This window comes from Liolophura sinensis, chromosome 1 (genome assembly GCF_032854445.1).
Source record: "Liolophura sinensis isolate JHLJ2023 chromosome 1, CUHK_Ljap_v2, whole genome shotgun sequence".
NCBI classification, from domain to species: domain Eukaryota; kingdom Metazoa; phylum Mollusca; class Polyplacophora; order Chitonida; family Chitonidae; genus Liolophura; species Liolophura sinensis.
Genome location: NC_088295.1, coordinates 79,368,341 through 79,429,288, shown reverse-complemented (window position 1 = coordinate 79,429,288; position 60,948 = coordinate 79,368,341). Strand labels below are relative to the sequence as shown.

The window sequence follows — 60,948 nt, the reverse complement described above, 5'->3', positions numbered from 1 at the left end:
GACTGATGCAGGTAACTTTATTGGTCTTGGATTGTCTTGGTAGTGGACTGGTGCAGGTAAACATATTGGCCTTGGGTCGTCTTGGTAGTTGACTGATGCAGGTAACTTTATTGGTCTTGGATTGTCTTGGTAGTGGACTGGAGCAGGTAAATATATTGGCCTTGGGTCGTCTTGGTAGTTGACTGATGCAGGTAACTTTATTGGTCTTGGATTGTCTTGGTAGTGGACTGGTGCAGGTAAATATATTGGCCTTGGGTCGTCTTGGTAGTGGACTGATGCAGGTAACTTTATTGGTCTTGGATTGTCTTGGTAGTGGACTGGTGCAGGTAAATATATTGGCCTTGGGTCGTCTTGGTAGTTGACTGATGCAGGCAACTTTATTGAGTTTGGATCGTCTTGGTAGTGAACTGATGCAGGTAACTATATTGGCCTTGGGTCGTCTTGGTAGTTGACTGATGCAGGCAACTTTAGTGGTCTTGGATTGTCTTGGTAGTGAACTGGAATAGGTAACTTTATTGGGTTTGGATCGTCTTGGTAGTGAACTGGAACAGGTAACTTTATTGAGTTTGGATCGTCTTGGCAGTGGACTGATGCAGGTAACTTTATTTGGTTTGGATTGTCCTGGTGGTGAACTGGTACAGGTAACTTTATTGGGTTTGGATTGTCTTAGTAGTGGACTGATGAAGGTACCTTTATTGGGTTTGTATCGTCTTGGTAGTGAACCTGTGCAGGTAACTTAATTGGGTTTGGATCACACCTAAGACTTTGAAAGAGGAAATCGTGGCTTCCTCGCTTGGTTTTCAGCATTAAGGGGATGTCCAACGGTTGGTTGACCCGTATCAGTATAATGGTTCGGGTATGGCAACTTACTTGCCTTGGGTAAAAGAGCGGTGGAAATGCGTCCTGCAATAAGGAGGCACATTACATGCACTCTAAGGACTCATTCGTCGTCATATGACTGAAAAATTGTTAAGTAGGACGTTAAACTCCAAACACTCACTCACCCAAACTCAGTGCATTCATTCTTGCAACCACAAGAGGCAAGTACTATCCAACTGTGAACTAAGAGAAGTATTCAAGTATTGTCAAAGTATTGTGTAACAATAGTGAGTTCGCAAAGGAGTGGACTCAAATTACTAACATGCACAAAATAAAGGTGAGTAACAATCTCAACATTTTTGTAATATTTTAATGCCCGGATAATCCTGGATTAAATACGCAGCGAGAAATCCTGTGAGAAAACCAATGGAAAAGCAAAAATACACAAAAAGATTAAAAAAATTGAAAAAATGCCAAACAGCTGTAAGGGATGAACCACTGGATCGATTACAGGCCTGAATGGCAGGGAAAAAACCGCATTTATGACTACATGGAGTGATTTGTATTTGTTTATCATTGGTAAGAGCCAGCACATTCACTCCGTTATGAACACACTAGAATGATTTAATATAATGCACGTAACAAAACCTCGTCAGGTATGGATTTTTTCAGTTAATGTTAACTGTTCTATAAGACGTCTTCAGGAATTTGTGTGTAGACTTGAATATTGTAAGATATCAATAAATCAATAATATCAAATGGCCAATCCGCTTATATTTACAAATTGGTCAAACATCTTGAAATCATGTGTATACTCCCATGCATGCATGGGACTCTGATTTTACCGTTACCCAACGCATTGAATATACACACAGACATGCGGTATTGGGTACCAAAAGCAGAACTTGAAAGGCTTAATTATTTCAGATCATTTGCATAATTTATCTCTAGAATTACACATACATTACACACTAAATAATGGGTTTTACTCAGTGACGCCTGGAAACGTCTTTACTGCAAATATCTGGATTATCACATTCGTCACCATGATGAAACATGTAGTGCTACCGATGAAAGGTTATGCATGTACAAGCCTTCAGGGGAATCTTTGCAACCTTTGAGATCTATTAATAATAGCATCAGCGACAATTCAGAAGCCAACCCAGGGCAATACTTAAGAACACCACATGTGAGGTAACGGTAAGTCTTGGGGATGACCCCGTACGTTTGTTAGCTCTCATACAGGTATTTTTGGGGATAGAGTCGGGCGGAGGCGGGCACTTAGTCGACCAACCTAAGTTCTCATTCACATTCTGCTCCTTCAACCAGTCTATGAGAGGCTGAAAGTATTCCATCAACGCTCCGGCGTCCATCTCTCGTTGGCCGGTTATTCGATACATGGCATCGGGCCAAGGCTTGGACGCTCCCATCTTCAGCATGTCACTAGGAAACACACATTTATTAGTTTTAAGTACATATATGTTCCACGGGCCAGTTCTGAATGTGAAAAAGTTATGTGAAAATTATACAGTGGCATCCAGAAAAAAACATTAACATAACTCTTGTCCAAAGACAAGGGGCATATATCTCACTTTATCTGTATCAAAGATGCATTGTCCAACTTGAGCTCTCCCCCTCACTTATAATAAATTTGTTGACTGTCACCTTGTTTACTTGTATAGTTCGTTTGTTGTCAATATTTGATCTTTACAGGCGTCTTTACCCAACCATTTAATTCATTATGCAATGATTTAGTTTATTACACATCTATAGGCGTTGATACACTTCTGTTCAAAACGCGAAGTTAACTTGTAAAACCCTCTACTGACCTTAAGAGTGTTCCTGCTTCCTTTGACCTGTAAATGTCACATTCGTGTAATGGGCCCTTATGACCAGCAGCATCACATAGGGCCTTGTGGAACTGGAACTGGACGATGAAGCTGACGAAATATCTGAATCAGAAGGCAAAAGCAGAATGAAGGGACACTGTTTAACAGATCCTTTTGTACGCGTCAAACGGACATTCGTATACCAGCCGAAAACAAATGTTCAACATAAACCACCCAAAAAAAATAAATATGTGTATAAAGTAAGAAATTTGGGTAGATTCATTTGATTACTGTTTCAGTCTTAGCAAGCAGTGCTATGAGTTAAACGGAAACCAGGGTTTAGTATAGATTTATACGCTTTGAGTTCGTCCACCTCTGGCTGTACATGGGAAGGTCTGCCGGCAACCTGCGGATGGTCGTAGGTATCCGCCTGGCTCTATCCGATTTCCTCTCACCATAATGCTGGCAGCCTTCGTATGAATGAAATGTTCTACGTCTACGGCGTAAATCACCAATCAAAAAAGAAATGATACAGGCTTAACCTAAATATACAGTCCCCTAAATTTTGAAAAGGGAAGAAGTATAAATTTCAGCTCCACATCAGATTGTTAAAACTGAGATCTGTGTGGGTAGCTTGACTGTGGCTTTAAGCCAGGATACTCGCAAGGTGAAGATGTTTCCATAGGTTACTTCATCAATATATTTGACCGCCCTCGTATATATAACAGAAGTTGTCTGTTTTCAATCTGTTACTGAAAATGAAAATTTTTCAATCAAAATACAGGCGTATATTATTGAAGTTTACCTTATATAAGGAGTATTGGACGCCACGTGGTATTTTGCCCCTGGATCAAAGTCCGTTTCATGTCGAGTGACAGGTGGAGACACTCCCTGATATTTACATCTGTAGACCATGGAGACATGATTAGAATATGTACACAATGTCCGATTAGTCGCCAATAGAATGTAGGCAAATGGTCAAGGTTACTTTATTACAGTTAAGCATGGCATCAAAAAGCCTTGGACAATTTTTATTCTACAAACTGTCTGATATTATACAACCATATTGATTCCAGCTCTCAAAAAGGAGACGTACGTGTAAGTAGCAGCAACTTTGGGGTATATTCTAGAATTGCGCAAAATTTCAGTGTTCAGACAAAACACTGTAGTAACTGAAATATCAGTATTAACTATCCAGTCAATAACCAGTCAGTCTGTCGGACTAAGACAATCATGAGATTGTTTTATACCGTACCTCAGATCCCACCATTTCTCGTTGTAGTCACGTGGCTGTGTTTCTCCGCTGAACACGCTCCACCGCCATTGGTCAATCAAGTAGCCAAATGGCAGGAAGGCGATCTTCTCCAGTGCGATCTTAAGCAGGAAGTTAATTGTACTTTCTGATTGAATAGAAAAGCAATGGTACTGTAACAAAGACCACATTATATACTGTTGGAGACTAGTAATCGTTGGACCGTACATGGGTTCAGTAATGAGGAAGAAGTAAGGCATCTCACTTGTGCAGCAACCTGCGGATGGTCGTGGGTGTCTCCCGTGTTCTGTCAGGTTTCCTCCAACCATAATTCTGGCCGCCGTCGTGTAAGTGAAATGTTCTTGAGTAATGTGTAAAACTCTAAATAAATAAATAAATATTTTTGTTTCTTTTTTTTATTTGTAAAATGTTGCACTATTACAATCTGTAAAGCCTAATTTGAAAATGGCCTCACATTGCTCTAGCTAAACACTTTTCGGGCAAGGGACAGAGATATAACTGTCCATTAATGAATCAAAGCAGAGTTTTAGTTTTTACAAACCATGAGTTCGTTTACCGTAAGATGTATTAGACGAAGTGAGAAGTCCAATTTTTCGGAGGTGCCCTGGAGTAGATACTGAGAGCGCCAGCGTGTCACCTACAGCTTCGTGAAATCCTGTAAAAATAAAACAGAAATGCGACTGACTGTAACCACGAGCAATATGCCAATTTATTTCAGAACTGTTCTATTTACAGGGCCCTCTCTAGCTGATTTAGTACACACGTTTCGATACACAAAGTTACAACACAGCGAAGTCATTTACGCAAATTGTAACTTTAATATATAGATTATAGAAAACTAAAAAGACAAGTTCTGATTAATTTTATGAATAATTTTCATTGATATGTTTGGATGTCAAATATTGCAAAAAATATTGATAACCTGTCGGTAGTTTTGAATCTACATGAATACTGTCATTTAGAAAGAAAGGCAAGTACATGTACATGTAACCATGCTTTACCTTAAAGCAGCTACGCCATACTGCCATGGCAAGTCACTTTGAAAACTACTATTAAAGAGTCGCTAACCAATAAGGTAAATAAATAAATAAATGTTGAGCTAAAATGCCTGACCTGGATTTGCACCTGTCCTATAGGTGATAGGGAGATCCTTATATTGGAGATAGTACTGAATGTGTCCCATCTCATGATGAATCACGATTAGGTCCTCCATTGTTATGTCCGTACACATCTTTATTCTACGGACCAGAAAGAACAGAAATAAATGTTAAATTGGTACAGTACAAAATATGTGTTTTGTACACTAGTTTTGAACAGCTAAAAACAAACGTTTGTCGTGAAACTGTTTCACAGATAGATACCACAGAAATAGATATGCTTGCACAGACCGTTCTTCATACTCTAGCACTGTCTTATCCCTCTGTTAGGAGCGCAGTGTCTACCTGTCAACTGTCTGTTTTCAGGTAAATGTCTTCTACAGGCTCACCAAAATCGTGTATATTACTGAAGTCCCACACTGAGGCGTGGCATACAACATTCCTGCCATCTGTCGGTATACCACAGGGGAATGTCTGCAACAGACTTACCTGTAATCGTGTCTATAACTGAAGCCCCAGGCCGAGGCATAACATACAACCTTGCTGCCATCTGTCGGTATACCACAGGGTAATGTCTACAACAGACTCACTTGTAATCGTGTCTGTTACTAAAGTCCTAGGCTGAGGCATGACATACAACCTTGCTGCCATCTGTCGTTATACACCAGGGGAATGTCTACAACAGACTTACCTGTAATTGTGTCTAATACTGAAGTACCAGATTGAGGCATGACAAACAACCTTTCTGCCATCTGTCGATATACCACAGGGTAATGTCTTCAACAGACTTACCTGTAGTCGTGTCTATTACTAAAGTCCCAGGCTGAGGCATGACATACAACCGTGCTGCCATCTGTCGGTATACCACAGGGGAATGTCTACAACAGACTTACCTGTAGTTGTGTCTATTACTGAAGTCCCAGGCTGAGGCATGACATACAACCTTGCTGCCATCTGTCGTTACACACCAGGGGAATGTCTACAACAGACTTACCTGTAATCGTGTCTATTACTGAAGTCCCAGGCTGAGGCATGACATACAACCTTCCTACCGTCTGTCGGTTTGGTGATCATTGAATCATTCCAGAAAGTTTCTGGCATTGGAAGTAACCCAATAGATTTGTAGAATTCCTCAGATGTCTTGAACATACGAAGCGCTGTGAATTTCTGTGGAGAGACATTTAAATCAAACATATATGACATGCACTATTACGGGACGACGAAAGAGTCCTTAGCGTGAATGTAATGTGCCTTCTTGTTGCAGGACGGATTTCTACCACTCTTTTATAGAGTGCTGCTTTGCTGGGACAACTTACCTAAAGCCGTTAAACCGCCCCACCGGAGCCATTATACTGATACGGGTCAACCGGTCAATACACCATCCCTTTAATGCTGAACGCCTAGCCAGGAAGCTACAACTTCCCCTTTTAAGGTCTGAGGTGTAATCCGATACAGGATTGACAATGTATCTAACGCTCCCGAAGCCGACTTGATTCTAAGAAGCGTAAATTCACAATAGCTGCAATATCTCGCTGTAGTATTTCGTGTAGTCTTTCACTTAGGGCCCTTCGTTAAGTCGAAGGAACGTTATGAATATCACTATAAAATTTGAGGCCTATGTTAAAATATAAGAAGTCAAAATTTGGCTGACCAAGAGACAGTCGGACAGAACCACCGACTTACAGGTTAGAACTAGGAGTATATCGCCGAAAATATTGCCTATATCAATGCCAGAGGTTGGTGTTCGCAGTTATCACTTCTTACTTGCTTCTTCAGTTCAGGTGTCACATCAATGGCTGGCTGATCTTTGTAAGGCTTGACAATATCGTATATGTTATTCCATTGCTGGGCCCACATGTTACCTGTAGAAATAACAACATATAAGGGACAATTTGTTAAAAGCTGTCCTGACAGTAATTACATGGAAATAACAACATATAAAGAACAATTTGTTAAAAGCTGTCCTGACAGTAATTACATGGAAGTAAGAGCTAATTGAAACGTATGAGCTAATGCCCAGCAGAAACAGAAGTTACAAGAGTCAATGTGAACAAATGAATAGTTACTCTCAATAAAATCTAATCTCAGTAAATGGGGAGTTGCTGTGAATAAAGCCATATGTACATGTACTCCCAATAAATGCAGAGCTACACTGAATAAATGGAGAGCAAACCTCAAGAACTGGAGAGCTAACGTCAATAAATAGAGAGCTACCCTGAATAACTGGAGAGCGATATGCACATGTACTCTAAATAAATGGGGAGCTAACCTCAATAAATGGAGAGCAAACCTCAATAAATTAATCTGAATGGGTGTATTGATTACAAGACGGGAATTACAACATTGAGGAAATACCGGATGAATTATGAAAAGGAAAAAATTACAACTTAAGTTTTCATCATGAGATGAAATATTAAAATATTGGGTTTTTATTATAAATACTGAACAAATGTTTAATTGGCTGGTAGGTTTTAAAATATTGTTTTCTTTCTCATGTCTCTCATATCAAATTTGTGCGTGTAATTTATTCATATTAAATTTAATCATAATAAAACTAAATAAATAATATAAAATATAAATGTTACGTTGAAAGACTGCTCGCCATTTTGTACTGCCATTTCTTTAATACACTTAAGAAAAAAGGGCGATTTTAACAAGTTAATTTTTTAGATAATGATTACCCTTTCTAGAATTATGGGTTTCAATTTTCCATTCATACTGTAAATTTAGAAAACTTATGACGGAGCAAAGCTTACCAAGAAGGTGCGCAGGGATATGACCGCTGGTTGGGAACAATGCTTTACCATACACCTGACGGAGTTTACCACGGACGTAGGCCTGTAATTGTTCATAGAAAGGTCGGACCTTCTTAAACTGCTCCTCCAGGTCATCGGCCAAGGTGTCGTTTTTACCGTACGCTGAGCGCCAGGCAACCCCAGTGTCGTTGTAAATTCCTATCGTAATAATAAATCGGTAGTGAGTGAATGAGTGAGTGCTTGGGGTTTAACGTCGTACTTAACAATTTTTCAGTCATATGACGACGAAGGAATCCTTAGAGTGCATGTAACGTGTCTCCTTGTTGCAGGACTGATTTCCACTGCTCTTTTATTTAGTGCTGCTTCATTTAGGCCCCTTACTAAAGGCAAGTAAGTTGCCCCGCCCGAGCCACTATACTGATACGGGTCAACCAGTCGTTACACTATCCCCTTAATGCTGAAAGCCAACCGAGGAAGTTACAACTTCCTCTTTTAAGTCTTAGGTGTGACTCGACCCAGGATTGACCCTGGATCTACCGCTCCCAAAGCGGACACTCTACCAACTGTGCTATCAGGGCCGGTCAATATTGGTAGATAAACCTTTTTCGTGAGGCAAGAACTGTCCAACAGGGAGCGTTTAGGGCAACAATCACAGTGACAAGGAGAATGTTCTGTAGCTACAACATGTACAACAATATTTAAATGAATTTATTATTTGATTGTTATGTAAAGCCAAACCTAAAATATTTCATTTACACGATGGCGACTGGTTTTATCGGTTGAGGAAATTGTCCACAGTATTTTATTTATTTTTTTGACCGGTGTTTTACGCCGTACTCAAGAATGTTTCACCTATACGATAGCGGCCAGCATTATGGTGTGAGGAAACCGGGCAAAGCCAGGAGAAAACACACGACCATCTGCCGGTTGCTGACAGACCTTAATTGTCCACAGTAAGCCAAGTTGCTGGCGAACTTTCTCACGTGTTACTTACTTTATATTGGCGGAAGACAAGAGTTCACCTGTTAACTTCATGTAAGTTCAAGCAAGAGCGAATTCGACGGTTTTTGTCCCAGTAAGAGTGATAAAAGTTAAACAGAGCTCTTTAATCTCAACAGCTTTAATTTAGCAATAAAGCATAAAGTTAAAGCTAAATACTTGGCATATGAAAAACATAAATTTAATATTTTAACATCAGTTTTAGGAAAATCGATCTTGAAGTAACCATATACAATCTCCGTAAGAGACAGGTTTAGTCTTCTATCTGCAATTCCTGAAAACCAGTTTGAAAATAACACTAGTCCATGTAGAAAAACGTTGCAGTAATAAGTTGTATGTAAGATTTTATTCTGAATGACCTTAGTCTTGTGATTCAACACACCAATAAAAGGGTAACAGCAATCCATTTCTGGTATTTATGTCATGAACATCAATAGACTTGGTGGTAGATTTTTTTAGAAATAAAGCCGTGATAAAAACATACAACGGACTTTTAGGCCAGTAACCTCTATACGTCCAAAAGGCGGAGTGTGAGGGAAGAATCACAGTTAGTTGTTGTTCCTTGCACTGGATGTTTAATTACTTATTGCTCTTGTACATGGTTTAACTAGTACAAGCAATCGTGTGTAACTATCAGAACTTTTTGTAACAACAGTCTACCAACAACAGGGGTAATCCCTTCTGGATTGTCCCTTCAGGGTATCCATCTTATGATGCTATACAAACAAAAGAACTAGGGGAAGCTCTCTGCGTGGAGAGGGCATGAGAGAGAATGCAACAAAATCCATTCTACCCCCACTCTCCCCCCGCCCCGCCCAACATGGAGAAACATAAGCAGATAACTTGTGTTGTGTAATAAAGCATTTTGAACACAAAATGTCTCCATGATAATTATGGTCACGTGATCACAAAACATCGATTTGGGAACAACGTTGGCGTATCTGAATGGTTAATCCCACACAAGAAGGAGGTTTTGAATGCCAAAATGTAACACGAGATCACTGTTTGCGAACGAAATTTGGATTCCCCATTTCGATACTGAAATAAAACTCACCCTGTCTTCGTTTTGCACTTACACATTTGGCTCAGTCGGTTAGCGCGCTAGCGCAGCGTAATGACCCAGGAGGCTCTCACCAATGCGGTCGCTGTGAGTTCAAGTCCAGCTCATGCTGGCTTCCTCTCCGGCCGTAAGTGGGAAGGTCTGTCAGCAGCCTGCGGATGGTCGTGGGTTTCCCCCGGGCTGTGCCCGGTTTCCACCCACCATAATGCTGGCCGCCGTCGTATAAGTGAAATATTCTTGAGTACGGCGTAAAACACCAATCAAAAAAAAAAAAAAAAAAAAAAAAAAATTTGTATCATCTGACACCAGAACACTTGCGTGGATTCGAATACAGCCTACACGACCTAGGGAAGATTTCATTCGATGACCTAATAAGGGCTAACCTGTAACTGCAGTATTACATGTATTCGATGGATAGACTGCAGCAAGGCGAAAAAGGAACACTGACATGGTGAAGGTGTGCCACATAGGCATAAGGGCTATGGAAGCAGAGCTTGAAAGTTCCTGTCCCAGAATGGTGACACCGATTAAACCGGAAGCATTCACGGCCCGACAAAGATCCGCTTCTTGTGCGTTAAACTAAAAGCATGTCAACTACGCTCTGATGCAAAAGGTTTCTTACCCGATGCTCGTGCTGCCTCGTTGCTTAGATCGACAAACTCCTCGTACAATGGCTTCATGAGTTTTCCTGTGACGTTCCGCCATCCTTCCCAGGCTTTTGCCAGCTCATGATAATCTCTGCTAGAAGCCATTAAGCGGGTCAAATCTGCGAAACACCATGGTGCATGTATCAATAGATCTTTGACTACGTATAGCTTGCGATTGAATATAAGGGGAATATAAGTTTCAATGGCTTTTTGATTTTGAATGAACATTACAGTCATCAAAGAATATTGCAGATAAAAGCAGAACTAGGCCTCCTTGTTGCAGGACGGATTTCCACCGCTCTTTTATTTAGTGCTGCTTCACTGTGACGACTTACCGAAGACAAGTAAGCCTAAGAAGGCAAGCATACTTAGGTGTGACTCGATCAAGGATTGATCCTGGATTTACCGGTCACGAAGCTGACGCTCTGCCAACTGTGCTATCCGGGGAGGTAAATAGGTTGATCATTAATCTGTATTTATACTGTATCTTATTACAGCGTATATGCTCATACGATAATCTTACAGAGGAAAAGGCTCCTGATATTTATGGAAACCTTATAGCTCGCATAATAAATCAGGCGGTACTTGCTTGTCTTACCTGGCTCTATCTCCAAACAGCGATCCTTCTCCAAACACACTTCACCCTTACTGTACATACCCTCCATCTGTGACGTCAGCTCCGACAGCTACAACGAAAGTTTGAATTATACATTATACATCGACAAAAAACCCCCATTAATTCTTACGTTCGTTAGAGACAATAGACAATTTCAGAACTGATGGGAATAATGGCAGATTCTGTGTCAAATGTGTATGTTGATATTGTCTATGCAATGTCTGTAGCATATCAGTTCAATTTCGCCGTTTGTGGGTTATTCTTATGGGGAGGACGAGGAGGGTACGTAAGGGTCGGGTGGGGGGGGGGGGGGTGCGGAGGGTTCGTAAATGGGGCGTAGTGATTGGTGGAGAGGACGCGATATGATGTAAGGGTGTTTTGGAAGCGTCTGTGTTGTAGTAGCAGCAGTATTGCAGCACGCACGGGCACGGGGCGGCCTACCTGGGGTGCAAGTCATGGGTGCGGGTGCACCATGGAGTGCGGGTGCACTTCACGACCTGTCGGCTTCCCCCACCCTTACGCACCCTCCGCACCCTCTGCGCCCTACCCATAAGAATAACCCAGGATTTACTCACCCTCCTCACCCTCTATAAGATTAACCCACAAGCCGCGAAAATCCGATAAACTCTTATGCATATGAATCATTATATATTTTCTGTTTCGATTCTGTGAATAGAAATAAAATATGGAGATATTTCTATTTATTTATTTATTTGGTTGTTTGACACAAGTCTAATAAATTGTTAACTTACGGGATGGCAGCAAGTTTCAAAGGTAGAAGAAACCGGAGTGCCTGGAGTAAACTATCGACATTTGGCAAGTTATCAACGAACTTTCCCAGATGTGATGTACGCCATGCACACCATATTGGTAGAAGACAAGTAGTCATCAACGAATGTTAGGCTACTCTAAAGTTTAACCTTGAAACTGCTTATTATCATCAAGGCTCCAAAAGCAGTAATGTACAAATTCAATCTTTTCTGTAATGAAGTCGTGATGTTGTGAACTATTTTGTAAGATTATGGCAGATGTACCGGTATTATAAAGAGGCTTCTCAGTTGTAAATGCATACTGTAATTCGTCTAATTTTTAGAACACCTGGTCTGCTGTTTTCAGCCAACATACATGGGACTGTCACAGTTTTTCTTTTCTCACATATTACATTTATTTATTTATTTGATTGGTGTTTTACGCCGTACTCAAGAATATTTCATTTATACGACGGTGGCCAGCATTATGGTGGGATGAAACCGGGCAGTGCCAGGGGGAAAACCATGACCATCTGCAGGCTGCTGGAGACCTTCCCACTTACGGCCGGACATATGTTAGAGCATCTAATGAACGACAGTAATAGTAATCACAGTTACCAGGTCTGTTAACCAGGTGTGTAGCCCTTACCCTTTTCAATTTAGTAGTATTATCCAAAGCGTATATGCCCAGATCCGTCACACTCTCCATCTGTCTCCGGGTGTCCGGGTTCCGGAAGTTTTTCCATTCAAAACTGGATGCATTTTTGGCGGCCTCCTTGGCAAACGCCGTGTACGCCAAGTTCATTTGCAGCTTTTTGTGATCAATAAAAAAAAATTAAAAGATGGATTAACATCCTAAACACCCTCAAAAGCTAAACGCCCCGGTGCTAATCGCGCATTGTCAAGCACCTTTGTTGTTTGAAATTCGCCAAATTCTTGGTAATATTTGTATGTTTAATTACACAGAGCTTCCTGTTTGTTTGTTTCTGGATTAAGCGTTATTGCCCAAGCTGGAAAAGTTCTATAGCAGTTATACAGTATTTACATCCTAGTGCTGCCTTCGGAAGTGCTATTCTGTAGACACTAGCCATAGCTAGATATGACACACAACCACTTCACTATAGTCTACTGGGGTGACCTGCATGTACTTGAGCCATCCTAATTCTAGCCACCCATGTGTACTAGGAACATAGTTACCGTAATAGCTTGGTTATGCTTGGTCAGATTTGTGTCGTAGTTCCAGTCAGCTACAGCTTCATTGTAAGAGTTAAGCTCTGCTAATGGTTCGTAGGTATTATGCAGCCATTCTTGCGCTCGTTCTAGAGAAAAAAAAGCTGGTACCAACTTTGAAACATATGCTATGAACACGCTGGGCTATCAAAACATTGGTTGTAACATCCGTGCTTATTTCAACGTTAACAATCTTTGTAAAAAGTCTTTTCGCACCAGAACTCACACAATACAACGAAAAGGCAAGTGATGTTTTAATGCAAAGATTGCCAAACATTTTCTGAAACCGAAGGTTCCTTTCAAACTGACCTTCCTCGTCTAGAGTGGGACAGTTGTCGGTCCACCCCACAGTATCGTTTGAATCATTGTTTTCTTTCTTCAGGTACTCTGTGAGTGGTTGGAAATACTCCATCAGTGCCGTGGCGTCTATTTTTCTTTGTTTCGTGATAACATTCATGGCTTCCGGCCAGGGTTTGGAGGATCCCATCTTAAGCATTTTACTGGCAACGAATACACATTGGTAACATATTCATTTAAGATAAATACATGTAAGCCAACTTTAAACAGGTGATGGTAGGGATTTTTCTCAAAATTTAATAACCTGTTCTTTAAGTTAAGTTTCTCCCTGTTTCAATATTTTGTCTCGGGGATTAGAAATAATAAACGGAAATCCATATAGTGTTGAAACCGTTATATCGACGCTCAAACATTCTTTTCAGGCTTTAACATCCTCTGTTTACATACTGTCTAGATCTGCGAGCCTAGCGCACACGGTCAACATTTGTTGTCGAAAAAAGACTTTTCACACCTCGGTGTCAAAAGATCCGTAATATCGGTCACTCGCACACGAACAACATTTGCTGTCCACCTTTTAAGATTTCAGCGGCGAAAAACGGTCAAATGATATGTTCAAGATCATGTGAATCTCAAAAAGTTGTGTCACTTCAGAAGTAGTTTTCATGTTGCTGTACTCACATAACATTTTCATAGATGATGATTGGTTGATGTAGGCGACGATAATTTCACAAAGGTCCAGATTGCCCTCACTGGGGAACAATCTTGTGCCCGGTTCATTTGTTTCACGAGTAAATTTAGAGGATTTTTTGTTGTCAGAATCATGAAATATCGTTTTGCACAACTTTGGCTTAAGAGTACAATATTACGGTCATGTACCTTAGCAGTGTCCCTGCCTTAGTGGAGTTGTAAATATCACACTGATGGAGAGGTAGACCTGCTTGACCTGCTTCATCACACAGTGCCTTGTGAAACTGGAATTGTACGATGAAACTGACGAAATATCTGAAATACAATCAGATATGTACAAATGATACATGTGCATACAATGTTCACAAACCGTAACCTATCTTCACCAAGTTCTTTTAAGCCATAATTACCTTCTTTAGCTTGTACATATACATAACTCGGTCAAGTCTTTCTGGTCAAGAGATTTTTGACAAAAGGTATTGAAACAAATATAAGAGTGTGCTTAGCCCAGTAAAAATAAAAACAAAAGGTAAATGTGTCTTGTGATTCCCAACATTGCCTGTTATTCAGGCATCGCGTTTGAAGAAGTTAACTGAAAATTTCATGCCGCTGTCCATAAAGTTGTAGGTTTCTAGGAGAGACCAACCTTATGTAGGGAACATTAGCAGCGACATGGAACTTGGCACCTGGATCAAAGTCGTCATCAGACCGCCATACGGGAGGGGACAAGCCTTGGTATTTACATCTGCAACCAGGTGAAATACGTCGTTCTTACATTTGTCCTTGAATTTTATAAGCAAAATTTTCAATAGTTTGGAGAAAATATAAAAGCTCTTCCAAGTCTTCCTCTTGACAGCAATATCGAAAGACCAGGTCTTTCTCTGCAAATACTTGAAGTTTCTACCTTATTTAGGTAAAATGAAATAAATAAATAAACAACGTCTCATCAATTTTTCGGCTGTCGCCTGTTGCGGTATCTCAGACGTAAGGTGACAACAACATGTTGTATTATCTGTATTGTATGTCTATATATATGGTCCCTTCATTGTCTAGAGGATGTTTATACTACATGGACAATGACATCAGGTTCCATCAATGTCTATATTGCAGAGGCTCTCACCCAGAGTCCATCAGTATTTATATTACAGGGAGAATGACATCGGGTTCCATCAATGTCTGTATTGCAGAGGCTCTCAACCAGAGTCCATCAGTGTTTATATTACAGGGGCAATGATATCGGGTTTCTCACTTCTCACCTCAAGACAATGCACCAATGTTTGTTATAGTAGAACTCTCACCTCAGGTCCACCAATGTTTGTTATACCAGAACTCTCATTTCAGGTCCATCAATGTTTGTTATACCAGAACTCTCACCTTAGATCCACCAATGTTCGTTATACCAGAACCCTCATCTCAGGTCCACCAATGTTTGTTATACCAAAACTTTCATCTCATGTCCACCAATGTTTGTTATACCAGAACTCTCACCTCAGGTCCACCAATGTTTGTTATACCAGAACTCTCACCTCAGGTCCACCAATGTTTTTTATACCAGAACTCTCACCTCAGGTCCACCAATGTTTGTTATACCAGAACCCTCACCTCAGGTCCACCAATGTTTTTTATACCAGAACTCTCACCTCAGGTCCACCAATGTTTGTTATACTAGAACGCTCACCTCAGGCCCACCAATGTTTGTTATACCAGAACTCTCACCTCAGGCCCACCAATGTTTGTTATACCAGAACTCTCATCTCATGTCCAAGAATGTTTGTTATACTAGAACTCTCACCTCAGGCCCACCAATGTTTGTTATACCAGAACCCTCACCTCAGGTCCACAAATGTTTGTTATACCAGAACTCTCACCCCAGGTCCACCAATGTTTGTTATACTAGAACTCTCACCTCAGGCCCACCAATGTTTGTTATACCAGAACCCTCACCTCAGGTCCACAAATGTTTGTTATACCAGAACTCTCACGTTAGGTCCATCAATGTTTGTTATACCAGAACCCTCATCTCAGGTCCACAAATGTTTGATATACCAGAACTCTCACGTTAGGCCCACCAATGTTTGATATACCGGAACTCTAACCTCAGGTCCACCAATGTTTGATATACCAGAACTCTCACCTCAAGTACCCCAATGTTTGTTATATTGCAACTCTCATCTCATGTCCACCAATGTTTGTTATACTAGAACTCTCACGTTAGGCCCACCAATGTTTGATATACCGGAACTCTCATCTCAGGTCCACCAATGTTTGTTATACCAGAACTCTCATCTCAGGTCCACCAATGTTTGTTATACTAGAACTCTCACCTCAGGTCCATCAATGTTTATTATACTAGAACTTGCACCTCAGGTCGCTTCAGTGTTTGTTATATTGAGTGTCTCATCTCAAGTCCCACCAGTGTTTGTTTTAATGGGTCTCTCATCTCCGATCCCGAAATTATTTGTTATATTGTGACCTCACATCAAGCCCCACCAATGTTTGTTATATTGTGACCTCACCTGAGGCCCCACCAATGCTTGTTATATTGTGACCTCACCTGAGATCCCACCAGTGTTTGTGATATTGTGACCTCACCTTAGCCCTCACCAATGTTTGTTACATTGTGACCTCACCTGAGACCCCACCAATGTTTGTTATATTGTGGCCTCACTTGAGGCCCCACCAATGCTTGTTATATTTTGACCTCACCTGAGATCCCACCAGTGTTTTGTGATATTGTGACCTCACCTTAGCCCTCACCAATGTTTGTTACATTGTGACCTCACCTGAGACCCCACCAATGTTTGCTATATTGTGACCTCACCTGAGACCCCACCAATGTTTGTTATATTGTGACCTCACCTGGGACCCCACCAATGTTTGTTATATTGTGACCTCACCTGAGGCCCCACCAATGTTTGTTATATTGTGACCTCACCTGAGGCCCCACCAATGTTTGTTATATTGTGACCTCACCTGAGGTCCCACCAATGTTTGTTATATTGTGACCTCACGTGAGGCCCCACCAATGTTTGTTATATTGTGACCTCACGTGAGGCCCCACCAATGTTTGTTATATTGTGACCTCACGTGAGGCCCCACCAATGTTTGTTATATTGTGACCTCACGTGAGGCCCCACCAATGTTTGTTATATTGTGACCTCACCTGAGGCCCCACCAATGTTTGTTATATTGTGACCTCACCTGAGGCCCCACCAATGTTTGTTATATTGTGACCTCACCTGAGGCCCCACCAATGTTTGTTATATTGTGACCTCACCTGAGGCCCCACCAATGTTTGTTATATTGTGACCTCACCTGAGGCCCCACCAATGTTTGTTATATTGGGATTCGGCAGTAACGCCACTAAACACATCCCATCTGTAAAGATCTATCAGATAGCCAAATGGCAGGAAGGCGATCTTTTCCAGGGCAATCTTCATGAGATGGTTGATGGGAAATTCTGCAAAAGAGATGCAAAAACTTTTTTTCACAGTAATGAACATTTTTATCAGCAAGAAATGAAATACAATCGGTACAAATCTTTGTGTTTGCATTCAAGCACGTACAGATGAGACAGACAAGCAAATCGGGATGGTTAGTTAAGATTTTGAATAAACGTAGACGATAGAAGCAAACTGTAGTTTGACTCTTTCTTGTCGGTCACATTGGGGTATTCTTTTCTCTGTGTTTTATGATAAAAGTAATGTTTACCCTTGTCTGCAAAACTTGGCAGTTTATTAAGAAGATGTAGGGTGTTTAAATGTGTCGTTGTGCCAACGGACAACGCCAAGGTGTCTCCAACGGCTTCATGGAAACCTGAGGAAATAAATTCAGAGCTGTAAATGTGATTTGTGCAAAGAAAACTGAACAACGAACCATCACAAGCACTGTAGAGTGGACGCACTGTGATATAAAAGCCTACGTTATGATGTGGACTATATCGGTTAACATTTCCCGTATATAAAAGTTTTAAATGAACAATCATTGTCACCATCAATGGAGACATTTATTTAAGTAGAAATAGTATTTTTTAAATTAACGTTCTCTAATTCTAAGCTAGTTCCAGCAAATATGTTTTTATATTGATGAATGCTTTAACTGTACCCGGATTAGCCCCGTCTCTGTATATTAACGGCTGATCACTGTATTGCATGAAGTACTGGATATGTCCCATCTCGTGATGAATCGTTATTAAGTCCTCCATGTTCACACGTGTGCACATTTTTATCCTGAAATTACCACAAAATAGTCACGAGGGTACATCTTTACCTTGAAACAAAATAGTCATCTTTATCCTGAGATTATCACAAACTAATAAACAGTGTTATTCTGACATAGTCACCATCTTTATCTTGAATTATTTAAAAAGTAGTCACAAGCGCACATCCTTATCCTGAAATGACAAGTTTGTCAGGAGTGAACATTTATCTCCTGGAATTACCCCAAGTTAGTCAGGAATGAACATTTCTCTCCTGGAATTACGCCAAGTTAATCAGGAATGAACAATTCTCTCCTGGAATTACCACAAGCTAATCAGGAGTGAACATTTCTCTCCTGGAATTACCCCAAGTTAGTCAGGAATGAACGTTTCTGTCCTGGAATTACCACAAGTTAATCAGGAATGAACATTTCTCTCCTGGAATTACCCCAAGTTAGTCAGGAGTGAACACTTCTGTCCTCGAATTACTCAAAGTTAGTCAGGAAAGAACATTTCTCTCCTGGAATTACCACAATCTAATCAGGAATGAACATTTCTCTCCTGAAATTACTACAAGTTAATCAGGAATGAACATTTCTCTCCTGGGATTACCCCAAGTTAGTCAGGAATGAACATTTTCTTTCCTGGTATTACCACAAGCTAATCAGGAATGAACATTTCTAGCCTGGAATTACGCCAAGTTAGTCAGGAATGAACATTTCTCTCCTGGAATTACTACAAGCTAATCAGGAATGAACATTTCTCTCCTGGAATTACCACAAGCTAATCAGGAATGAACATTTCTAGTCTGGAATTACCCCCAAGTTAGTCAGGAATGAACATTTCTCTCCTGGAATTACCACAATTTAGTCAGAAATGAACATTTCTCTCCTGGTATTACCCCAAGTTAATCAGGAATGAACATTTTTCTCTCCTGGAATTACCACAAGCCAATCTGGAATGAACATTTCTCTCCTGGAATTACCCCAAGTTAGTCAGGAGTGAACACTTCTTTCCTGGAACTACTACAAGTTAATCAGGAATGAACATTTCTCTCCTGGAATTACTACAAGTTAATCAGGAGTGAACATTTATCTCCTGGAATTACCCCAAGTTAGTCAGGAGTGAACACTTCTTTCCTGGAACTACTACAAGTTAATCAGGAATAAACATTTCTCTCCTGGAATTACCCCAAGTTAGTCAGGAGTGAACACTTCTTTCCTGGAACTACTACAAGTTAATCAGGAATAAACATTTCTCTCCTGGAATTACTACAAGTTAATCAGGATGTGAACATTTATCTCCTGGAATTACCACAATCTAATCAGGAATGAACATTTCTCTCCTGGAATTACCACAAGCTAATCAGGAATGAACATTTATCTCCTGGAATTACGCCAAGTTAATCAGGAATGAACAATTCTCTCCTGGAATTACTACAAGCTAATCAGGAATGAACATTTCTCTCCTGGAATTACCACAAGCTAATCAGGAGTAAACATTTCTCTCCTGGAATTACTACAAGTTAATCAGGAATGAACATTTATCTCCTGGAATTACCCCAAGTTAGTTAGGGGTGAACATTCATCTCCTGGAATTACCCCAAGTTAGTCAGGAGTGAAAATTTATCTCCTGTAATTACTACACGTTAGTCGGGAGTGAACATTTATGTCCTGGAATTGCTAAACTTAGTCAGGAGTTAACATTTCCCTCCTGGAATGACGACAATATACTGCGTACATTTATATCTTAAACTGAGTCACTAGTCAACATCCGCTTGCTGAAACTAATGCAAAAATTGTCACGCCAAACACATCTTTAGCCCGATTTTACCACAAAATGGTCACGAGTGCACATCTTTATCCTGAAATTACCACAAAATAGCTAAAGCTGACCTTGAAGACACCTATGTTTCCCATGCATCGATAATTGAATGAAACAAATGAAAAGATGAATATTCGTGGTTGTGACCTCTTAATGCCAAATGAAAGAAACTGTTGCCAAAGTTTTGCCGAAGGAGTAAATGGTAACTCTACGGATGAAATATGGTACATATCGTGATTCACCTCTATCTGTAAGCCGAGTAGATCTACATCTGTGCATATAGTTTTATGTTATGATGTGAAATACCTTACCGAAAGTCTTTGCCGTCGAAAAAGTCCCAAGCAGAGGCATGACAGGTCAAAGGTCGCCCGTCGCCCGGTCGTTCAATAATTGACCGATTCCAGAATTCCTCTCTCATCTTTTTCAGGCCAAGTGAAGTGAAAAAACTCTCGGCAGTTTCGAACATCTTCAGCGAAGTGTAATTCTATGAAAATGTTAATGTTTTTAAATTGGTGACACTTGGCTCTTTTTTTTCATGAAGAACATCAAAATTTAAAAACATGTTTAAAACAACATAAGAAAATTATTGAAATTTGGAATATCAGTAAACAGTTAGCTGTTAACGGTTCAAATACGAGCTTACTTTCCGTTGAAGCCCAAAATTAAGGGAACATTTCCTAAGCCTTTGCCGACATTAAACTGTTTGAATATTTGGACCGGGGGACTCCTTGGCGGAGGGGTTAGCACTAAAGCACGGCGCAATGACCCAGGAGCCTCCAACCAATGCGTCCAGCTCATGCTGGCATACTCTCCGGTCATAAATGGAAATGTCTGCCAGCAACCTGCGGATGGTCGTGGGCTTCCCTGGGCTCTACCCGATTTCCTCCCACCATAATGCTGGCCACAAAATAAATATTTGGACCGTGTACATCTAGAATTTGCCGAGAAATAGCTCTTATTTTAATATATGATCCCCTTTGAACCGTCACCTGCTAACCGAAGGCCAACATTACACAAGTAGGCCTATATTTCGGCATTTCTACATTTGGAAAAGAAACACCAACTTTAAACCCATCAGTTTCATGAACAGCAAGACATTTGTAAAACCACTACGGCGGATCAGTTTTGGGCGGGAAGTGCCTTACGATGAAAGGCATGCTGACAGCTGTGTCACTTGACAAACGTTCCACTGCTCATTATTAAATCAAGAGAGTTCTATGTTTGATTTATTTATTTGAGTTCTATGTCGCACTGAAAAATAATTCACTTATAGGACGGCGACCAGCATTCTGGTGAGAGAGTTGTATATATTTTGTATAGCCTACATAATGACACATATTGAATCTTTCGTGATAAAATGGAACATGTTTCCATACCTGTTTGATCATTTCCGGTGTGACGTCTACGCTTTGTTTATTAGGGTATGGTAATACGACGTCTAATATGTTGTCCCATTGCTGTGCCCACATGTTTCCTGAAGGGAAGTGTTTTATCTTCTTTAATGCATATATGGCTTTGTCACAATCTTTGTCTCCAGTTAATGATTGTTTCTGAGCTAAAAAGACTTTGTCTTAACACCATCGAAGGATTTGCAATGTTTATAATGCTCCAATATTTTTATAACGCTAAGTTTACACTACATGTATTTTATTTATTGATCGGTGTTTTACACCGTACATAATATTTCACTTATACGGCGGCGGCCAGCATTATAGTGGGAGGAAACCCACGACCATCCGCAGGTTGCTGAAAGACCTTCTCACGTACGGCTGGAGAGGAGTATATGCATTTTATGTCATGAGACCTATATGTCTTAGACAAATATGTCACAAACATAACATATTGGACATTGATAATCAAAAATTAAAAAAAAGAAACACAAAAAAATACAAAAAAAAACAACAAAAAAACAAAACAAAAACAAAACAGACCGAGTAGATGTGCCGGTATGTGCCCACTTTTGGGGAACTTGTCCGCTCCGTACGTTTGCTTCAGTTTTCGGCGGATGTAGATGTGAAGATTTTCGTACAGTGGCTTGATTTGTTTGTACAGGTCCTCCAATTCTTGACGGAAGTTTGGATCTTCGTAGAATGACCGCCAGTACTCCCCGGTATCATTGTGGCCTAAACCATATCCCCATTATCATTGAGCACATGAACACATGATCCGCGTAGGATTAAAAGTTAGCACTGTTTGTTACTGATTTAAATATAGAGTGTCCTATTTGATTGCAACAGCTACGACTGAATCTCAAGAATTGTCCAATTTATTGTTATACAAATCAGCTTCGTACAAATCGATTTATCTAAACCGTTTGTTAGATGAAAATACGACATACTTCATTCATTTTATTGAGTTCGACTACTGAAATCAATCAGCAGTTCAAACATTACGATTTTTGTCGAATTCTGTAAATTGGTTGAAAATATATAAACTATATAGGCTACCCTAATTGATCAAAAATGTCTTCCATATCTGACTTGCCGATTTTCCCTGATTCTGAGATTTCTGTTAATTTTAGAAAATGCTTTGAAGGTTTGCTTGGAACATGGGATGATATACTGCTGGAAAATTGTAAGTTTCAGCGCCAAATATAATATTTTGTGACATTTATTTGCCTCTAAATTGTACTTTTGAGGGCGACATTTTAGGTCACTAATAAATTAATGGTATACGCTAGAAACTTTCCAGTCCACATGGAAGTAATGAACATTGAGTATCTCCCATGCTGGAAAATGACCCGTGACGCGGCACAAGTCACCTGTCTGGATGACGAGTTGGGGAGCATCGTAGAGAGGGATAATATGCCTCAGTCAGCATTTTATTCTACCTGTTCTTGTAAAAGCTTACACAGTAGTAATTAAAATGTTCCTTTACACCACGACTTTTAAAGTGGAATTTTAAATAGCAATTTATTATTACTATGTGTTATTATTTATGTCACTGGTCTAGAATTACTAAAAATATAATTAGTCATCATCACATTTAACGGACAATAACATGACAAGACATTGGAACATTGATACATGTACCTGAAATTCTGCTGGCCTCATTGCTAAGCTGGACGAACTCCGCATACAATGGCTTCATCTGCTTGCCGGTTACATCCCTCCAGGTCTTCCAAGCCGTCAATAAAGTCTCGTAGTCTCGATTTTTGGCAAATAACTCAGTCAGACCTTAATTCAATAAAGACGGTCGTCACTCAAAATGCACATGCCTTTCATAATTAGTGATCAGACATTAACAGTGGCACATGGTATAAGATCTGCTTGTTCGATTGGATTTCTTGTGTCCACTGTCATACCAGTTGCGTGGAAAAAGAGAAAATTACTCACATATCTGCAGTGTAAGAATTACAAGATTTATTGCTTGTACGCATAAAAGAATTAAAAGGTTTAAAAATGGCCCGCTTTTCACAAAAACTAAAATGCAGCAAGGTGTGTTAAGATTTACAGACAATGTAGTACATCTCAAAAAGGGGAATTACATGTACATACGATTTTTGTTTGCATGGCCCACTGGCACAATTTGTATATGTGATTTATCCAGTTTCTCTTCATGTTCAGACGTGGACCATGGGACTTCGCCAGACCGCTAAAAAGAGAAGCAAATCTTGTAACTAATGAACAGGCAGTGCCATCTGCTTATTTGAATAGCAATACCAGGTATTATTTATTCATGAAGATTTGTAGTGTCACTGAAATTTTTGTCTGGAATTGTTGTTCATATAATAAGAGGGCAATGCTGTTTTATGAGTTACAAGATTTGCCTCCTTTCGTAGAGGGCCGGAGAACTCTGTCATAGAGATCGGGATACAAACCGTGGCACATAGTTCTTGCAAGATTACCTGGCTCCAAATGTTCACAACTACCTCCGGTCAAACACACTTTAGCCTTGCTGTAGATCGACTGCATGTCTGCTACCAGTTGATTCAGCTATACAAATAGGAAAAAAGACAACATAAGAGACATTTTACTGAACAATTCATCTACGTCTCCAAATTGTCAATGAAGTAGCTAAAACGGTAAACCATAACAAACGGTACTTTTATTTTTTCTCTCCCTGAATAAAAATCTTGTCAAAAATTTTATTTAACTTAAATGTGGGCTCATAGATTATTTTGGGTACCAGTAACCCGACCAAATGTTTGCCCTTGAAACACTGTATTAATGATGAAACAGAGCTTTATGTGTATAGTTAACTTGGGAATAATTTCTTGCAAAGAAGCCAATGAAAGTAGAACACCTAGATATTTTAACAGTATATTTTTCCACTGATAAATATTCCAAGCCGAACATAATTTAAGAACCTGACAAGATTTACAGAATTTTGGAGTCGTCTTGCACTCAGACCACTCGTTAAAAGAATGACTTATGTTTAAAGAATATAAAAAGCTGATCCTCCCACCGACCAATCGACAGACAGTATGACCCACCCATAAGCGTTGTCGCAGCTAAGAAATTACAGAAAACGGCATTATTAGTTCCTGATGTTTTTTCACTGATTTTTCCCCTTGATCATTTACTTATATTTGTTTTTGTTTGTACATACATATAGCATGGACATACAGATTAATATAAACATCTTTTGTTTTAGCTTTTCTTCTAAGGACACGCGTATGTATGCATAATTAACAGGATTCATTCTAAATTAATACGCCAAGATGTAAACACACGGCGTATTTGTTTGAAGGAGTGTTACGTACCCTCATCAGCTTGGTCTTATCCGGTAGGGCTGACGTTCCCACATCTGATATCTTCTGGAACTTTCTCCGGAGATCGTCATCGGTGAAGCTTTCCCAATCAAACTGAGAGGCATTCTTCTTAGCTTCTACCTTGAAGTTGTCCTTCTCTATGGATGCTTGAATCTGATTCGCGGAGAATATCGTCACAAATGTAACGTCGTATTAGTTCAAGATTTGTATTATTTTAATGGTGTGAAACTTATCGTCGTGTTGGAGGCAAGAGACTAATATGATACTAATACTAATATTGATGAAACGGCAAATTTGTTTAGTTCATGTAACAGCTATTCGTGTTGTTTATTAACAATTAATGATACCTGTTATTTGGTTAAATCTGAGATGCAGCAGACTAGTTTTGAAAGCGCTTGAAAAGTTGGTGTCTCTTACATTTATCTCTTTAATGTGGCCTTAAACCTCAATTATTCACTCATTTAATTCTGTAAAATCGCTTAACATATCACGAATAAAAAAAATAGCTGGTCTGCTATCTGGACTCTCAGATCTTTCCTTCAGATTATGAAATCAGTTCAATTAACATATGGCCATTTTTCTTTGATCCTTGTGTTTCATCTCCAACATGCAATCGTTGTTGTGGTCTCTTGGCTACTTTTGAAAGCAGGTTTCCTGTTCTCTTCCAAAATTATGAATTCTATAAATATATCCCTATTTGATAATTACTGAAGTTGAAGAAATGGTCCATTTTAAGGGTATTCTAACCAGAGACCCGTTTACCATGTTTAAATATACCCCAGTATGGTCACAAAATACTTCATCTGAGGACACCTTCGTTTAGAACTTGATTGGAATATTACCCAAAACAGACTTACCGATAACTTCTTGTTATGATCTGTCAAGTTGGATTCGTACTTCCATGCGGCTATCTCTCTATGATTGTATACAATCTGTGCCTGACTGTTGTACTCCTTCAACCATTCCTGAGCTAAGGTAGTGTTGGTGATCAACCCTATGTTAAAGTACAACATATCCTGTACTGTAGTTACACTAAGATTTAAATGGTTTCAAGATTCCCCACTAATTGCTATAAAGTAACATTCTGGAACTTATAAACTTATCAATGTCTCATGACCGAAGAAATCTTTACTGACTCGACCCCATTGTTCATGAATATACAAACCAGAGCAGAGACAAGTGTGATTGTTGGCAAATGGTCTCACGTAATGGGTTAAATACGGCCTCTTGTCAGTTTACCTTAGTTAATTGTTCCACCTTTGTTCATTGCAAAAGTCACATGTACTTATGGCAGTGGACAATAGTATTAGACAAACATTACAAGGATACCGCCAGTGATCGAAAAGACGTATGTGTCGATTAGAAAGTTACCGCTCTTACTTTGCATCTCATGAATATCACATGAAATAATTGTCAATATATCACATTTTTAGATCACTAAGCCGTATGCTATAACGACGTGTTCAAGTTATAGTTAGCGTGCTAGCACAGCGAAGTGACCCAGGAATCTCTGAGCAATGGGATCGATGTGAGCTCAAGTCCACCACATGCTGCCTTCCTCTCTGGTCGCACGTGAGAAGGACTTTCAGCAACCGTCGTATGGTAAAATGTCATTTAGTACGGCATAAAACACATAAATGATTATTTATTTATTTATTTGATTTATGTTTTACGCCGTGCTCAGGACAGCCGCTAGCATTATGTTGGGAGGAAACTGTGCAGAGCCCTGGGCGAAACCCAAGAAGGGCTTCCTACAAACGATCGGAGAGAAAGCAAGCACAAGCTTGACATGAACTCATAGCGACCGAATTGATGAGAGGCTCATGGATCATTGCGTCAAGCTGGGGCAGTAACCACCTAAGCTATAAATAAATATAAGTATAAATAAATGAAAAAAAATAAGTATTTGTCATAAATAAGTATCTGTCACGCATAACTAAGGTAAAGTGATTCTTACAATTGTTTTACTTTAGCGATCAGTTAATTTTATCACCGTTCATGTAATCATTAATGAGGTAATAATTTTTACCCAGTACTCTACAAGTGATGACAACCTTTTCGTAAACATACATTATCTACTTATTTCAGAATAACCAAAACCTTTGTGGGCTCATTTGTTGACTTCATGTTAATGTACAGCACGAAGAGCAATACCAGGGCAGCGACGACAGTGTGATAGTTGACAAGTGGTCACAAAAAATCGGCGAAATCTGGCCTTTTGTCAGTTGATCTCAGTCTGGGTTATATTGTAAGTGTTGATGTTGGAAGAACACCGTGATGTTAATTATAATTTATTTGACATCATTTTTGTCTAGTATTACCCGTTCTTAAATTCTGTTGTGATGTCATAGCATTACACATACTTACAGCATCATGTAAACAATAAGGAACCAGGCCTTGGGGCTTTTGGATCACCAGAAAATCCTGGTTTATGCAGACATACAACGTAAAATCACACACACACACACCCACCCATGTACTTCTGCCTTTCTACTCTTTCGTTCACTTTTTGTTTAGAAAGAATATAACCGTTGCTTGATCCGCTTATCATATGGCAATCACTGTTTTTCGGATCTAAAATTTAAACCTTAAACCCCCTCGAAAGGGTTGTAGAGTAGCAGTAAATCTCTTTCAAACAAGAAAGAAAAGGGAAAAAAAACAAAACAAAAAAATAATGACACTGCAACACCGACTGTTTCAACACCGATTGTTGTTTCGCTTGGGCTGTTTGTCCTTTTCATCCGTTCCTTACAATTTATTATACACGTGCCACCCACAAATGTTTTCACGAATCAAATTCAATGCTCTTTACAGTTATTATTTTGTAACATATACATTCATCTCATGCCGTTGTAGGCTGTGTTAGCTATCCGTACTTATGGCTATACGTGTGTATTAAGTGTGAATTTACCTGAACTCGCGGGAGCTTTTGTTGTTGTCGCTGTTGTATTGTTCACAGCTGCAGATTCAGTGACCCAAGGTGCCAACGAAAGACACAACAACAGAATTGTTGGCTTCATCTCTTCAAGACAGCAGCACTGTAACAAGAAGTGACGAAGTGGCCGTACCCCAGGGAGAATAGGGGTTGCGAAAGAGAATCTATAACGACGTTTTTTGGTCACCAAGGATGAATGCGCAGTAAACCTAGTCATCCAGTTCTCTCCCCCTGTAATACAAACACTGAGACTTGAACAACGCCTGATAGCAGCCATGTTGAATTCTACCGTTTCTTACTTATTCGTACTTCTTGTGAAGCCTTACACGCATTACTTTAGTTTGGAGTCAGCGTCAGTGAGATATGGGCGAACTCTGACCTCAAACAATGTACCAGTTTTCGTTGTCAGGATTTAAGCAAGACAAATATTTGCTTTTCGGGCTAAAAATAATGTTGTCAAAGCGTATCTCTGCACACATAAATTTACCTATTCAGAAAGAAAGTATGTACATGTGCTATTTACAAAAAAAAACCTCCACTGCAGGTATTAATTTTTGTCACCAAAGTACATGGTAAACTTAACTGACTGTGCTTATCCCAGCAACGAATAATTTCGTCTTAACTTATGAAGGCAAAAGTTCGGGGTGAAGACATTGGCCATTTTTTTCAGTGTATACATTGGAATAGCAGGTAATTAGTGAATATTAAAGCGCTTTGATACATCTGGACTGATACGTTTAATATTTGGAATATATTTGAGACCGGCAAACTTCCCTTCACAATATTTTCGTGTCCTAACTTGATCCAAACTAGATAAGAGTACAATTTTTGACTTCTTACGTGTAAACGTGCCTGATGCCTACAAGATCCATAAGAGCGCTACAGCTATTCAATTTTTGACAGCTACCATGAGGCAACAAGTATGCTAGCATGTGCCTCTTTTCGCTCACCAAATTTTACGGGTAGCGGTAAAACAGTTGATATGGATGTTACGAACCCCGTACTTAAATATTGTATTATATATATATATTTTTTTATTTTACGGGCTCGGTGTCTGACCCACAATTTCCCGTTTTGTTTACGTTATAGCCTGCACTGTATTTCAGTCGAGCTTTCTCGAGGCTTCGATGTTTATTTCATGTCATTATAAATGAGGTATGCCTTCTGGAAATATGTATCGGTGTTATAAACATGTTTACAATCATACCGTTCACAATTTTCTTTATTTTAGTCTGTAAATATGAGTGACAGAGTTGTGAAGCTCGCAGTCATTTACTCAAGTTCACTGGAGAGCAGTCATTTGTCATTCATTGTGAAAGATTTTCCCGAGTTAGGAGACATCCTCTTCCACGCCATTCGACATTCGTTATTTATACTCCATTTTTTCTACGCAGCACTTTGTGAGCTTGTGTTTTGCCACTTGCTATTGTTTGGAGACGGTAATTTGGAGCTTGTATCGCTCATTGTCTGAAAGTGATTTTGTGCATATTTCAGAGTGAAACATACATCACCAAATCGGCATTACGGACCCTACTGTCAACCCGTCCGTCCTGAGAAGTTACACCTTCGCATGCATTTGTGGACCAGCCATCGTCAGCGGGCCGTGCCCTTGTCACTTATCGAAGTGCCATCCTTCCATTGGAGTGAGTGTGTGAGTGCTTGGGGTTTAAAGTGGTACTGAACAATTTTTCAGTCATATGTCGACAAAGGAATCCTTAGGGTGTATGTAATGTGCCTCCTTGTCACAGGACGGATTTCCACCGCTCTTTTTGTAGTGCTGCTTCAATGAGACGATTTACCGGAGGCAAATAAGCTGCCCCGCCCGAGCCATTGTAATGGTACTGTTAAACCAGTCGTTGCAATATCCCCCTTCATGCTGAAGTTACAAATTCCTCTTTAAAAGTCAGGTGTGAGTCAACCCAGGATTAATCCTGGATCTGCATCTCCTGATTCCTTCCATTGGAGAATTTCTCTTAACTGTGGATTCTATATTAACAAGGACTGTCTCGCCTTTTGAAGCCGGAATATTCCATCCTCATTTAGTGCTATCATCAGTAAGAGACCATCTATTTTTGTAATTATTTGCATTGTTTTGTATATTATTGTCAATTGTATTATTTGTATATTTTGTTATTTCTCATCTTCACTCTCCGATAGTGGTGTCCTTACAATGGAACTAATGTTTGCATTTATCGCTTTTGATTTTGCCCTTAATCTCAAGCGTTCTGTGCAGGTATCCATTCTTGCCCTAAAATTGGCTGTGTACCCCTTGGAAACCTTACCACCTCATCTGAGTCGAACAGTATTGAGTTTACCTTCACATAAACCACCACTCCAAAAATACCCGATACACCCCCAAAAATGTCCATCTGGAATATGTTAGGTCCTTTGAAAACTCGTCAAACAGATATTTTCTGGATGGAATAAACATCCAGCAAAGTAATATGGTGCATGTTAGGATAGACGTTTAACTGTATCTCGGATAACCAGGTACCGGTACCCGGTAATATCCCACCATGTCTCCTCCTTTCACACCCCAAACTCTCCCCTTGGACATACTAAAGCTGTTATGTTTGGTTAGCTCTGTTGATAACTATACACCGTTATGCCATGTTCTCTCCGGATTGCGCGATACGGTCTGTAAACACACCTGTGGCGTTCCAGTATCTGCATGGCGAATGTGCTGGAACATGACCTGCTGGCTATCATAGTATTTTATTCGTAAAACAAAACGAAAACTCTCTGATATGTCTATCCCAGACAGAATATATAACGTTACAGCATCAATATGAAATCAGCGAAAAATCCAAAATTGTCTGCAATGCATATAATTTTGTGCAATAACTGTGCTTAATCTAAAAGTAATGCATCGGTAGGACTAGGGCTATGAAAGTGATTATTTAACTTTGTCACCTTTGTTCATATCACAAACAAATCCTCATATGGAATGCATCAAGTTACAATAGGTGTTTTATGCTTTGTGTTTCTGTCGACCACAAGTTTTTTTATTTTGGAGACATACAGCAAAGTTGTACATGTACCAGAAACCAAAAAGAAAATTATGACATGAAATTATGGTACACAACTTTTACCTCATCATTGTAAAAAAAAGCTTAAATACAAACGGCACCTACAAAGCCTACATATAAAGCGTGTCTTGTAATCTTCAAATAATGTTTTTTAACCCAACGGACATGCACTAAAATGTATTCGAAAAGGGAATGGTGAAAGGTGGTCTCTTCACAATTCTAATACCAAGGAAAAAAATATCAATCTGAATTTAAACGTACCCTTTATCTCTGCTACATAAGATATGAAAACATTTTCTTTAGTCAAAAAATTGTTCAACAAACGTACTGCAATCAGTCGCTATTTAAACATTTACATGAATATTTGGAATAAAAACCTGAGGTAAACTGACAAGGGGCTGTATTTCACCGGTTGTGTGTGACAGCTATCACACTGTCGTCACTGCTCTGGTTTTACTTATCATGCAGTAAGTCTTTTATACAACAATATGGGTATGACAGATATATAGAGACACCTATATTAGCTACCCATTTTCCAATCAGTTAATCAACCTTATAGTACGCGCTGGGCAATCCGCTCCTCCTTGCATTCACCAACCTACCCACTCTCCAATGTAATCAACAAGCTACTTACTCCCTGATGCACTCACCAACCAACTTCCCAATGCATTCACCAACCTACCCATTCTCCAATGCAATCAACAAGCTTCATACTCCCTGATGCATTTACCAACCTACCCCGTCTCCAGTGCAATCAACAACCTACTTACTGCCTGATGCGTTCACGAACAAACTTCCCAATGCCTACCCACTCTTCAGTGCACTCAACAAACTACTTACTCCCTGATGCACTCACCAACCAACTTCCCAATGCATTCACCAACCTACCCATTCTTCAGTGCAATCAACAAGCTTCATACTCCCTGATACATTTACGAACCTACCCACTCTCCAATGCAATCAACAAGCTTCATACTCCCTGATGCATTTACCAACCTACCCCTCTCCAGTGCAATCAACAACCTACTTACTGCCTGATGCGTTCACGCACAAACTTCCCAATGCCTATCCACTCTTCAGTGCACTCAACAAACTACTTACTCCCTGATGCACTCACCAACCAACTTCCCAATGCATTCACCAACCTACCCATTCTTCAGTGCAATCAACAAGCTTCATACTCCCTGATACATTTACGAACCTACCCACTCTCCAATGCAATCAACAAGCTTCATACTCCCTGATGCATTTACCAACCTACCCCTCTCCAGTGCAATCAACAACCTACTTACTGCCTGATGCGTTCACGCACAAACTTCCCAATGCCTATCCACTCTTCAGTGCACTCAACAAACTACTTACTCCCTGATGCGTTCATCAACCAACCCCCTAATGCATTCACCAACCTACACTCTTTCCAATGCCTTCACCACCCTACACAATCTCAAATGAAATCGCAAGCCTACCGTCCTCCCGTGCAATTTCCAACCTACTTTCCAATGCATTCACCAACATATACTGTCTTCCCGATGTATTCGCGAACTTTGCATCATCCCAGTGTATTCACCAACCAACTAACTCCCAAATCCGTTTCCCTTCCTAAGCACCAATCGATTTAAGAGCCTATCCCTCGCCAACCACCCCTACCAATTCGCCAATCTACTCATCAACCCTTCCACTCACTAGTATCAAATTGGCGCCTCCTCAATCCATTCATCAACCTTCCCACTCCCCAATTTATTTGGTCAACTTTTCCACTAAGCTGTCTTTTCATCCACCTACTTACTTCACTATCCATTCATCAACCTATTCACTCCCAAATGTATTCATCAACCTTCCCATTCAAGTATCCAGCTGTCAACCTACTCACTCCCAAATCCATTCATCAACCTTCCCATTCGACTATCCAGCTTTCAACCTACTCACTCTAGAATCCATTCATCAACCTTCCCACTCAACTGTCCAGCTATCAACCTACTCACTCCCAAATGTAGTCATCAACCTTCCCACTAGACTATCCAGCAATCAACCTACTCACTCCCAAATGTATTCATCAACCTTCCAACTCCCCAGTACATTTTTCAACCTACTCATTCCCCAATCCATTCATCAACCTTCTGACTCCATAATGCATTTGTCAACCTACTAACCTCCTCAATCAATTCAGTATACGCCAATCCATATGCCCAACAAACCACTTTCTAATCCATTCACCAGCTTGCAAACGCACAAATCCATTCATCAATTTAGCCACCCTCAAATACATTAATTAAATACCCACTCACCATTTCACTCTCAAATCTACCTACTAACCTATCTTGTTGTGATGTAGAGGAAATATAGTGCCGAGGCTGCGCAAAAACCGTAGTCATTTAACCATTAAGCTATGACTGCTAAGGGTGTAGCGACCCAGAGGTAAACTGCTTATTGGCCTATTGTCCTCGATCGTGAACTGAATCATCAAGACTTCCATGTGACTGTTTTAAATGGAGTTCAGTGAAGATGACTTGTTTTCTACAACTATGACAATAAGGTTAAGCTACTACTGCCGTGGGTACTGTAATCTTTCTAGCGATAAAACCGTATCTGTAATATTCCCGAACATTCCACAGTTTAGTGAAACAATCAGTTACCTTCAAATCTATCTTTCGGTTAAGTTTATTCCGTTACACACTATGTCAAATGTTCATCAAGACATCATTCCTTCCATTGTTTCATTCGCATGTACATGTGACAGACATCCACCCATCCTTAGCTAAACGCCAAATAATCTGATGTTTGAGGAAGTCACACATTGGGGCGCGTTGCTTACATACGCTCTTCAGCATATATGCCAGGGACAGCAAAGTACACAGACCTCAGCTGGAGTATTTATACCTGCACACTATGCTGTGTACACGGATTATTGGCCCACGTCGCTTATGTGTGGTATTAAACATAATATCCCTGGAACTGATAAGCGTACATTAACATGTCTCAATAAGAAGTGAATATACTTTGGACACTACATGGGTACAATCCAATCGCACCACCCATAGGCAGGAGTTTTCCAGTTCACCTGTGGCTGTGTTTGTCGCCATACACAGCCGCATTGTATTACATTACAGGAACTGACAACCTTATGGGAAAATAAAGAGTCACTAAAGTAATACGCACAGGGAAACCCAAGAATTAAATTGAGGGTGATAAACAATAAATGTGGACAGCCAATCTCGAATGACATTTTGTCTTCAAATTTATTTAAAATGCTATTGTAAAAATTCCCCAAAAGAATCAAAAACAAATACAAAAAGTACTGGGAAGTTAAAAACTGCTGAACATCAAAGTACCAAAATAATAAAGGTACTGTAATGATACTGAATAACAAAAATCTATAAAACACGGCAGCATAATCGTTATTTTTCATTGTGTATATTAAATGTAATGTGTCTGTAAAGTAAAGGAGTTTATTTGTACTTTTCTTCTTATACTACTTATAAAGTACACGTTTCGGATATTTCATAGCTGTAAAACACCAATCATGGAAGACTTCGCTAATGTTGAAAAGATGGCCAATCCAGTGCGCAACTTCCATGCTATTCCACAAGTTGCGTAGAAGTTGTTTTACTTCAACATGTTTAATATCTATATTCAACAAAATACCGTCAGGAGCAAATTATTTACTAGATGCTAGAGTGTACAGTAAGGCCTCACTCATAAAGATTTGATAAATACTAGTATACCGCTATTGTCAAACCGTCAATCCAACACAAAACGTAGCTCCATGGCGATAGGCAATCGTCTGACGTGATAAACTACAACTAACAATATATTGCACTGTAGATGAAAAACTGAATTATTAAGATTTCACGATGGAGAGTGACACCTGGCTCCCTGGCGTCAATTCTGTGCGTCTTAAATGGGTGGAAAAACCACGCGTCACTGGGTTTAAAGAAGTTCAACCACAGCTTTATGATGCCAGCGCTTCTCATTCAATTAGCAAATGGATCGATATTCCACTGTCAAGCCCACAAAGACCCACTGAAGTAACTTTAATGAGTAAATCAGAGTTGTGGTTTTAAATTTGGCAATAATAATAAAGTTCTTCGAGTTATAGCGGCTATTTAAGGTGTATTGATGTATATTAGAGGCATCTTTCAACAAATAGATGCACAATACTGGCTCTTCTTCTCTTTACATGATATCCGAGAAAAAGTTAAATCGTTCACGCTGGTGGCAATGTCAAAAACGTGGCAGAAGGAGTGATTTGCTACTAAAAAACCCAACCTTCTTCAACAGTGAAACAGAAATCAAGCTGACGCTAAAATGGAGTAAACTGCTTCGTAATTTTACCTGACGCCAGGCCACTTTAGATTTCTCTGTAAAAAAGAAGACGGCTATAACTATGCTAACCTGCTCCCTATTAGACCACATCGTGTGTTCGAACCGTTATTCTAGAGCCGCTATTCTAACTGATTTATTTGGACTCATTGACATAGGAAACAGCTCTGAGAAAAGTCAACGAAGTGACGGTTTTGTTAATGGAATAAGGCAGTCTTGCACCGTAATGGATCAGTAAAAATGTGCATCTAAACAGCCTTATCCTGACTGGCGTGTCTTTAGGTGCATGAGTCCCATGTATATTTTCTTCCTTCATAAATGGAAAAGTTAGATGTAGTATGGGTATACCATCAACATAAGAATAACTCCCATAGAGCTTAAAATGTTCTACGAGAAAGTGATAGCTTTGTCTACAGGCATTTTCGGCAGTTCCAGTTTGTTTAGAGGAATATTAATCACAAATATCAGAAATTCTAGTTACCCAGTTTTGTTTGTCATCATGTGCTTTATTCACAAACCGTATCTGAACCGAAAGACAGTCAATAGCTAATACAGTAACGTTCGTAAATAAAGCCGCGGACTTCAAAAATTCTTGAGTATGACTTTAAAGATGTATCAAACAAAGTAATAAATAAAGCCATTTTACCTGTGTTGTAAGAATTGGTCCGAATTATAGTTTAGCACCCAGATAGTTTTAGCTTGCAACCAGCTTTGTTTGAGCTGTAGTTCATCTAGATCAGATAGAAGTGCTCTGTGTACGAATGTAATTATCTGGAAGTACAGATTGTGTTAATATTTAAAGACTCAGTAAGCATAACCATATGCAACAACATTCCTGAAAAATGGATTAGCCTCAACATGTCGTATGTTGATATTGAGATATGAGATAATGGCGTACATGGGCCACCGTATAACAGTGTTTAGGTCAATATGAAACATTTTCAGTCAGGTATTAAATGGAAAACAGAGGTATAAATTGTTCATAATTCTAATTCTTTTTCTATAAAGCACTTTCTTTCTCAGTGCAGGTTATGAACGCTGTCGCTTGCTTCTTGCACAAAAATAGGTCAATGGTTTCCTGAAACTTTTCTCATTTTCACTAACAGAGATTTACACTGGGCTCTAATTTGTGGGTGACCATTTTTCATTCCTGTACAATTTATTTCCTTTTTATACAAAGCATGAAATATGGGATAACTTCTTTCGATTTATACGTGATAAATGTGCACAGTGTGTACAATACAAGAGAGTAGATTGGTACAAAATACAAAATGATTATCTGGTTTTAGTATGGTATGGTTTTACTTTGTAAAACTTTCATTCTTTTTAGAAAACTAAAGCCTAAGGATGTTCCAGATCTAATGTGTCAAACTTCATCTAGCAATCTTATAAAAAAATGTTTATATCGTGTTATTTTATATGAATCAAGAGTCCAAATGTCTTTTCACTTCCCGGTGAGAATATTTCAAGTCTCCATCAAGGCAAATATCAAACAGTACAACTTGATTTATTGTATTAAAACATTAGCACATTGTTTTTTCATCTTCTGCTGGCGGTTAGCGAATTAGAAAGCCGATCAACAATACATTACGTTCTTATGAACACGATACACTGTCACTGCATACATTTAAACAAAACCATTCCAATGATAATGTTTCTTTTTCAATTTCTTCGTCGCACCTTATGCAAGGCTTAAGCACAATGATATCCAGATTTCGATTTCTTGGAAAAAGTCTATTTTGTAATTTCGTTCTTGTTGCCGTCCATTATCGATAGCTGTAGCGGTTTTGTTTTTTTAAAAAACTGGCCGGTAGCTGTGTAATGGATAACAAAAGACTGCCATATCTGATCAAACTGCCCAATAACAACCCACTCTTCTCCATGGACATGTAGACGACGGCCGTTCCATTGCTAACATCATTTCAACTATACCTCACAGTGCCATCGACCCTATTTCATGACTGATTTATTTAAATTGATTGATATCTTGGAGAAAACTTCAAGAAAAGACGTCTCACCTCCCAAATGAATGAGCTTTTGTTTTGCATGTCAGATAATGCTGTAACAATGGGGTGTTTTAACTTACCTCGTTGACAACAGTGTTCACTGACAGATCAGTATGAAACATTTTCAGTCAGGTATTTTCTTTTATTGAATTGTTTCATTATTATATCGGGACCATATTTGCCTGTGATTTTTGACTATTTGCAAATATGGGTAACACAAGTCAACGAAACTGGCTTTCACCCAAACTACAGGGTAATGAATATTTTTGCACAGAATTCCCTTCCTATCTTAAGGTCTTTATTGCAATGTCAAGGCACAATCAAATTAAAACCCTGACTAAACTGAAAAGGCAAATGATAAATGTGTTATTCCATTTAATATGTGAGACATGCTTATCACTGTCAACACAAAGTGGAATGTGCATTCCTGGATAGTCTCATTTACTCCTCATAGTCAAACAATATTGAAACAATGGTCATGCCTTTTAAATGTATCCAACACATTCACTTCAGAAGTGTACATTCAATGGAAAATGTTCGCCTCTTAATTTATGACAGTGCCATTCATCATAGGCCTATACCTGGTGGTTATCCACGTGTTCAGTGCTCGTTCAAGTTGAAAATTTCTGTCACCAATCCAGTCATAAAAAAAGATCTGATATTAAACTACATCGCGCTATGAAACTTTGCTCGCATAAACCTACCCATCAAGTCTCTTTCACCTGACGTTAGAGCATGCGAGAATTCCCGTGGCGTAGTGATTTATCAGAGAAGTGACCACCTTGTAATTCTTTGAGATTGTTGTGTTTATTATATTGATTTATTTCAAACAATTTGCAAGTGAAACTAATGAAATAGAAATTTAATAAACATAATCTTATTCGAACTGAAAAAATCGTGCTCATTTACAGATGAACTACATTTTGTCAGCGCAGGTTCTCTAGTTGTAGCAAGTTAGTCTACTGATTGACGAAACACCGAAATTAACATGGCAATGTATGTTATAGAGATATAAAGTGTACTAAGATAAGGGTAGCTAAACACTAAGCTTCATGCCCCCCTCCCCCCAGGTCTATAGAGGTAAACCACTGGCACTTTGTTACTATTTCACAGGCAAGGGACCAACTGGATATATGCACGAGCTCAGAAAAAATGGCTCAGCTAAATGTGTAATCTGTTAGACTGCTAAAACCAACTAAATGTGTAATCTACTTGACCGCTAAACCAAGAAAATGTGTAATCCACTTGATCGCTAAACCTACCAAATGTGTAATCAATTTGACTGCTAAACCAACGAAATGTGTAATCTGCTTGACTGCTAAAACCAACTAAATGTGTAATCTACTTGACCGCTAAACCAACTAAATGTGTAACCTACTTGATCGCTAAACCAAGAAAATATGTAATCCACGTGATCGCTAAACCTACTAAATGTGTTGTCTATCTGACTGCTAAACCAAGGAAATGTGTAATCTGCTTGACTGGTAAACCAACAAAATGTGTCATCTACTTGACTGCTAAACCAACGAAATGTGTAATCTGTTTGACTGGTAAACAAACAAAATGTGTCATCTACTTGACTGCTAAACCAACTAAATGAGTATTCTCCTGGAGCGCTAAATCAACTAAATGTGTAATCTATTTGAGCGCTTAACCAGCTCAATGTGCAATCTACTTGACTGCTGCACAATGGGCAGGGCGAGTAAATAGACCCTTAAGCCTTAAGCTTGTAATACAGGGAGGTGTACAACCGGTTGAAGTATACAATCGGCTAAAGGAGTTAGTGGCTAGTGGGCCTAATGTCTTAAAGGGACTAATCAATGTCTCTAGAGATGTCTGGAATGTTACAGTGGCTACGCAAACTGTGAAGGAACAGCTGTTGGCTAGCGGCTTCACATTCAAAGGGGTAGATTGTCCATATATGATGTGGAGGAGCAAAGGCTCCTGGTTAGATCTCGATGTCCGATCGAGGTGCCCGATGGCACTATTCGAGGTTTGATGTCCAGGTATGGCACGGTCCATCACGTCAGCCGGGAACATTACCTTTTTGATAGGTCACTTGAGAATGGTATGCGCCGTATTTACATGAGTGGTGTGACCGAGATCATTCCACAATCAATTTCGGTTGGGAATTTTAGAATTCCTTTGTGGTACACAGGTCAGGTCCGTGCCTGTCACATCTGTGATAGCACAGAACATTTCAAGGCCGACTGTCCTTTAAAGGATAAATGCCTCAAGTGTAAACAGGCAGGCCACTTTCAAAAGGACTGCCCGTTGAGCGATGAAAATGACAATGGCGATAATGACGATAACGATTGCAATGATAATGATGATGATGATAAGGATAGTAATGTTTATGAAGTTGAAGGTGACAATAAAGATGAGAATGAAGGTCGAGGAGATGATGATGGTAATTATAATGAGGGACATGGGGATGATATGGAAATTGGGGTTTCTGGCGAGTCTGTTCCTTCCAGTCAACAAAATAAGGGGACTTTGGATAACTCTGCTGCTGACAACGAGGAAGCTGGAGAGTGGCAAGTTGTCACTAACTCCATGTCCTCCAGCAAAAAGATTCGAAATAAGCGCATTGATTCTACAAATAAGGTCAGGAAGTTAAGCGAATCGCCAGTAGTAGGTGGGCAACAGAGCCTTTACGAGGCATCTCAGACGTCAAATAGCTCGGAGTGGGCTGTCCGTGTCAAATCTCGAATACCTCCTCACCACCTAGATCGTCAGAAATTTCGAATACTACGCCATCCTGCATTAAGGAGACGCAATCCAGTGGCGTGACGCCCTCCAAAGGTGCATTTGGTAAGAGCCCGTCATTATGGGATAGCACGTTCAGCCCTGACCCGTCTACAATGTCACAGTTAGACACTAGAGATATAGCAGATTGTCTTGATCCTCAGGGAAGCTCTCAGCAATCTGATATGTCTAGAGCTGGTGGAAAATCCAATATGGAGGAATCTCTTTCGGAAATGGATGCACCCGAAGACTTGCCTGCCTATACCAATGGCAAGGATGAGGTCTTCATACCTGTCTCAACATCCCTGGGGTCGTATTAGCGCACACTGCGACGTGATTCTAAAGTTGACAAGGTTAAAAAGCAGAGGAAGTTGATAACGTTGTCACAGGAGGATTTTGATGAGCGTAGGGCAGCGATGTATAAAAAGTCCAGAAAAAAGAAAAAGAACAAATAAATATTAATAATGGCTACTACAAAGATCTTACAGTGGAACTGTAGAGGATTGAGTGTAACCTCGCAGAGCTCCAGATGTTAGCTCAAGACCTCAAGCCTATAGCTTTTAGCTTGTAGGAAACTCTGATGACTGATACTAGTTATCAATGTCGAGTTTATGTATCTCATCACGCTGTTGCCACGTCTATGAATGGAAAGGCATCAGGGGGTTCTTCTCTTTTGATTAGGCAGGGTGTAATACACAATAGACTGGGACTGAAGACCGATTTGCAGGCAGTGGCGGTGCGTATCACACTAGGTATAGTACTAACAATCCGTTCTATTTATATACTACCTGCTTCTACTCTTCACCAACAAGAGCTGCAAAACTTACATGATCAATTACCTAAACCGTGTCTTCTTTTGGGTGACTTTAATGCCCACAGTGTTCTCTGGGGTGACTCTAAACGTAACCAGAAGGGCTCTGTATTGGAGGATTTTATATCTAATAACTCTCTATGCGTCTTAAATGATGGCACACATATTTACCTTCATCCTGCAAAGGGCACTTATTCGGTCCTTGATTTAGCTCTGGCTGATGCAGGGCTAAGGTCGGAATTCAGCTGGAGCGTCCATGATGATCTGTCCGGAAGCGACCACTTCCCCACCATACTTACCCTTGAGGAGCCGGTATCTTCCTCCCTTCCACGCTTTAATTATGATAAAGCAGACTGACCCCGCTTTGCTATTCTGTGTGGTGAAACACTTTCTAGCGACCTTTTTCTTGATGCAATTGATCCTATCCAGTTATTCTTGGATCAGCTAATCGATGTAGCCTAAAAATGCATCCCGAAATCATGTGCGGTTCCCCGTATTAAGAAACCGTGGTTCATGGAGGACTGTAAACGAGCTAGGCGTTTCAGGAAACGTGCTGAGCGCGTGTACCGATGTAGACCATCTCCCGGTAATTTAGACGATGTTAGGCGTACTCGAGCTAAAGCCCGTAGGACTATTAAACAGTCCAAACGTGACTCTTGGAAACGTTATCTTTCTAAGATTAATCATCGTACCCCTATGTCAAAAGTCTGGAATATGATCCAACGCATCAAAGGCAAGGGATCCAATGTCACTGTCAATCATCTTAAAGACGGGAATAATTCTTTGACAGAAAAACGTGACATAGCCAATAGGTTGGGCGCTTCATTTGCGCACCATTCGTCTTCAGATAATTACTTGCCTCAGTTCCAGCGTAACAAGGAACAGACCGAGGCAAGTCCTCTTGAGTTTGCATCCTCAAATGAAGAATCCTACAATGCTACATTTCTCTACATGAACTATCCGCATCCCTGAGCAAGGCCCATGACTCAACTCCAGGGCCAGATGATATCCACTATCAGCTTTTACGACACCTTCCAGAATCTTCCTTGAGGGTGCTTCTTGGAATTTTTAATACCATTTGGATTTCCGGGAATTTTCCTGCCTCATGGCAAAACGCTATTATTGTCCCCATCCCAAAGCCCCGAAAGGATTCTACCGATCCAAATAACTATCGTCCTATTTCCTTAACCAGTTGTGTATGCAAGACTATGGAGAGGATGATTAACGATCGCTTAGTCAGGTTTTTGGAGACTAATAAGTTGATAAGCGACATTCAATGTGGATTTCGAAAGAATAGCAGTACTGTTGATCACCTTGTTCGTCTAGAATCCTTTATTAAGAACGGTATCGTTAATGGTGACCATGTCGTATCTGTCTTTTTTGATCATATGGCATATGACACTACTTGGAAATATGGCATTATGAAAGATATGCATGGATTTAAGATGGCAAAGATTAATAGCCTTGCCAGAGTTTTATCTCCTAGTATGAATGCGTCCCTTTTTGTGGACGATCTTGGTATCTCTTGTCGAGGCAAAGGTATGCACACTATTGAGAGACAACTGCAGATTTGCCTTAACAAAATCCATGCCTGGGCACTGGAGAACGGATTTAAGTTCTCCAAGTCGAAGACTAACTGTGTACACTTTTGTCGGAAGTACTTCCCCCATGAAGACCCCATGAACGTATTTTTAGATGGGTCCCCCATCAAGGTTGTGCGGGAGGTAAAATTCCTCGGGGTGATCTTCGATAAGCACATTACATTTAAATCTCACATTAATTACCTTAGAGCCAGATGCCTAAAGGCGCTTGATATTTTGAAGGTTGTCTCTAGTGCTCGATGGGGAGAGGATCATGAAACCCTACTTCAGCTCTATCGAGCACTGATTCGTTCTAAGCTTGACTATGCCTGCAGTGTTTATGGAGGTGCGGCACGCTCCCAATTGAAGAAACTCAAAACTGTACATCACCAGGCTTTCCGTACCTCTCCTGTGGAGAGTCTGTATGTTGAGGCAAACGAGCCTCCCCTGGAGCTTCGAAGAACTAAACTATCCTTATCACAAAGCTTAGAGCCAATCCATCCAACCCAGCCTTTAATTGTGTCTTCCATCCGGAATTGGAAGACTTATATGCTCAGAAGCCATCCATTGTTCCTCCACTAGGTGTCCGCATCCAGGAACATGTGCAAGCAGCTGGACTTGGGCTGGATACTATCACCCCCATACGCTTCCAGGAAGATCCACCGTGGTTATGTCCTGAGCCTCAGGTTGATACCTCGCTCTCCTCCCTGAAGAAATCTTCCACCAACCCTTTAGTATACCAACAGGAGTTTAGTAATATGTGTTCAAAGTATCCATTTTATCACCGTATATTCACTGACGGTTCCAAGAATGATGATGGCGTGGCTTCTGCTGCTGTTTCTCATCTGCTCTGACTCCCTTTCCTGCCTCCAGGCAATTCGGGCTAGTTCGCCTGTACATCCAGACATTCCGTCTATCAGGGAGATGTTTAAACGACTTAATGAAGATTTTATCATTGTCTTTTGTTGGGTGCATATGGGTATCCCTAAGAATACTGCTGCAGATGGAGCCGCGAAGGCGGCTCTGCATTCCGTTATTACCCAAACTGACGTTCCATATTCCGACTTGCGTTCACTTATTTGCTCCTATATCAAGCGCTTGTTTCAGGCTCAGTGGGATGACCAGACAACCAACAAGCTGCATCATATACGTCAGTTTGTTGGTCCAGCACCTTCCCTTTCACGGCATCGTCTCCGCTCTTGCATTTTGAGGAGGTGTCGTATCGGTCACACATGTGCTACGCATGGGTATTTGTTGACAGGAGAAAATGCTCCTCATTCCTTTGCTTGTGATCAACGGTTCACAGTCAAACACATATTGCTTGACTGTGGCGACTTTGCTCCTGTACGAGATTCCTTTTATCACGTGAGCTCTCTATCAGACCTTTTCAATTATGTAGAAAGTGATACTATTTTTGATTTTCTCTCTTCCATTGGTATGGCAGGAAAGCTGTGATTTTAAACTACCGTCTGTGTTTGTTATGTGACTTCTGGTGTTCCTTTTTGACTGAATAGTAAATGAATTATCCGTAGTAGATCGACTACTTGATCGCGATAAAACTGAAATATTGTTGAAAGCGACGTTAAAACTTTCACTCACTCACTCCCTCACTCTACTTGACAAATGTAGCAATTAATTGTGCAGTCTTCTTGACCGCTAAAGCAAATAGTTGTGTAGTATACTTGGCCGCTAAATTAACTAAATGTGTAACCTACTTGACCGCTAATCCAACTAAATGTGTAAGCTATTTTACCCCTAAACCAACTAAATTTGTAACTTACTTTACCCTTAACCAACTAAATGTGTAGTTTCCTTGACCACTAAACCAACGAAATGTGTTTTTTCTAATTTACCCCTGAACCAACTAAATGTGTTGTCTATCTGACTGCTAAACCAAGTAAATGTGTAATCTACTTGACTGCTAAACCAACTAAATGTGTAATCTACTTGACTGCTAAACCAACTAAATGTGTAATCTACTTGACTGCTAAACCAATTAAATGTGTCATCTGTAAACCAATTAAATATGTAATCTACATGACTGTTAAACCAACTAAATGTGTAATCTACTTGACTGCTAAACTAACACGGGATAAATAGCTTTTCTGTAGCGCTATTACAGTGGAAGTCTGCGATATATTGGCCTACATTAGCACGCTTTTTTGTCTTGCAATCTTCCAAATAACATTAGGTTAACTGGAAGTTTCACCGCGACTTGGACAATAAAAGCACTTTTATACTTTTATAGCACTTTTGAAAATCTTTCTTCTTTCTTCGCTTCTTCTTGCGCAATTCTTTAAAACATAAGAGCTTTGTACGCTAAGAGCTTTGAGTGACGGTATATGTACCGAAAATGCCCACGGACAGTATGCTGTTCCAATGTCTGTCACTTTAATCCTCTGGGCATTCACGTCTAAAGTTTGACAATTCCTTAGATGTAAAATGCCACATATCCTTCTCAAATATTAAAACCCGACTTATAGGCCTGGTGTTACATTGAGGCGATGAAGATAAATTCGGCTTTCATCCATTGTCATTCTTACCAAGCCCCTCTTCACAACGTCGTTATTGGTTACTAAATGTATCGGTGGTTAATAAAACTGGTCACCGCTACACTAACGCCTAAGACAAGAATATTCTTAATAATAAGTCTTCTTCAGTTTTAGCACATAGAAGGGTTATAATTCATCGGATGTTTCGTTTAAATCGAGTTGCATGACTTTGTCAGTAATAACATCTGTGTGAAATTCGGGAAAACTACATATCGACAGTGGGAAGAAATTGTGTCTCCTTTTAGCTGACCTATATCTGTTCCCGTATGAATTTCACTATACGCAGAAACTATGAAGCAGCAACCTTCAGCGAACCCGATTTTTCTCATTAACTAAACGGTATATAATGATGATTTGCTAAGCCTATGATGGCAAAGACTGTGAAAGATATATACCCACCTTCTCGGGATTTAAAGCAAACCACAAACACTCCAGATATTATCTGTATCTTATTCAGACACACTTATCTGAGATTACATTTATACCAGGACCAAAACCATTTACCCTCTCGCAAGATTGACAAAAGGGATATTTTGACATTGATTGATTGATTGAGTGAGTGAGTGAGTGAGTGAGTGAGTGAGTGAGTGCTTGGGGTGTACCGTCGTACTTAACAATTTTTAATCCTGAGTATGTATATAATGTGCATCCACGTTGCAGGACGAATTTCCACCGCTCTTTTATCTAATGCTGCTTCACTGAGACGACTTACCGTTGGCAGGGGAGCCACCCTGCTCAAGCCATTATACCCGTACGGGTCAACCAGTTGCTGCACTATCCCCTTCATGCTGAACGCCAAGCGAGGAAGTTACAATTTTCTCTTTTTTAAGGTCATTGGTGTGACCCTGGATCTACCACCCCCAAAGCGGACGCTTTACCAACTGTGCTGTCGGGACCGGTAATTTTGACATCGTAAGTTGTTCCTTCTTGGATAGAAGTATACCGAAGGGTCCTGTGTATGGCGTGTACATATGTCGCCTTTTAGCATTTGTTAGATCCTATGTTTTATGTGACGGCCTCAATAAACGTCACTAGTTATAATTACAAAAACTAGTGTGTCAAGGTTATTCCATCAAACACTTTCACTCTATGTTTCTTAACACTTACAATAAGTTTAATTCCCTAATCTGTAATTAAGTATGGACAGAGGTACCAGAATCTCTGGCAATCTCCTTCATGCTTGTGTCTAATTCCGCTTATCTCGGGGCTAGAGGCACCTTATTTGTCGTGCTGAATTATATCTCCAGATTTGATGTTTGAACACTTGCAATCAAAGCGCAACGGATATACATATTTTATTATGGAAAATTTATATAATAACATGGTACACGACTTCAATACTGATTTCACTCAGTCGACTAGAATATGCCTTGCGGCTTTCCAACATCATTTAAACTGTTGACTGCCTCTCTTCCTATGATTCCGTCCTAATTTTGTACTTTAAATACTTTCTTAGTTCTTTAGTGGTTTCTGTTTGGACACATAGATTTGATGCGATTGCATCAGTTCTGATTTTTTTGCAGTATTTATGCACATCCACGAGGCTAACTGTTACTGGCAGTTTGAATGCAATCTATTAAGCTGCTAAGGTGTTCCCAATCCTTGCCGAGGTCAGAACTGTGAACACATTGATACCCAAAACAATATAGAGTTCGGAACATCGTAAGGTCTTCTCACAAGGATAGCCAGACAAGGACATTAGCTATCCACTCAATTTACCAGACTACCCTCAACAGGGTAACGACTTACTCATCGATTCACCATCCCAGCCCTCACTAATCTACACACCAGCATACCGGCTCAACACCCTATCCATTACCAAATGCCCTCAACATCCATTCACCATCCTACCCCTCACTAATTCACTCACCAGCATACCGGCTCAACACCCTATCCATTACCAAATGCCCCCAACATCCATTCACCATCTTACCCCTCACTAATTCACTCACCAGCATACCGGCTCAACACCCTATCCATTACCAAATGCCCTCAACATCCATTCACTATCCTACCCATCACTAATCCACTCACCAGCATACCAACTCAACACCCTATCCATTACCAAATGCCCTCAACATCCATTCACCATCCTACCCTCACTAATTCACTCACCAGCATACCGGCTCAACACCCTATCTATTACCAAATGCCCTCAACATCCATTCACCATCCTACCCCTCACTAATCCACTCACCAGCATACCAACTCAACACCCTATCCATTACCAAATGCCCTCAACATCCATTCACCATCCTACCCCTCACTAATCCACTCACCCCTCTCCTATCCACTCAACAGCATACGGACTCGCCATCCTACCAGTCCCAAATGCCCTCAGTAACCTGCCCGTTCTCCTCTCAATACAACGCCCTACCCGTCACTAATCCACTCATCCTTCTCCAATCCACTCAACAGCATACGGACTCACCATCTACCAGTCCCAAATGCCCTCAGTAACCTGCCCGTTCTCCTCTTTATTCAACGCCCTACCCCTCAGCAATTTACTCCATCATCAACGCCAACCAAAGCATTACTGAAAAAAAAAACATCAACCAACCCATTTAATTAAAAGACACGGCAGTCGTCAGTTCTGTTGATCTCCAGCCAGAGTCTGTCACCAACAACGATGTGCATTACTTACCAAAACGCCAAATAATCTGAAAGCAAATATCCAAACCTTAATGTTACAGAAATAAACCAGCTTCAAATAGCTTCGAGGGAAATGAAACATACCTTCAGCTTATAATTTCGAAGAGCGTATCGAATTTTTTGCTTAGTAAGTCAACAGTTGATCAAGATATCACTAATGTTAATTTAACAATTGTCAAATATCTATGTTCCATGACAAATTAAGAAGCAAACAATATCCTGAAATAGCCCTACATTCGGCATGCCAAAAAACCTGCCAGACGTAATCTGTGTAAACGTAAGTCACACATGGGGTGGTCATGTTTACACAAGCTGTTGAGTAAATATCCCAGGGACCGCAAAAAACAAAAATCGCGGAGTATATACATGCACATTATGCCATGTACACTGATTCTTGGCTCAAGCACGCACACTGTGGCTTATGTAGGGTATTAAGGCTTTATCCACGGAACTGATAAGCGATGAAAAGTGAATATGCATGACATGTACCTCCGACACAACATGGATACAAACAAATCGCGTCAGCCGCTGAATGGAGAACGCAAATTGACCTTGGGCTAAATGTTTGTCGCCAGATACAGCCGAACTCTGAGACCTTATGGGATATGACATTATAGTGGGACGATATAAAACTGTTTCTGTGATATGCGCAGATAGCGGAAATAAATTCTGGCTGATTAAAATAAATGTCGGCAGAGTCAATCTCAGGAATGACATTTTGTAAAATTTATGGAAAATTCTAACTTAAGTCCGTCATAAAATAATAATAAAACTGAAAATATTGAACATCAAAATACAGGAAACCTTATAAATGGTAAACAACAAAACACTATAAAATGCAGCAGCAGAATTATATTTTCCTAGTGTGCCTATTACACGCAATATATCTGCGAATTATTACTTGTCATACAGCCACAGTTCCAGAAAATTCCTTTCTGTAAAATGCGTTCATACAAGTAAATGAAGTAGATTACGTTGAAAGCAGCTACAGCAATGAGCTGCTTCCCAGGTGTCACGTAGAAGTTGTTTTACATCACAACGTTTAGCAGTTGGAGTAAATAAACGTAAATAGTAAACATGGTAAATCATTCATTTTGTGTTCAAGTGCGTACAATTCTCAGGCTTACATGTGCTTACGGTGATTTGATCAAAGCATTGTGGCAGTACCGGTCGATTTCAAATGCATATTGGACAACAGTCTCCCAACGACCGACAATTGCCTAATGTTGCGAACTATAATTAGCAAATTGTTGCATTATTGTATAAACAAAACTGTAGACAATGTCGCGTTTTATACGAAGAACGGAATCATTAAGAGTTTCACGAAGAAGAATGACAGCTAACTTCCAGGCGTCAATTCAGCGCGTTTAAGTGGGTGGCAAAAACATGCGTCACTGTTTTTTAACTAGTAAAAGATACACTGTTATAAAATGCCACCGTTTCTCAATCAATTAACAAATGGATCAATTTTCCCTTTTCCAACCCTCATAGTCCCGCAGAAACGTCAGTGGGTAATTCAGCCCAGTGGTTTGAAATTTGGTTTCTTTCTACGAATGGGAGCGCCTGCTTACGTAATACATGTATTACTTGGCATCTTGCGGCAGACAACACCGGCCAATCTTCTATGAACTTGGGATTGATTCGTTAAACAAGTGACAAGGGTTGATATGTGGGTAAAATACCAACTTTCTTCCACTGCGAAAAAGGCGAAGCTAAAATTGAGTGAAACTCCTCAGTAATTTTACCTGACCCCAGCTACTCTAGAATTCTCGAGAAAGACGCAAAAGTTAACTCTATTCCAATTGTGTCCCTGCCACAACACATCGAGTGTTAGAACTGTTATTTTAGGACCGTTAATCTAACTGGTTAATTTGATGTGAATGACACTTTAACATCACGAAACTGCTCTGATAAAAATAGCTAATAATTCAATGAAGTGCCAGTTTTGTTAACGTGATGGGGCAGTCAAGAGGTATTAGACCTGTAGACATATGAACATGTTAATCCACACCGCAATGTGTTCCAGTGATTGACGGGTGAACGCTTTGTTTATAGACATTGGTAAGGAGAGATGTAGCGTGGGTATAAAACAGAGAAGTTGAACTTTAAAATATTCTCAGACGAAAAGGGCGCTTTGAATGAAAACATTGAAAGTAGTCTCTGTTTTCAAAGGATGCATATACGAACCATCCAATGCGAGAAAATATTGGATGCCTGTGCATTAGTTGGGTAACGGCCATAGATATATGATAAATATAGCTGTAGTAGTGAGCTGTAGTTTAGATAATATAAAAGAACTCCTCTGCAAAGTGTGCAAAGGCCTGACCTGATCCGATTATCGGGAAAGCCCATTAATCATTGGCCAGACATGGAGCAGTCTATATGACATACTCAGTGGACAGATTTTATCAATACGAAATAGAAGTAACTAACTTGTCCTTAGGTAATCAATTCTTGCAATATAAGGAAACCTCAAATAAGCAGTCAACAGCCTCACTATATACTAACAGAAAAGATTCGCACACATCGCGGGACTTATTTTAGGAGATGATGGAAGCACATTTCTTCACCTGTACCACGGTATTCATGGCGTGTTCAGAAATAAGGCACTCTCCGATCATATAACGTTGACCTCACATTTGTTTCATTTCAATTGTTTCTTCTTTTGTACATCTTAAAAAATTGAAGATAAAAGTAATATTTAAAGACTCACAAACCAGATATGAAATTCGTTTACAAAAGCAGGTCATCAATTTTTTGAAACGTTCTGTCTTTTCATCAAGAGAGATTTACTATGCATTCCGACCTTTTGCATTCCTGTTTTTCATTTCCTTCTTGCACGAAAGTATGAAAAATGGGATAATTTATTTTGATATAACAAGTGCACAATGTGTATAATGCTTTATCAGGTGTACACTTGAGTAGAAGAGGAGATAACGGGCAAGGAACCTTTAATAGCAGGACATACTGCAAGCTGAAAACTGTTCTATTTTTAAGCAACAGAAGAGCTTCAAGAGTTTAATGGTTTTTTTCATTCACAATTCTTGAATTTGAGTCGAATTATTTTGTTTACGCGGAGGACAGAGAGGTAAGTCAACAAGCAGTCACGTGCGTCTCAAGAAAAGCCAAAGCCTTTTTCTTTAAAACAAATCAACAGATGCTTTTAGTTACATTAGTGATGCATTAAAAGTATTAGAGCACATATTTTCTACAACACTCTAGAACACATTAGATTAACATTATTTTGTTCTTTTGCCACCTGAAATGCCACAAGGGCGTGTTTAGCTGTAAGTCTAACGGCTAAAATTTGGCTTTAACATGTTTGGTTTCTACAGTTTCTACATTCTACAGATAGAATGTTGTCCAAAATCAATAATTAATCTCCCCATACTCATTTGAAATCTGGAGTATTGTGGCAATACTGATCGATAGAAATTGCATATGGGACAACTATCTCTTAGATTCATGAACAGAATTACTGTTTTAAATTAAATGTATTTTAATTTTGAAGACTGGAATTGAAGTACAACGAAAGTTTGAACTTTAGAATCTGAAAAAGATCAACTCGGAAGACAAAAACCCTGTACATAAGAAGACTTTTCTTTATTGACATTGATATTAATTAATGTGATTTGATCGTTGGGTTTATACGATGGGGAATATAAAGCTAATGATTCGGAACGTAAAGAAGACAACTGTTACCATCAGCTGTAATTCTAGATTTCGAGGAAGGTCTCCTGTCTACAAGTATGATGTGTCTACATGTGTGATGTGTCTGCAGTGGTGATATGTCTGCAGTTGTGATTTGTTTACAAGTGAGATGTGTCTGCATGTGTGATGTGTCTACCAGTGAGATGTGTCTTCAAGTGAGATGTGTGCACAAAAGTGATGTGTTTACAAGTGTGATGTGTTTACAGGTGTGATGTATCTACCAGTATGCTGTGTCGGGGTGGAGTGATATTGTGACGGCTAACATAAGAAACAGGAAATACTTCTGAATACAAATTCGTCCATACATTCAATCTCATGAAGCGACAATAAGGCTGACTTTACTATATACAGATCTATCAAAGTATTATCACGGTATGAGACCTTCAGCCACCTGTTGTATGCTCCCAAGAGCAGCCGCACTCGTATAAGGCTATATGCATAACATGCTGTGTGGTCGACCAGCCATGGCCAACATCTTGTAATATAAAGTGATAACATTTTAAGGCTGTGTTCTAAATATGTCTGTGTGTTTGCGAGCGACCAACCATATATCTCCACAGTAGCTTAAATAAAACATTACTGAAATACAATTTAAACTTAGAAAACCTCCCGTGTTCACGAAAATATATTCCAACATGTATAATGAATTTCTAATGGATTTAGCTCCATCTAGCAATGGTTTTATAAAGTATTCATAACGTGTCATTTATATCAATCAACAGTACAAATCTCTTTTAACATCCCAATCAGAACTTTTTAAGTCTTCATCAAGGCAAAAATCCAACAATACAGCTTGATTTATGGTATTAAAAAATTAACACCTCGGTTTGCAATCTTCTGCTGCCAGTTAACCAATTAGAAGGCCGATGAATAATGCACTGTGTTCTGCACTTGCATACGGGCACCCTACACTGTCACTGGATACATTTGGATAGAATGTTTTTAATTTAAATTGGTAATTTGTTTTCAATTGCAGCATGTGCAAGGTTTATGCACGATACAGCACACCTTTCGATTTCTTACAAAAAGTCAATTCAGTAATTTTGTTCGTGTTGCCGTCCATTAGGGAATGTCGACAGCTGGGGCCGTTTGTTTCACAAAAAATCACCCGGTAGCTCTGTAATGGAAACCAAGTAGCTGCTATAATTGAATAAACTGCCCAGTAATAACCCACTCTCCTGCCGCAGCACTGTTTTCCTGGACATAACGCAAGCGGCAATTGCGTTGCTAACTCTCCTCTCTTACACCTCACTGTACCATCGATCCATATTCCTGACAGATTTGTTTAAATTGACGGAGATTGACGTACATTGTGGAGACAGCTTTGATAAAAAAAAACCTCACCTGTTAGTGAACTTCTTTGTTGCATGTGAGATGATGCGGTGAAAAATCGGCCATGTTTTTACTTGCTTTGTCGGCAACTGTGAGTATGATGGTAGATTTCCACTAGATTTCTAGTCGGTATGAAAAGAAAGTTGTGGTCAGGAGTTCTCTGCTGTTGTTTCTGTTGATGTCCAGACTACCAAACTGGGCCATATTTGGCTGTTGTTTTTCTCTTTTGCGATGTTTCCCATGTTAGTTAATCTTGCTTTTACTAATGAAGTGGCTTGGACATGATATGTGTACAAAATGATCTGTCTGAGTTGTCGTTCTAGCAGTCACATAACAAATCTATACATACCATGGAACTGGATGAGAAAGGAAATATTCTGGTTTTGGTCATCCATGCATTTCTTATTTACATATCCGATGTATGTTTCATACAGCAACTATCGTAAAACCACACCTTTCAGCCGCTTTAGATCGAGAGAGCCACCCCCTTGTTTTGTTCAAACCTGCGAGATCTCGCGAGGAATGCCGATTCCACCGATTTAGATCATTCCTCCCTGTACACATGCGTGTAGGTGGGGACACAGTTTGACTGTTGTTTCACACAAGTTTATACGGGTCACTCTTGTCATCACTTCCCCTACACATACGTGTATAGGGTGTCCAAAGAAAGGTCAATTGTTCCCATACATTTGTGTGTGTATGTGGAATGATTCCTGTATGTAAGTGTATCGTGGTTTATAGGTGTGTTGTACAGTCTGATCAGTGCCTACCGGATACACTGTGTGTAGTGGCTATGAATAAATCATTGCTGTCCGCGCATGTACGTGCATTGGGTTTTAAACTTTTATAGCGGTTCATAACCCAGGTAGCCTTCGGTAGCCTAAGTCAGTAAAACTGCACACATTGAGAAAATCGAAAGCTTCGCCAAGTTACCGACTTTAATTAATTCGGCGCGAATTATTCCTATACCTAAGAATGCAGCTTTTTTGACTGACGTCAGCTGAACCCGTCTTGCGTTGTCATGTTTGTAGCGTGGGGTACACATGACGCAACACCGTCATTCCGGTTTCTCTAACATGGTATAAGCCATGGCTTCCAAATAATACAAAGTTGAACAAACACATAATAGCTGTGGTTACTTTGGTGTCTTTCCACCTTCCTATCGAAATAAATAAAGTAGTCCGCTGACATTAACACAAAATTCCAACATAACATGCAACATCATATTCACCAGAATGCAGATATTGTGTCGGAATCGTGTGCCAGCTTTACCGAGCTAACTAAAACTATATAATTTGCTTTCCTCTCTTTTAAGACGTATGGTAGTGCACATTTAGCTTATTGCATTTCCTGGGAATAAGAACATTAAGTTTCTGTATTTGTAAAATGTGTTCTCTTTTATCTTACTCCAGTTCCGTAGTCTTACGGAATGGAATACCGGTCCTTCGAATTGTGTTGAAATTATATCGTTAATTCTGAGATAAATGAAGCTTTTTTAAGAAATGGAAAGTGCGATTTAAATTGAAATTTCAAAAGACAGGAAATTGCGTTAGCTCTTAAAAATTGTTAATAATTTAGCAGCGATTCAGATTATCGGATAACCAATATTTCACTCGAAATGGAATGCCCTTAGGAAGTAGACCAAGAGAAGGGACAGTCAACAACGGCTTGTTATTCTCAGAGCAGATGCTTTGCAAGTCTCAGAACAGAACTATATATCTCTCTGTTTATCATATGGCATCGTAGTTAGGTACTTGCTTGATTTGTACCAATCCGTGGAAAATGGAAGTCAATTTCCGTTCTCACTGTAAATCTTCAGTCAAAGATAAGGTCAGGCTTAAATTACTTTGAGAGTACGGCGTAAAACACTAATCAAATAAAGAATTAGATTAAATTAGCCTGGAGAGAAAAAAATATATATGTATTCGCAAAACTTCTCTTTTAGCTCCGATTTTTGTATTGTTTGTTTTTGGTTGTTAGTACTAACCTTCATGACACATTGTCAAACAAAATAAAATAAATGGACATTGGGTGATAGAATGTTAACGTCCTGGATTTGTACTTTAAATGATACGTCCCAATTAGTACAATTGAAACATAAGAGACATGCGGTAAAGTACAAATATGGACAGTGTTTAAGTCAGACCTAACTCGGGTTTGACAAGCAAGCGTCATTATATTACGTGTGACAAGAGTAAGTAATCAAACCTCAAAAGCAAAAGTAACAAAATATATTGTTGGAGTAATCGTATCACAATGAGGCATGTGTCTAGACACAGTTGTCATAAATTTCGGATTCTTTCCTCGTAATCTATCACCTGTCGAACGCAAACACACTTCCGATCAGGCTAACAGGCGTTGAGTGAAAAGAAATATTTGGTCAAGTATAAGATGAAATGTCCCTTCGGTGGGACTGTAGGTGTCATGTTGCGAACTCCACAGACACCATGATCGTAAAAGACCTAGGTTGGTAAAAGCGTGCTTGATTCATGGAGTGTATGGTTGGCCGTATGAGAGTCTTTCGTCGGATAGCGTGTCAAGACCTCGTTCTGGGATACATTCTTTAATGGTCCCTACATTTACTGCCCTGATGGTGTAGGAGATGGTCATGTTTCATCTCCTTATTTCGAAATGGCCTAGTCCTTTTAGAAATTATGTGTCAATTACTATAGGTTTCAAGAACACCATTTGACTAATGTAGCTTGTTAAAGACCTGTGGTTTATCACCGACACCCTAACACTTCGCGGATAAAACAGAAAACATCAGTTGCATATTCACATAGATGTAAAGGATAATAGGCAAATGTAGCAGAATTCACGGGGCTTCCTCTTGTCTTCACAACCATTTTCCTTAATCTGTCTGAACAAAATCATTTGTCAAAACGATTCACAGAAATTGTGTCAAAGAAGCAATGCAGTTTGGTAATATTATCATATCAACTACAGATACATTGCAAAGAAAAGAAATACAGATAAAAGATAATGAGATAAATGTGATTCAAACAATGAATAAAACGTCAGATATCAATCTTGTTGGATATCAATTTTAGCTTTATTTGTACCGATCTTTGTGTGGTATGAAGTCCACGATGGCAGATAAGTTCACGATATCTATGCCGAGATTTGTCCTTCGGGGAATCTATCTGAAGAATTTATTACGATTTTCCCAAATTGGTTTTTCAGTTGATATTGTTTTTCTCACAGTTAAAGGTGAAATATAAGGCTCTCTTGTCACAAAGACAATAAGACGTCAGTCTCTTACCGTAAGCTTTCTTATAAATAATTTTACTTAATGACGATCTTGCCAAAATTTTAATTTTACAACAGTGCAATTCATCTGATGTTGAGTGTATACAGTACAATAAATATAACAATATATACTATGGAACAAACTGTGACTGTTTAAAAACACAAATAGTTAACGCTTCAAAAACGGCATTACAATAAATTACTTTCTGCACACTTTCTGAAAGTCTTTCACGCCTCGCACGCCGAGCTTACGTCACACATTTAACTCGATCAGGTTTCCAAATCCACAAGGCAGACCTTAGTTCAGAATGATCAATTGTTATCTAGTTTCATTGTTATTTTACGTCGTTATTGTTTTATGCTGCTGGCGTCAATGAACAGAAACCCATAGTAAGTTAAGAAATAACAAAACTTTCACTTTCCAGCTAGATTTGAACTCATGAATGTGTTTACAGTTGACTGAGTTAATGCACAAATTACTCGTCCGTGACTTGTATCAAACATGATTAGTCTCACTAGACGAGTTGGTGTCAGGTTGAAAAATAAAAGGTTTTATTACATTATTTCATTGAGCTGCATGTACATATCTTACTGACAAGAAATAGAAGACAGAACTTCTGTGCGGCGATGGACACGCTATGTTTTGAAACTGTTACTTTTTATTTTAAAATACGTGAGAATGAGTGAAGTCGCCACGGGGAATCACTACAGTAAAATACCCCTGAAGAATAACTAATTGTGTATTATAAATGGATAATTCACGTCATGTCCAAACTTTCTTTCACCAGCATTGGAAACCTTTAGAATACAACATATCTCTTTATGATCTTGTCTCATGCTGCTCAAGATCGGATGTCACCATTTACGGAAAGACGTCAATTTTAACTCAGAGAGACCGCATTGGTGAGAGGCTTCTATATCAATGCGTTAGTACTCTGACCACGGCAGGCCTTCTAGAAACGCCAACACTCGAGACGTTGAAATTCCATGTTTTATTTTCAGCTTTCCCTGTTGACACCAGACGGCATTGTGTGTATATTACTGGGCAAAATTGTAAATATTTGTCTCTATTGAAGATATATGTAACTATGATGATCAGCGTTTCGTGTTGCTCAAGTTTGCCTCCATGCCAATATGGAAAGGTTAGGTGTAGAAAATGTTGATATGTATGAAACAAATCTTAAAGACATAAAGGCTCGGTGGTATTGGAAGACATTATGTTCACAACGGGCAACCTGATGACATACATTTCAAAGATTGTATATGTTGACTGTGCCAATACAATTCCAGACATCGTACCCCTCGCGGCTCTATCGTTCCGGGGCATAACTCCGTAATACAAGGGGAGGTCACTCTCAACTTAAATGAATTTACATGAAACATATATGACATAGCAATTCAGGATATAACACACTTAAAACTTGAAATAAGTCCGAACCCATCAGTCAAGGCAAAGCACGACAACAATAGCTCCGTTATTAGCCCTTGTCCAGGAGAACGCTATTGAGTGAGTGAGTGCTTAGGGTTTAACGTTATATATAACGTCTCAGTTATATGACTACGAAGGAGTGCATGTAAGTGTGATGTGCCTCCTTGTTGTAGGACGGATTTCCACAGCTCTTTTATCTAGTTCTGCTTCACTGAGACGACTTACCGAAGGCAAGTAAGCCTCCCCACCCGCGGCTTTATCCTGATACGGGTCAGCCAGTCGTTGCACTATCAACTTAATGCTGAATGCCAAGAGAAGAAGCGAAAAACTCCTTTCTAAGGTCTTAGGTGTGATCTGACTCAGGATTGACCCTGGATCTTCCGCCCCAGGGGCGGACGAGAACTCTAGTGTACAACATCCGTGTGCAACATGCTGAGCTTTAAAACTGGCACAATATACCTACAAGATATTGTTTCAGGATATGGAACAACAAGTACAGTGGAAGGCACCATGCAGGCATCTAAATTTATTACGATGACTTTCGATAACTATAAATTCTGTATGTAGGACAATGCACACTGCATCTGCATTCACGGCCACCAGTAGTTCAGGCCAGAAACTCGAATTTACATCATACTTTTCTTAGCTCAAGATCTCTTAGACAAGATGTACGGGTAAGTAATAGTTTAATCCACATGGAAGGGAACTGAGGGAATTCATCTATTGCACATTCAGTGTAATGTGCTTACAGGACAATAATAACCTTCCCTCACAGCCTTCTATCGCTTTGTAACTCATGGGTCTACGATATTGAGTTACATACTCGTATTGAACTTGTCACAAATTTCCAACTCATATATGTTTTATGAAACGATATCGGTTGGTAAAATGTGTTGATAATTCAACAGTATATGAGGGGATTACCTGGCACTATGTAGAATGGGAATATTCAGAACTTCTTATTTATTTATTTATTTATTTATTTACGTTCCACTGACATCATTACATCAGGCAACATTACGCTTAAAATTTATCAATACCAAACAGACGAAAATCGATTGTCCAACAGCCATCAGACATGGTCGTGCTCCGACAAACATGTGCTTTCATTGTATACGTGAAAGTTATCACTGATCGAAAGTCCTAATTCACCGACACAGAATGTTGTCAGTTTATGACACAACGTTTATAAAAAAAAGAACTGATCCTGTGGAAAAGTTACCACAGGATTATCGGGGGTAAACGGAGCACAGAGATTTAACGCCACTCAAGTCTTATTGAAGCCTTGGAAACTGTCACACTTGGCACTACATCTCTTGTGGTGAAGATTCTTATGAAACAGGGAAATTTATTACAGGCTTAATGTCCACACAGTGTGTCTGAGTACAGAATTGTGTCTCATTGAGGCAGCTGTGATGCATGGCGGTATTGTCGTGGTTTGTCTGAGATATGATGGGAAATTATTTTCAAAACATCGGCACAAGGGAGCAGATGCGGTTGTTAAATGTGAACGTTTTTGATGCGCGTTCTTTCTGAATTTGCTCGCTAAAACGCCTATCATGGAGCTTAGGTTTTCATTTTAGCTTCTGATATTGATATGAACTTCTGTCTCAAGCGTTCACCCTGACATACACATAACCCTCACCATCTATGCGTCATGTGCATGTAAACATTCTAGCATAATCTTCAAACACACAAATGTTACTTACAAGTCATGCGCTATAATTCAATCAAAGCATGAAATTGGTTGTACCAGTGCTGAATTGACGTTCACATAGGCCGGTATCAGATGATCAAAGCGACTGACTGCAAACCATATATCCCCGTTGACCAGTGGTGCGTTGCCTGTAGTGTTAAGACAAGAAGATTGACATACACCCAGCAGAGATTGGTGGCTTACACTGGCTACCGCGGTTTCTTAATTACGCCCAAAAACTTGACCGCCATCGTAAAAGTGAAAGTTTCGTGAGTTAAACACTTATCAAATTAATGAATAATTCAGACAGACTTTCACTCGACCAGTGTCCAAGGTATTCTGAAAATCCTTACACTGTGTATACAGCCGTGAATATGTTGACTTTCGTGATAGCTTGGCAGACAAATATTGGTTTAATGTAATACATGTGCAGCAGAGTAACATGATGTATGTTACGATAGCCTTGTAACAGTGTATGGGGTAGCATGTAGGTCTACCCGCCAGTTAGCTAGCAGCCTCTTCCTTTGAGAACCCAAATACTCTCCTTAACACATCCCAGCTGTTATTTTGTTTAGCCCTCCTCAATCTGCCTGCACCGCTGACCGTTTGGTGGATTAGACTGTTGATGATAATCCCATCTGTTGATACACATACACCGTTATGCCATGTCTCCAGATCGCTTGCTTCTCAAATCTGCTTGGATAGTGACCTGAAAAGCTACTTCAACTTGAAAAAGCAAGCTTTTCGGGATGAGTCGAAAACTTTATCATAATGCCTGCAGGTGTTATGTTAGAATTTCCGTTTTACAACGAAAGTCTCTATCCACTTGGATTAAACCCCTTTATTTGTAAACGATTTGAAAGACGAAAGAATTTTTTTAGAACAAAAGATTTCCTGTGATATTATGAAGTTTTGGGGGGCAGAAACGCTTTGTAGGTTATCAGTGACTATTCTGAGAATGCAATATTTTGTTGCAATATTTGTCACTTTAACGCCCCGGGAGCTTTAAGCTTTGGCGATCCTTTCGATGTTAATTTTACCTTTCTAAAATATTTAAACATGGCTTGGGGAATGAGTATTCCATGGAAACGGCTGTGTGCAAATCCGCTTTGATCTTTTGTTATGCTAACAATCTTTGGCATCAAGACGCCTTTATTTGTTTCCACGTCCCCTCAAAAGCAGGGGTCCATGGTTTCTACGACCTCGGGACATATGCCATCCATTACTGCATTGTTTTGACAGTGCTAAATTAAGTGTTTCATGATTTATTCATTTCATGTACAACCATTGGATATGGTTTCCATGAGATTAAAAAATCTGAGATCTGAAACGTTACTGTCTGCATTATTAACGCCCAACTTTGAACATGAAAACATGTTAACTTTCCGGCCAACATGATTACATTCAAGTGAGTTAATTTTAACTCTGGTAATTTTAACAGAAAGTTTGTTGTCTGAGTGATGGCAGAATGTATTCTTAATATCCTGTTGGTCTAATAGAATAGTTATTTTGAATGAATAGAGTATGTGTTATATTTGGCAGAATAATATGTTACAAAAGCAGAATTCATTCTAGCATCATTCAAACAACAGAGTTTCTTTTAAAATGAACAGATTCATTTTTTGAGTGTATCTGTGAGCTACTTCTGGTACATGAGACATTTCTAATCCATATATAACAACCCAGTATTCCACATACCCACCGACCGAAACGCCTGTAGACTGTTTTATGCACCTCTATGCACATATCAACTAATCCACATAGCCATTAACCAAAGTGCCCACGCGGTTGCACACAGGCTACTACTTACACCTTTCTTTACCTAACAATTCACAACCGAAGTGTCCAGACTTGTGTGAAAATGCCTACTGACTATTGCTTACACTTATCCCGAACTGAACATGTTACTTTTCCACTGAAGCACTCGGGCTCGGGGACAAAAGTTTTGCCTTTCATCTCATCTTTGGAAGGGCATTGTCGAGGGTCTCCCAACTCACCTATTATGACACTGCGGTGGAAATGATCGGTGGACAACGCTCACATAATTGCTTAGATGGTTTTGTGTGAAGTTCATTGAGGATCTCTTGCCTCCAGTAGCTTGCT

The 60,948-nt window shown here is 39.6% G+C and overlaps 1 protein-coding gene across 1 annotated transcript; it reads right to left on the bottom strand.

Annotated features, from left to right (window-relative positions):
- Positions 1-1,178: 1,178 nt before the first annotated feature.
- On the bottom strand, positions 1,179-27,883 carry LOC135461661 (angiotensin-converting enzyme-like). The gene is made up of 27 exons (XM_064738853.1): positions 27,707-27,883; positions 25,653-25,789; positions 24,787-24,948; positions 23,929-24,016; positions 23,114-23,257; positions 22,013-22,204; positions 21,458-21,555; positions 20,393-20,565; positions 18,164-18,288; positions 17,771-17,875; positions 17,375-17,519; positions 14,706-14,804; positions 14,249-14,374; positions 13,385-13,575; positions 13,043-13,164; positions 12,495-12,656; positions 11,079-11,166; positions 10,456-10,599; positions 7,775-7,972; positions 6,783-6,880; positions 6,013-6,185; positions 5,035-5,159; positions 4,478-4,576; positions 3,904-4,048; positions 3,454-3,552; positions 2,649-2,771; positions 1,179-2,262 (listed from the first exon to the last, which is right to left on the bottom strand). Exons 1-27 carry the CDS (start codon positions 27,813-27,815, stop codon positions 1,959-1,961), a joined length of 3,774 nt encoding a protein of 1,257 aa, XP_064594923.1. The 5' UTR covers positions 27,816-27,883; the 3' UTR covers positions 1,179-1,958.
- Positions 27,884-60,948: the final 33,065 nt, after the last annotated feature.

Bases quoted from the DNA above. Each gene is read 5' to 3' on its own strand.
- LOC135461661 (XM_064738853.1), bottom strand. From the start codon at position 27,815: ATGAAGCCAACAATTCTGTTGTTGTGTCTTTCGTTGGCACCTTGGGTC. The intron at 18,289-20,392 runs GTAAGGTATTTC...TGGTAATTTCAG, and splicing joins TTCGACGGCAAAGACTTTCG to GATAAAAATGTGCACACGTG. The intron at 6,881-7,774 runs GTAAGCTTTGCT...TTATTTCTACAG, and splicing joins TATCCCTGCGCACCTTCTTG to GTAACATGTGGGCCCAGCAA.